This window comes from Triticum dicoccoides, chromosome 4B (assembly GCF_002162155.2).
Source record: "Triticum dicoccoides isolate Atlit2015 ecotype Zavitan chromosome 4B, WEW_v2.0, whole genome shotgun sequence".
NCBI lineage: Eukaryota > Viridiplantae > Streptophyta > Magnoliopsida > Poales > Poaceae > Triticum > Triticum dicoccoides.
In genome coordinates this window covers 65,287,810-65,359,669 of record NC_041387.1, presented here as the reverse complement: position 1 = coordinate 65,359,669, position 71,860 = coordinate 65,287,810, and the positions used below count along the sequence as shown (strand labels likewise).

General features: G+C 48.6%; 2 protein-coding genes across 2 annotated transcripts; one reads left to right on the top strand and one right to left on the bottom strand.

Moving 5' to 3' along the window:
• Window positions 1–18,271: 18,271 nt before the first annotated feature.
• Window positions 18,272–21,707, top strand: LOC119295038. Its single transcript, XM_037573364.1, has 11 exons — window positions 18,272–18,424; window positions 18,828–18,913; window positions 19,004–19,065; window positions 19,174–19,243; window positions 19,309–19,363; window positions 20,011–20,091; window positions 20,170–20,267; window positions 20,357–20,429; window positions 20,534–20,622; window positions 20,872–21,138; window positions 21,236–21,707. The coding sequence occupies exons 2-11, from the start codon at window positions 18,845–18,847 to the stop codon at window positions 21,329–21,331; spliced, it is 960 nt and encodes a 319-aa protein (XP_037429261.1). The 5' UTR covers window positions 18,272–18,424; window positions 18,828–18,844; the 3' UTR covers window positions 21,332–21,707.
• A 37,426-nt stretch (window positions 21,708–59,133) lies between these two features.
• On the bottom strand, window positions 59,134–64,408 carry LOC119295037 (dihydrolipoyllysine-residue succinyltransferase component of 2-oxoglutarate dehydrogenase complex 1, mitochondrial-like). The gene is made up of 13 exons (XM_037573363.1): window positions 64,265–64,408; window positions 62,115–62,175; window positions 62,001–62,028; window positions 61,765–61,832; window positions 61,603–61,677; window positions 61,478–61,533; window positions 61,324–61,368; window positions 60,957–61,208; window positions 60,779–60,873; window positions 60,228–60,318; window positions 60,037–60,147; window positions 59,736–59,930; window positions 59,134–59,643 (listed from the first exon to the last, which is right to left on the bottom strand). The coding sequence occupies exons 1-13, from the start codon at window positions 64,310–64,312 to the stop codon at window positions 59,452–59,454; spliced, it is 1,317 nt and encodes a 438-aa protein (XP_037429260.1). The 5' UTR covers window positions 64,313–64,408; the 3' UTR covers window positions 59,134–59,451.
• Window positions 64,409–71,860: the final 7,452 nt, after the last annotated feature.

The window sequence follows — 71,860 nt, the reverse complement described above, 5'->3', positions numbered from 1 at the left end:
CAAGGGAAGAACAGCCTCGTGAGGGGTGTTCTTGTGGTGGTGTGGATGAACTGAATCCCCGCCCCCTATCCTTTGGTGGCTAGCCCTATATATAGAGAGGTCGTGCTCCTCTTCCCAAAATATTTAGCGGGAAGGGCACCAACAATTGGCCATTTTGAAGGGGAACATCTAGTACACTTATCCTGACTAAAGTTGGTCTTCGACTGCGAAAGACTCTGACGATGACGCCGTCTTGGGCTCCACGGTGACCCCCATCCTGCCGCTCTGCTGGTCTTGGTCTTGTTGCACCGAAATAGTTGCCTTTGCCTGATGCCTTGGCCTGTGCATGCTCCCTTTGCACCAAAGAGGAAACAAGGACACTACACAGGCCGGCGCCCGCCTGGCACCCGCCTGGCCTCGGTCGTCATGGCTTGCGTCACGGGCACCTCGCGAGGTACCCTTGCCTTGATCTCTCCGCCTCCTCGCGAGCTTGCCGGGCGAGGCCGCTCCTGAGGAAGCTTCCTGTCGTCCGCCCCGCGAGGCTTGGCCCCTCGCAAGGGTCTTGAGCTTCAGTTGATGAAGGTGGGCCATACTGGGCCACTGCTTGAGCCACGCCGTAGGCCGCAGGCAGGCAAGTCTAGGGACCCCTGTTCCCAGAACGCCGACAGTAGCCCCCGGGCCCAAGGCGTGCCCGGACTTGTCTTAGCAAAGAAGTGAAGGGGCAAGTGCGAAGCGCCACGGGCCCCAACAGCCTGCGGCCTTGGGTGCCGCGTGGCGGTTGATTGGACGTGGGCATCTCTGCTTCCCCATGATGCCTTGGCAACCGCCCGACTGACAAGTCCCTGCATGCAAAACGAGTCATGATTACCTGCGATCATGGAGGCCGACGGTTGGCCTCCTCCGGCTATAAGTACGAAACGGTGCGAGCCCTTTCAGTCCATCTCTCCTTGTTCCGCCTCTTCTTCTTTGCTCCCTTTCGACGACAATGGCGCCGATCCACTTGTTCTCAACCGAAGAGAAAGGGAAGGCCCCCCGAGAGGGACCCGTCCCACTCCCACTGAAGAAGCGGCCAGTCCCCTGCTGTAGGACCTTGAAGTATGTCTAGAGGGGGGATGATTAGACTACTTGACCAATTAAAAACTTAACCTTTTCCCAATTTTAGTCTTTGGCAGATTTTAGCTATCTTAGCACAAGTCAAGCAATCTTCACACAATTCAAGCAAGCATGCAAAGAGTATATGAGTAGCGGAAAGTAAAGCATGCAACTTGCAAGAATGTAAAGGGTAGGGTTTGGAGAATTCAAACGTAATTGGAGACACGGATGTTTTTGATGTGGTTTCGATAGGTGGTGTTGTCGTACATCCACGTTGATGGAGACTTCAACCCATGAAGGGTAACGGTTGCGCGAGTCCACGAAGGGCTCCACCCAAAAAGGGTCCATGAAGAAGCAACCTTGTCTATGCCACCATGGTCGTCGCCCATGAAGGACTTGCCTCACTAGCGGTAGATCTTCACGAAGTAGGCGATCTCCTTGCCCTTACAAACTCCTTGGTTCAACTCCACAATCTTGTCGGAGGCTCCCAAGTGACACCTAGCCAATCTAGGAGACACCACTCTCCAAGAAGTAACAAATGGTGCGTTGATGATGAACTCCTTGCTCTTGTGCTTCAAATGATAGTCTCCCCAACACTCAACTCTCTCTCATAGGATTTGGATCTGGTGGAAAGAAGATTTGAGTGGAAAGCAACTTGGGGAAGGCTAGAGATCAAGATTCATATGGTAGGAATGGAATATCTTGGCCTCAACACATGAGTAGGTGGTTCTCTCTCAGAAATGGTAAGTTGGAAGTGTAGGTTCGTTCTGATGGCTCTCTCCACGAATGAAGAGGAGGTGGAGGGGTATATATAGCCTCCACACAAAATCTAACCGTTACACACAATTTACAAATCTCGGTGGGACCGAATCAACAAACTCGGTCAGACCGATTCAGTAAACCTAGTGACCGTTAGGGTTTTCGGTGGGACCGACATGCAACTCGGTAGGACCGATATGGTTAGGGTTAGGGCATAACGTAATCTCGGTGAGACCGATTACACAAACTCGGTGAGACCGATTTTGGTAATAAGATAACCAGAGAGTTGGTCAGGTAAACTCAGTGGGACCGATTCGCTCATTTCGGTGAGACCGAAATGTTACAAAAAGGAAACAGAGGGTTTACATTGCAATATCGGTGGGACCGATCGCTCACTTCGGTTAGACCGAAATGTTACAAAGGGAAATAGAGAGATTACAATCCCATCTCGGTGACACCGAGATCCCTATTGGTGAGACCGATTTGCCTAGGGTTTGTGGCAGTGGCTATGACATCTGAACTTGGTAGCGCCGGATAGAAAGAATCGGTGGGGCCGAGTTTGACTTTAGGTTTAGTTCATATGTGGATATGAGAAAGTAGTTGAGGGTTTTTGGAGAAATATCACTAAGCACTTGAAGCAAGAAACTCATCAAGCAACACCTCATCCCTTCTTGATAGTATTGGCTTTTCCTATAGACTCAATGTGATCTTGGATCACTAAAATATAAAATGTAGAGTCTTGAGCTTTTGAGCTTGAGCCAATCCTTTTATCCTTAGTATTTTGAGGGATCCACTTTCCTCATCCATTCCATGCCATTCATTGAGCTTTCCTGAAATAATTGTCTTGGAATAGTGTTAGCTCAATGAGCTATATGTTGTTAGGAATTACCAAAACCACCTAGGGATAGTTGCACTTTCACCTGCCGCCGCGATGAGGGTGCTCGGCAGGAGACGTCGAGACCATGGTACGAGCGGCCTCCTCCCGGATATCCATTGCCCTTGTACGCCCAGGCCGAGGGCCCTGGGGAAGAGGGCGCCGAGTGGCGCCGCTCGCGCCGCCGGCGTCGCCGGTGGATCACGGCGACGCGCGTCGTCCCCCCTGGAGTCCATGTTGCGGACTCTTCCCGCGAGCTCGTGCTTCACGCCGCCATGCCTCCGAGCTCTTGGATCCGCCTTCCTGCTTCCTTCGCCTTCGAGATATCACCGAGGGGGCCTCAGGAGCTCTGGCTGCAGCACGCCGACTGCAGCACCCCCGCGGCTGAAGCGGAGGTCGAGGTTGTCGCCCCTGGCAAGGTCTTCATGACCCGAGGCTGGGGCGAGATTGCCAGGGTCTGCCGAACGGGGGGCGCCCTCGTGATTCATCTGGAATACGACGGCGCCTCCATGATGTTCTTCAAGGTCTTCGACGCGGAAGGACGTCGGCTGGAGTGTTGCCCCAGAGACAGCGGCCAGAGCCCTAGAGCGGCGAGGACTAGGCCTGCCGCCCATTTCTCCAGCAGCTCCTATGGTAGCAACGGACATGCCGGGGGGTCCAGCGACTCCCCCGAGCTTCTCTTGACTCTAGAGATGAGCGACGACAGCTACGAGCCCCCGAGCTCACGCCGCGCCCGGAGCAGAGCTGGTGCGCTAGGCGGTCGGCGCGGCTAATCTGGATGGGGTTGGCGCTGGCCTCACGCGGCCCACTATTGATGATGGCGTCTGCTGCTAAGGCACCTATAGTCAGGGCTCCTTAGGATTTGCATCTTTTGCTCCCTGCGAGGAATCAAGGAAGTACCCCGTGGGGGCATGTAAAGCGTTTGTAATCCCTTTGGTTAATATGATCCTTATCGTGAAGTGCGAGATGCTTGTCCTGTCTCAGCTTGGTTCCTCCTTTCTAACCTCACGAGGGCTTGGTGCTCTGCGCCGACAGGTCCGGGTCCCCTGGCAGGCTTCAGCCGTCGCTCGTATGCCAGGTCACGATGTCGTGGTCAAGGCCAGGAGGTGAGCGGCCCGAGGTCCAGTAAGAGCCCCCGAGGCATGATGCTCAGGAGGTCCCCCTTAGCGCTCAAGCAGCCGTCACTCGGTGAGAAAGGAGCACAATGCCGCCGTTACAGGGCCGCATTAGGTGCAGAGTTGGTGTTGCGTTAGCTAGCAGTTCCATAGTGGGTGACTTATCTCAGGAGCTTAGGGCCATTCCTCGGTGCGACGCCAGACCCGCGCGTCTGCAGCTGGGGAGTTGCCCGGTGAGGTCTTCGCAAGCTTCCTCCCTCTCTCCCGCACTCCCCTTCGCGCTCTACGTCCTCGGGTCTCGGCCCTCGAGCGAGCTCAGCCGTCGCTGGTATGCCAGGTCGCGATGCCGTGGACAAGGACAGGAGGTGAGGGCTGCAGAGCCAGTAGGAGCCCATGAGTCGCGATGCTTAGGTGCCCCCCCTTTAACGCGCAAGCGGTTTGTGCGGGTGAGAGAGAAAGAGAGACCGCGAAGGCCTCGCCCGACGATGTCCCTTAAAGAGACCATGTAAACTCATCACAAGGAAAATGAGAATTTCCATTATAATTGTCGGCCAGCCACTGGTTGCTCTGGGGGAGTGATGAGGGCACTGAGGGCCTGGTGAGGTGGCGCTTTGCGGGGCTGCCGCGGCCAGAGCTCAGCCACTCTGGTTTGTCGACGTTGCAGGGAGGAACCCGTGCACAAGCATCGTGCCAGGGAGAGCAGCTCCAAAGGATGGCGTCAATCGAGCGGGCGATTAAGTCAGGCAGGTTAAGCATGGAAGGGTAAATTAGTTTAGACAGATGTGAGAGGGATACACGCCACTGGGCCAGGCCCGAGCGGCTTGGTGATAATGCAGCCCGAGGGGCGCCCCCAGCAAGGTAAACTAAAGACATGAGCAAAAGAGATACATGCCGCAGGGACGGACCCACGCGGCCTGGGAATGATGCAGCCCTTGGGGCGCTCCCAGCTGAAAATGGAACTTTAAAGATGTCACCTAATACCGTTGGAGATGAAGGAATGTTGAAGTAGTGGACGACGCGCGGTGAGGAAGCTGATCCTCACAAGGTCCCGTGACCCGGAGCCTCGGGAGGCTCTGGGGGCCCAGGTGGCTCCTCGAGGACCATCTCCATCTCTGCCAGGACCACACAGTGCTTGACCTCCTGAGCCTCCAGAATGCTCCTCATCAGGCGCTGATGAGCAGCGGCCGTGTCCGGCAGGCCAAGAGGCATGCGAACGTAGCTGTGAGGTGGACCCTCACAACGTCCCACACGCGAGGGCCAGAGGCGCTCCTGAGACGTGGCTCGGTTGAGCCCTGGCACGTCGATGCAAACGCGTAGCCCACCATCCTCGCCTGGATGGGGAGCTATGGCGGGTAAGCGGCGGCTGCCGCGCATGACTCTTGACACCTGTAGCTCCTGAGTGTTTCTAGCGATGAACTCCTGAGGGTTGAACCTTCCTTGCCTCGCAAGTTCCTGAGGGAAACATGTCGCGGAGCACGCCTCCAAGTGGTGCCCGAGCGCCTCCCTCGTGACCTTGGCAAAGTCAGTGGCCCTCCAGGAGAGAGCCCTCGAGCCTTGCCCGAGGAGGGCGCCGGGCGCGCCTTCCTATGCGATAGAGGGAGGCGCCCCTTGAACGGGCACGGATCCTGATGCGGTGCCACTAGAGGTGCCTACCTCCTAAGGGTTCGGGCCAGGTGATGTCTTCTTCTTCTTAGGGACTACCTCGGGAAGGCTCTCGCTCCTGTGATCTGGGTCTTTGATTGACGCAGCCTGGAAGGCACGCTCGAGTGAACACACTACATCCTTCTCCTCATAGGGGACTGTGATGACTCCACCGCTTCCTGGCATCTTGAGGACATTGTAGCCATGGTGAGTCACCACCATGAACTTGGCCAGGGCCGGATATCTGAGGATGGCGTTGTATGGCAGGCGAATGTGGGCGACGTCGAAGCCGATGAGCTCAGTGCGGTAGTTCTTGCACTGTCCGAAGGTGACGGGGAGGCGGACCTGCCCTATCGGGGTGGTAGAACCATCAGTGACTCCTAAGAAAGGCTTGGTCGGCTGAAGCTGATCGTAAGGCACTTGGAGATTGTTGAATGTCTCGACAGACAGAACGTTGAGCCCTGCGCCACCATCGATGAGGGTCCTGGTGACCTGCACATTGCTAATGACTGGGGAACAGAGCATCGGGAGGACCCCAGCTGTTGCTGCGCATTTGAGCTGATCCGCTGAGCTGAACGTGATGGCACATGTGGACCACCTGAGAGGGTGCGAGGCCTCGAGCTTTGGGAGGACAGCATTCACCTCGCGAGCAAACTGCTTGAAGATACGTTTAGAGGTTGGGGCCTGAGCTCCGCCCAAGATGCAAGCGATAGCATGTGGCTCCTGGAAGCCCCCAGCCCCCTCGTCCTGATGCTGGTCTTCATTCCTCCTTGGCAGTGGCGGCAGAGGAGGGAGGCCTGCGTTGCCTTGTGGGCGATCCTCATGAGGCTGATCCCTCCAAGCCCCCTCGCGAGGCTGGTCCTGCCAGCGGTCCTCGCAAGGTCGGTCAGGCCACCCTTGGCGAGGGCCACGGTCTTCCCATCGTCCTCCACCTCTTCCTCCTCCTTGGCCATAGCCCCGATCACTGCGCTCGGGGCATCGACCGCCACGTCCTTCTCGCACGGCCCTGAGCTCTTGACATTCGTTGGTGTTGTGAGTGTGGAGGTCGTGGTACACGCAGTACCGGCTGCCCTTTGATGACTCCAGTTGATCTCTGCCATGTTTGGTGTCTGGCTCAGCTGCGAGCACAACTGCTCCTTTGCGCTTCACGTCCTTGACCTTGGCTTTCTTCTCTTCAGGATCAGCACTTGGAAGCTCGAGGAGGGAGAGACGTCCCTCCTTAGTCCTGGCGCACTTGGTCACCAGGTTGAACAGCTCCAGAGATGTGCACAGATCTTCATGGATTGCCAGCTCCTCTTTCATCTTGATGTCACGGACGCCATCGGAAAAGGCTGAGATGATGGCCTCCTCAGTCACCCTGGGGATCTTGAGGCGAGCGTTGTTGAAGCGCTGGATGTACTTTTGCAGGGTCTTTCCTGGTTGCTGCTTGATGCGGCGCAAGTCACTCATAGCCGGGGGCCGGTCGCGAGTGCCTTGGAAGTTGGCGATGAAGCGGGTGCGCATCTCGTCCCACGAGGAGATCGTGCTGGGAGGCAGGTTCAGGAGCCAGGTGCGGGCGCCATCCTTGAGCGCCATGGGAAACCAGTTCGCCATGACCTTTTCGTCTCTGTTGGCCGCCTCGATGCCCAGCTTGTAGAGCTGGAGGAACTCCGCGGGGTCGGCGGTGCCGTCGTAGCGAGGAGGCAGATCCGGCTTGAACTTGCCCGGCCAGGCCACGCTGCACAGCTCGGCGGTGAAGGCACGGCAGCCTGCGGTAGCCACTTGGGGCCTTTGCTGACACAGGGCTTGATCCTGGGGGTCTCCGCGCGCTGCCGCCAGGAGCAGCGCGGGGTCTTGGCGCGCTTGAGCAGGAACGCGGTCATGGCGTGCGGGCGCAGGAAGCACGCGAGCACCTTCTTGAGGGCGAGGGACTTCTTGGCAGCTCCTTTCTTGCTGCGCGGGTGCTGGACGCGGTGGGTCTCGTCTAGGGGCCGCACGCCTTGGGGTCAGGGCGCCTTCTTGGAGAGGAGGCGGCGGAGGCGCCTCCGGAGCTGCGTTGCCCGCGCAGGACAGAGGGCGATGCAGCGAGAGGGACGCCGTAGAGGAGCCCCCTGCGGCGCTGACGAGCTCCGTGATGTGAGCGGGCCAGTCGTAGAGGTCGTCGACAGGACGGTAGTGCAGGAGCTCACACGCTAGGAGCAACGCGGCGTGCGTGTCCGCAGGAGCGCGTCGAGCGTGCGACTGTTGGGGAACGTAGTAATTTCAAAATTTTCCTACGCACACGCAAGATCATGGTGATGCATAGCAACGAGAGGGGAGAGTGTTTTCTACGTACCCTCATAGACCGTAGGCGGAAGCGTTAGAACAACGCGGTTGATGTAGTCGTACGTCTTCACGGTCCAACCGATCCAAGCACCGAACGTACGGCACCTCCGAATTCAGCACACGTTCAGCTCGATGACGATCCCCGGACTTCGATCCAGCAAAGTGTCGGGGATGAGTTCCGTCAGCACGACGACGTGGTGACGATGATGATATTCTACCGACGCAGGGCTTCGCCTAAGCACCGCAACGATATGACCGATGTGAAATATGGTGGAGGGGGGCACCGCACACGGCTAAGAAACGATCACGAAGATCAACTTGTGTGTCATGGGGTGCCCCCCTGCCCCCGTATATAAAGGAGCAAGGGGGAAGGAGGCCGGCCCTAGGAGGGGGCGCGCCAAGTGTGGAGTCCTACTAGGACTCCCTAGTCCTAGTAGGATTCCACCTCCCTTGTTGGAGTAGGAGAAGGGGAAAGAGGGGGAGAGGAAGAAGGAAAGGGGGGCTGCGCCCCTTGTCCAATTCGTACCAGAGGGGGGGCGCAGGCCTCCTTCCTTTTGGCCTCTCTCATCTATTCCCGTATGGCCCAATAAGGCCCATATACTCCTCGGCGAATTCCCGTAACTCTCCGGTACTCCGAAAAATACCCGAATCACTCGGAACCTTTCCGAACTCCGAATATAGTCGTCCAATATATCGATCTTTACGTCTCGACCATTTCGAGACTCCTCGTCATGTCCCCGATCTCATCCGGGACTCCGAACTCCTTCGGTACATCAAAACTCATAAACTCATAATATAACTGTAATCGAAACCTTAAGCGTGCGGACCCTACGGGTTCGAGAACTATGTAGACATGACCTAGAACTATTCTTGGTCAATAACCAATAGCAGAACCTGGATGCTCATATTGGCTCCTACATATTCTACGAAGATCTTTATCGGTCAAACCGCATAACAACATACGTTGTTCCCTTTGTCATCGGTATGTTACTTGCCCGAGATTCGATCGTCGGTATCCAATACCTAGTTCAATCTCATTACTAGCAAGTCTATTTACTCATTACGTAATGCATCATTCTGTAACTAACTCATTAGCTACATTGCTTGCAAGGCTTATAGTGATGTGAATTACCGAGAGGGCCCAGAGATACCTCTCCGACAATCGGAGTGACAAAACCTAATCTCGAAATACGCCAACCCAACATGTACCTTTGGAGACACCTGTAGTACTCCTTTATAATCACCCAGTTACGTTGTGACATTTGGTAGCACCCAAAGTGTTCCTCCGGTAAACGGGAGTTGCATAATCTCATAGTTACAGGAACATGTATAAGTCATGAAGAAAGCAATAGCAACATACTTAACGATCAAGTGCTAACTAACGGAATGGGTCAAGTCAATCACATCATTCTCCTAATGATATGATCCCGTTAATCAAATGACAACTCATGTCTATGCCTAGGAAACTTAACCATCTTTGATTCAACGAGCTAGTCAAGTAGAGGCATACTAGTGACACTATGTTTGTCTATGTATTCACACATGTATTATGTTTCCGGTTAATACAATTCTAGCATGAATAATAAACATTTATCATGATATAAGGAAATAAATAATAACTTTATTATTGCCTCTAGGGCATATTTCCTTCAGTCTCCCACTTGCACTAGAGTCAATAATCTAGTTCACATCGCCATGTGATTTAACATCAATATTCACATCTGTATGTGATTAATACCCAATAGTTCACATCGTCATGTGGCCAACACCCGAAGGGTTTACTAGAGTCAATAGTCTAGCTCACATCGCTATGTGATTAACACCCAAAGAGTACAAAGGTATGATCATGTTTTGTTCGTAAGAGAAATTTAGTCAACGGGTCTGTCACATACAGAGCCGTATGTATTTTGCAAATATTCTATGTCTTCAATGCTCGGCATGGAGCTATTCTAGCTAATTGCTCCCACTTTCAATATGTATCCAGATTGAGACTTAGAGTCATCTAGATCAGTGTAAAAGTTTGCACCGATGTAACTTTTATAACGAACTCTTTTATCACCTCCATAATCGAGAAACATCTCCTTAGTCCTCACTAAGGATATTCTTGACCGCTGTCCAGTGATCTACTATTAGACCAAAATTGCATTCCTTTGTCAAACTCAGAACAAGGTATACAATAGGTCTGGTTCACAGCATAGCACACTTTATAGAACCTATGACTGAGGCATAGGGAATGACTTTTCATTCTCTTTCTATTTTCTGCCATGGTCGGGTCTTGAGTCTTACTCAACTTCACACCTTGCAACACAGGCAAGAACTCCTTCTTTGACTGTTCCATTTTGAACTATTTCAAAAAATTTATCAAGGTATGTACTCATTGAAAAATCTTATCAAGTGTCTTGATCTATCTATATAGATCTTGATGCTCAATGTGTAAGTAGCTTCACCGAGGTCTTTCTTTGAAAAACTCCTTTCAAACACTCCTTTATGCTTTGCAGAATAATTATACATTATTTCCGATCAACAATATGTCATTCACTTACACTTATCAGAAATGCTGTAGTGCTCCCACTCACTTTATTGTAAATACAGGCTTCTTCAAAAGTCTGTATAAACCATATGCTTTGATCAACTCATCAAAGCGTATATTCCAACTCCGAGATGCTTGCACCAGTCCATAGATGGATCGCTGGAGCTTGCACACTTTGTTAGCATCTTTAGGATTGACAAAAACTTTCTGGTTGCATCATATACAACTCTTCTTTAATAAATCCATTAAGGAATCCAGTTTTGACATCCATTTGCCAGATTTCATAAAATGTGGCAATTGCTAACATGATTCAGACAGACTTAAGCTTCGATACGAGTGAGAAAATCTCATCGTATTCAACACCTTGAACTTGTTGAAAACCTTTCGCAACAAGTCGAGCTTAGTAGATAGTAACACTACTATCAGTGTCCGTATTCCTCTTGAAGATCCATTTATTTAACATGGCTTGCTGATCATCGAGCAAGTTAATCAAAGTCCATACTTTGTTCTCATACATGGATCATATCTCAGATTTTATGGCCTCAAGCCATTTTGCGGAATCTGGGCTCACCATCGCTTCTTCATAGTTTGTAGGCTCGTCATGGTCTAGTAACATAACTTCCAGAACCGGATTACCGTACCACTCTGGTGCGGATCTTACTCTGGAAGACCTACGAGGTTCTGTAGTAACTTAATCTGAAGTTTCATGATCATCATCATTAACTTCCTCACTAATTGGTGTAGTAGTCACAGGAACAGATTTCTGTGATGAACTAATTTCCAATAAGGGAGCAGGTACAGTTACCTCCTCCCACTCACTTCTTTCGAGAGAAACTTCTTCTCTAGAAAGGATCCATTCTTGGCAACGAATGTTTTGCCTTCAGATCTGTGACAGAAGGTGTGCCCAACAGTTTCCTTTGGGTATTCTATGAAGACGCACTTCTCCGATTTGGGTTTGAGCTTATCAGGATGAAACATTTTCATATAAGCATCGTAGCCCTAAACTTAAAGAAACGACAACTTGGGTTTCTTGCTTAACCACAGTTCATATAGTGTCATCTCAACGGATTTAGATGGTGCCCTTTTAACGTGAATGCAGCTGTCTCTAATGCATAACCCCAAAACGATAATGGTAAATCAATAAGAGACATCATAGATCGCACCATATCCAATAAAGTGCAGCTACGACGTTCGGACACACCATAACGTTGTGGTGTTCCAGGTGGCGTGAGCTGTGAAACTATTTTGCATTGTTTTAATTGAAGACCAAACTCGTAACTCAAATATTCGTCTCCGCGATCAGATCGCGGAAACTTTATTTTCTTGTTACGATGATTTTTCCACTTCACTCTGAAATTCTTTGAACCTTTCAATTATTTCAGACTTATGTTTCATCAAGTAGATATACCCATATCTTCTCAAATCATCTTGTGAAGGTCAGAAAATAACGATACTTGCCATGAGCATCAACACTCATTGGATCACATACATCGGTATGTATTATTTCCAACAAGTCAGTAGCTCGTTCCATTGTTCCGAAGAACGGAGTTTTAGTCATCTTGCCCAAAAGGCACGGTTCGCAAGCATCAAATGATTCATAACCAAGTGATTCCGAAAATCCATCTTTATGGAGCTTCTTCATGCGCTTTACACCGATATGACCCAAACGGTAGTGCCACAAATAAGTTGCACTATCATTATTAACTTTGCATCTTTTGGCATCAATATTATGAATATGTGTATCACTACGATCGAGATCCAACAAATTATTTTCATTGGATGTATGACCATTGAAGGCTTTATTCATGTAAACAGAACAACAATTATTCTCTGATTTTAAATGAATAACCGTATTGCAATAAACATGATCAAATCATATTCATGCTCAACGCAAACGCCAAATAACATTTATTTAGGTTCTACACAAATTTCGAAAGTGTAGGGAGAGTGTGATGATGATCATATCAATCTTGGAACTATTTCCAACACACATCGTCACTTCACCCTCAACTAGTCTCTGTTTATTCCGTAACTCCTGTTTTGAGTTACTAATATTTAGCAACCGAACAAGTATCAAATACTCAGGGGCTACAATAAACACTAGTAAGGTACACATCAATAACTTGTATATCAAATATACCCTTGTTCACTTTGCCATCCTTCTTATCCACCAAATATTCAGGGTATTTCCATTTCCAGTGACCATTTCCTTTGCAGTGTAAGCACTCAGTTTCAGGCTTTGGTCCAGCTTTGGTCTTCTTCACGGGAGTGACAACTTGTTTGCCATTCTACTTGAAGTTTCCCTTTCTATCCCTTTGCCCTTTTCTTGAAACTAGTGGTCTTGTCAATCATCAACACTTGATGCTCTTTCTTGATTTCTACCTTCGTCGATTTCAACATCATGAAGAGCTCGGGAATTGTTTTCGTCATCCCTTGCATACTATAGTTCATCACGAAGTTCTAGTAACTTAGTGATGGTGACTAGAGAATTCTGTCAATCACTATCTTATCTGGAAGATTAACTCCCACTTGATTCAAGTGATTGAAGTACCCAGACAATCTGAGCACATGCTTACTAGTTGAGCGATTCTCCTTCATCTTTTAGCTATAGAACTTGTTGGAGACTTCATATCTCTCAACTCGGGTATTTGCTTGAAATATTAACTTCAATTCCTGGAACATCTCATATGGTCCATGACGTTCAAAACGTTTTTGAAGTCCCGATTCTAAGCCATAAAGCATGGTGCACAAAACTATCAAGTAGTCATCATATTGGGCTAGCCAAACGTTCATAACATCTGCATCTGCTCCTGCAATAGGTCTGTCACCTAGCGGTGCATTAAGGACATAATTCTTCTGTGCAGCAATGAGGATAAACCTCAGAACGGACCAAGTCCGCATCATTGCTACTAACATTTTTCAACTTAGTTTTCTCTAGGAACACATATAAATATAGGGAAGCAAAAAACATAGGGAAGCAACAACGCGAGCTATTGATCTACAACATAATCTGCAAAATACTACCAGGACTAAGTTCATGATAAATTAAAGTTCAATTAATCATATTACTTAAGAACTCCCACTTAGACAGACATCTCTCTAGTCATCTAAGTGATCACGTGATCCAAATCAACTAAACCATAACCGATCATCACGTGAGATGGAGTAGTTTTTAATAGTGAACATCATTATGTTGATCATATCTACTATATGATTCACGCTCGACCTTTCGGTCTCCGTGTTCCGAGGCCATATCTGCATATGCTAGGCTCGTCAAGTTTAACCTGAGTATTCCACGTGTGCAAAACTGGCTTGGACCCATTGTAGATGGACGTTGAGCTTATCACACCCGATCATCACGTGGTGTCTGGGCACGATGAACTTTGGCAATGGTGCATACTCAGGGAGAACACTTCTTGATAATTTAGTGAGAGATCATCTTAAAATGCTACCGTCAATCAAAGCAAGATAAGATGCATAAAGGATAAACATCACATGCAATCAATATAAGTGATATGATATGGCCATCATCATCTTGTGCTTGTGATCTCCATCTCCGAAGCACCGTCATGATCACCATCGTCACCGGCGCGACACCTTGATCTCCATCGTAGCATCGTTGTCGTCTCGCCAATCTTATGATTCTACGACTATCGCTACCGCTTAGTGATAAGGCAAAGCATTACAGGGCGATTGCATTGCATACAATAAAGCGACAACCATATGGCTCCTGCCAGTTGCCGATAACTTCGGTTACAAAATATGATCATCTCATACAATAAAATATAGCATCACGTCTTGACCATATCACATCACAACATGCCCTGCAAAAACAAGTTAGACGTCATCTACTTTGTTGTTGCAAATTTTACGTGGCTGCTACGGGCTTAGCAAGAACCGTTCTTACCTACGCATCAAAACCACAACGATAGTTTGTCAAGTTGGTGTTGTTTTAACCTTCGCAAGGACCGGGCATAGCCACACTCGGTTCAACTAAAGTGAGAGAGACAGACACCCGCCAGTCACCTTTAAGCACGAGTGCTCGTAACGGTGAAACCAGTCTCGCGTAAGCGTACGCGTAATGTCGGTCCGGGCCGCTTCATCTCACAATACCGCTGAACCAAAGTATGACATGCTGGTAAGCAGTATGACTTATATCACCCACAACTCACTTGTGTTCTACTCGTGCATATAACATCAACGCATAAAACCTAGGCTCGGATGCCACTGTTGGGGAACGTAGTAATTTCAAAATTTTCCTACGCACACGCAAGATCATGGTGATGCATAGCAACGAGAGGGGAGAGTGTTGTCTACGTACCCTCGTAGACCGTAAGCGGAAGCGTTAGAACAACGCGGTTGATGTAGTCGTACGTCTTCGCGGTCCGACCGATCCAAGCACCGAACGTACGGCACCTCCGAGTTCAGCACACGTTCAGCTCGATGACGATCCCCGGACTTCGATCTAGCAAAGTGTCGGGGATGAGTTCCGTCAGCACGACGGCCTGGTGACGATGATGATGTTCTACCGACGCAGGGCTTCGCCTAAGCACCGCAACGATATGACCAAGGTGGAATATGGTGGAGGGGAGCACCGCACACGGCTAAGGAACGATCACGAAGATCAACTTGTGTGTCATGGGGTGTCCCCCTGCCCCCGTATATAAAGGAGCAAGGGGGGAGGAGGCCGGCCCTAGGAGGGGGTGCGCCAAGTGTGGAGTCCTACTAGGACTCCCTAGTCCTAGTAGGATTCCACCTCCCTTATTGGAGTAGGAGAAGGGGAAAGAGGGGGAGAGGAAGAAGGAAAGGGGGGCTGCGCCCCTTGTCCAATTCGGACCAGAGGGGGGGCACAGGCCTCCTTCCTTTTGGCCTCTCTCCTCTATTCCCGTATGGCCCAATAAGGCCCATATACTCCCCGACGAATTCCCGTAACTCTCCGGTACTCCGAAAAATACCCGAATCACTCGGAACCTTTCCGAACTCCGAATATAGTCGTCCAATATATCGATCTTTACGTCTTGACCATTTCGAGACTCCTCGTCATGTCCCCGATCTCATCCGGGACTCTGAACTCCTTCGATACATCAAAACTCATAAACTCATAATATAACTGTAATCGAAACCTTAAGCGTGCGGACCCTACGGGTTCGAGAACTATGTAGACATGACCTAGAACTATTCTTGGTCAATAACCAATAGCGGAACCTAGATGCTCATATTGGCTCCTACATATTCTACGAAGATCTTTATCGGTCAAACCGCATAACAACATACGTTGTTCCCTTTGTCATCGGTATGTTACTTGCCCGAGATTCGATCGTCGGTATCCAATACCTAGTTCAATATCATTACTGGCAAGTCTCTTTACTCGTTACGTAATGCATCATTCCGTAACTAACTCATTAGCTACATTGCTTGCAAGGCTTATAGTGATGTGCATTACCGAGAGGGCCCAGAGATACCTCTCCGACAATCGGAGTGACAAAACCTAATCTCGAAATACGCCAACCCAACATGTACCTTTGGAGACACCTGTAGTACTCCTTTATAATCACCCAGTTACATTGTGACGTTTGGTAGCACCCAAAGTGTTCCTCCGGTAAACGGGAGTTGCATAATCTCATAGTTACAAGAACATGTATAAGTCATGAAGAAAGCAATAGCAACATACTTAACGATCAAGTGCTAAGCTAACGGAATGGGTCAAGTCAATCACATCATTCTCCTAATGATGTGATCCCGTTAATCAAATGACAACTCATGTCTATGGCTAGGAAACTTAACCATCTTTGATTCAACGAGCTAGTCAAGTAGAGGCATACTAGTGACACTATGTTTGTCTATGTATTCACACATGTATTATGTTTCCGGTTAATACAATTCTAGCATGAATAATAAACATTTATCATGATATAAGGAAATAAATAATAACTTTATTATTGCCTCTAGGGCATATTTCCTTCAGCGACGACGAGCCTGCTGGAGTTAGCGACGGGGTGACGGTGCGGCCTTCTCTCCGCACCGAGGGATGCAACGACGACGCCTGCTGCTCGTTCCCCGCCGGGCCGGTGGCGGCGTGGGCGGCAGGCGACGGGGAACGACGGGGAGGCCCACCGACGGGAGTCGTCTGGGCGACGTGGGCAGCGAGGGCAGCCCGACGCTCGGCGCGGGCTCGACGAGCGTCAGCCATGGATGCGACAGACGATGGAACACGAGACGGCGGAAGAAAATATTTCGGCACACCCCTACCTGGCGCGCCAAATGTTGGATTTCGGGTTCCGGCAGACCCTTGAGGTTCGAACTCTGGGGTGCGCGCGAAGATCTCTCCTCTACCAACTCACGTCCCAAAGCCTCGCAAGGAATCTAGGTTAGAAAGATGAACACACAAGGGACACGAGGTTTATACTGGTTCAGGCCACCATTGTGGTGTAATACCCTACTCTGGTGTGTGGTGCAGTGGATTGCCTCAGGGGCTGATGATGAACAATACAAGGGAAGAACAGCCTCGCGAGGGGTGTTCTTGTGGTGGTGTGGATGAACTGAATCCCCGCCCCCTATCCTTTGGTGGCTAGCCCTATATATAGAGAGGCCCTGGTCCTCTTCCCAAAATGTTGAGCGGGAAGGGCGCCAACAATTGGCCATTTTGAAGGGGAACATCTAGTACACCTATTCTGACTAAAGTTGATCTTCGACTGCCAAAGACTCTGACGATGACGCCGTCTTGGGCTCCATGGTGACCTCCATCCTGCGGCTCTGCTGGTCTTGGTCTTGTTGCACCGAAAAGGTAGCCTTTGCATGATGCCTTGGCCTGTGCATACTCCCCTTTGCACCAAAGAGGAAACAAGGACACTGCGCAGGCCGGCGCCCGCTTGGCCTCGGTCGTCATGGCTTGCGTCACGGGCACCTCGCGAGGTACCCTTGCCTTGATCTCTCCGCCTCCTCACGAGCTTGCCTGGCGAGGCCGCTCCTGAGGAAGCTTCCTGTCGTCCGCCCCGTGAGGCTTGACCCCTCGCGAGGGTCTTGAGCTTGAGTTGATGAAGGTGGGCCGTACTGGGTCACTGCTTGAGCCATGCCGCAGGCCGCAGGCAGGCAAGTCTGGGGACCCCCTTTCCCAGAGCACCGACAACGTAGGCTTGCTAACATAAGAACTAGGCATAACACTAATCCTGGAGCACAACCAAGCAAATCATGCTGCTGCCAGCTCCGAACTCTCCTGAAGCGCAGCCCCTTCTTGAGCAGAGGCCATCTCCAATGTACCTTCTCCACCGTGGTCGATCAGGCGTCCTCCACATCGTTCACGGCCTTGTCGTCTAGGTGGAAGAAATCCCGCATGACTATGATCACCTCAGGAGCCAGTTGCTCCCTGAACTTGGCGGTGAAATCATCCAGGGTGACCTCAGTCACGTCCTTGCCGTCCCTGGTGATGCCCAGGCTGCGACCAACCAGCCTTTCAGCTACCTTGGCCACCGGAGTGTCAGCAGGTCCATCGGGATGCCTGATTCTTTGCAGCGACAATCCGCCCTTGGTAGATATCCTGACACCAGCCAACGTCTTCCTGCGGGGCGCCGGGGGCTTGGGAGGCGAGCTTGGCTGACGGTCTTCAAAGATGGACGCCAGGGCCACCGCGTCATCCTAGGCCACCCTGCCATGCAAAGGAGAAGGAGTTCGCTACAGGAGGCCGTGACAGAGCAGCGGCCGCGTGGGTGACCCCTCGAAGCTAGGCGGCCTGCTTATTTGTTAATAGCATTTTATATATCTGCACATTTGAACTTGTAAAAAAAGGGAACATAAGGTATTGATTAGTGCCGATGACCCATAATTGTCTTTTTTGTGTGTGTTCTTCTTTATCTTGGCCTGCCCAACTAATTTTTTTTAGATCCGTCATTGTGTGCCACTTGGCAAAGGAACCAACGGAATTCTAGTATACGGTCGCCGTACACATCTTTTCCAGCGGTCCTTCTGCGGGCGCGACACGTGTCTCCTCCCGTTGTGACTGCAAAGCTGTTCCCTGCAAGCATCGGCATCCTCCTCCCCTCTCTACAGTACTTTCTCCACTTTCCCCTACCTCGATCGCTCCACCTGCAGCCGCGCGGCCGGCCGGAACCACCACCGCTCTTCGGCCGTGCCGAGGTAAGCCAACCTTCCCCCGGAACCGGATCCGTCGCGTTGCTTTGCCGCGCTCTTGCTGTTGGTGCCCCGGCTGGCAGTAGCCGGAGGTGGTGTGGGGCTTGCGTGGAGAGGTGCGGGAGGGCTTAGGCCACGCCATGAAGCTGTTCGACGTTATTTCTGTGAGCGTCAGGAATTCTTTTGTCCACAGGGGGTGAGACATCATGCGTGTGGATGAGCACGAGTGAATGCGCAGGCCACACGCAGTGTGCTGCTCCTGGAGCTCGCCTAGCAAGTTCGAGCTATTGCTTAATTGTGTCACTAGGCAGCACTTGGCAATTTATGGAAGTTGACTATTTACTTGGCAAAACTTGTTTGGGAGACGCTCTTTTACCCCAAGCTTTACCTGCTCATCTCATTCCTGTAGATCTTCCACTTGCTCTCATGGACGACAAGAGTGAAAAGGGGAAAGACAAGGATGGCTTTGCTTCCACTCCACCCAATCGCCACAAGGTGAGTGTTTTCTCCGGCTAAATCTCATATGCTTATAAGCTCAGTGTGCTGGCTGCTTACCATTTTTTTTCTTCTACTTTGCGCGTGCAGGCCGGGCTTAAATTTTCACCCAAGGTGCCTACTAGGAAAACCCCAAAATGTGTCCCTAAGATGTAATGTACACTAACCAGTGCTCTGTTTATGCATGCTTGTTCAAGTCAACATTTCCATTTAAAGTAGGCGCAGTGCTTGTGCAATGAAAGTAATTTGGGATTCTACAGGGAACCGGAAGAGGAGAACGAGCTCGACACAATTGATAAGGAGTTACTGATGAAACTTAGAACGCCACAGGTACTTGTATGTCTGAGTCCGATTTCTACGTGCCTGATTTAGGTTGGTGGTGTTTTATTCTGTAGTTTCATATGCAGAGTCAAGGGGCCCTCGAAAGAAGATTCAAGGCTGAGAAAAATGGTAAGTATTTTAATGTTATTTGCCTCACAATATCTACTGTACTTCCTGTTCCATCCTGCATTCACCAGCCTGTGTCCGATGAAAAATAACTGATCAGTTAACTGCAGTTGCTGTCACACAAACTTCCTAAGATTCTAGAATCACAACCTCCTTTGTATCTTGAGAGCTGCTGAACGATTTGTGACAAATAAGACACCGGTATCTCTGTATTTTTGAACAGTTCGTACTGACCATGTTCATATAGAATAGCTATTGGGTAAATGGTAATGGTGAGCTGTCCAAGTGCAAGGAGCACAAAGGCATCTAGTTCAAATATGCTATCTATTCAATTTGCATTGCCTAAGCAGACATGTGTGGCCAGGAAAAATCTGGACTCTGGAGTTGTCTCATGAAATCGTCACTAGCTTAGGATATAATTTGACTGGAGGTTTTCTCCAAACTAATGACATGCAGCATGATGCGCCTTAGAGGCTTAGATAATTGTTGCAATTTAGGTAATCAAAATTCGATTTAGAAGTCAGCACTGATTCGTCCATAAATATGGGTTTATGAATATTTATAACAATCTCAATACCGCCGGTGTAACGGCATTATGTTGTTTTCAGTTTATAATTTAGTAATAACATACTGCTCCATTACGACTGTAGAAGCCTGTGTTCAGGTTGCATTTGGACAAGTGAACTCTTCAACTGCAAGATCCTTCCCCACCCCTAAAAGTTCTTCATCAGGTAGGTTGGCACTCCCATTTGTTTCATATTTACCTTCATCTGAACATTTACAGAGCAATTTATCATTTCTTCTGCCAGTGAAACAAGAACAGGAGGTAAACCTTTTTAGCAAGTATACGATGTCTGGCGTTACGACTTCTGCTGCAAAGTTACCCAAACAGTTCACTGGACCTCAGGTTAGTAAACCCATACAAGCATAACATAAGGGGTGGGGTGGTGGGGGGTTGTTTTGTTATTTACCTGACTTATCTCCTAACTGTTGCAGGACTTTACCCATCGCAGCTACAACTATCCTCTTATTACCCTCCCTCTAAGGAGGCCCCACTCTGCAAATCCAGGTTCTGGTGTTCTTCATTTTTGCAGTTTTTGGCTTTTGCCACATCATGCTCACAGTTTGCCTCTCACAAACACTTCCGTTAACATCCCATTCTCTTTGCTACAGAATTTTTTGATGAAGACATGTTTGGAAAGTTCTCTTCCAGCAGAACACAAGATGGTGAATTAACTGCAGCTCAGGAACTTGGGCTAATGGTATGTATATCATGTTGCATGATATCATGTCGAGGAACACCATTCTTGTTCAGGTATTCATATCAAGGCAAAATAACGCACCCATGTTGATGGAACTGTCTTTTTTGTGGGGATGTCGATGAACTACCGGTTACTCTTTTTCTTTTAGACTTCTATTAGTTTTGTAATCTTATATTGATGGAACTGATTGTACCGACTGTATAGTATTAGTGGCCTAAAAACTGATGTATTATATTGATCGTTTGATAGGACACTGAGGACAACATGAATACACCACAGTTGCTCTTCTTCCAGTTCCCTGCAACTCTTCCTTTACCGCAGGTTGTATCCGTTGCTGGGGCAGATATGGACACGAGTGACAGTGAGGGTGTTGAAACAGAAGAACCCAATAAGAAGAGGAGACTCGAGTCAATCAACGGCTGTAAGCTAAAAGATTTGCCAGGTGGTCTCATGGGGAAGCTGCTCGTGTACAAGAGTGGTAAAGTGAAGATGAGGCTCGGAGATGCACTCTTTGATGTACGTGTTTAAAAAATTCTGCGCTTCTTTATGCTACATTTTCTGCTTATGTTTAGTCTTTTGATGATGCAGTACTTGAGATGAATAAAACGTGCAGGTTTCAGCTAGGTTTGGACTGCACATTTGCTCAAGAGGCTGTAGCGATCAACACAAACAAGAAGCACTGCTGCAGCCTGGGGGCTGGGGGAGGTGAACAAGCGTGCCATCGTAAACCCTGATATCGAGTATTTGGTAGACTCCATCAAGAGGATTGGATAGCGTGTGGGGAACTGCAAATAACTTCTCATATTACCTCCGAAAGTGACGCGAAGTGTGTTACTACTTACTACCATTGCTCCTTTTTCACACTCAGAACTGTGGCATTAGGAGAATAGTGGAAATTGATATCATGACATGGATGTGGTAGTGACAGCAAGTGGAGATGTTTTGCCGATTCTTTAAATTTAAATGGTACAGTGGGTGCATTTTCTCAATTTCTGAGATCTGTCACTTTGGTCAAGAGTTCACTGGTGATTACCACCACACTGTCATTTTCACTTATGGGGCCTGCGTAGAACTCATTTTGTTGTTGTTTTGTCATTCTATGCCGTTTGCTTTAGCACTTTATACAATCATAGGCTTCAGGAAGAGCAAATTAAGGATTACGGCTAAACATACATGTTCCCTTTTGCAAAGTGTATTTTGCCTCATGATTATGGAGTCCTGCTACAATTCAGGCTTTCCACTATCGAGTATCTGACATACGTGATGGATCATAGTGTCGTGCTCTCACCGCTCAGTGCCGGGTAGCTGGTGCCATCAGCTCATTCACTTTTGGTGGTTGCAGTTTGTTGCCAAGGCAACACATACACTTTACAAGCGAAGTCAGTTTTGATCATTCGTTAGCGAGCTTCCGCACTTTCCGGATTAAAAATGATTCATAGTAAGATTGCGGAGATGTAAAACCCCGAGGACAAGCAAATTAAACTACAATGTAGAACTTCCAGGAACAACATCAATCTAGAATTTGACACAGTGATATAAGGCAGGTAGTTATCCGTATGCTTACGGGCTGAAGAAGAGCAGACATGCACGAACAACTCTGATCCTCACCTAGGGTAAATCTCTATCTATGTCGGCTGTACTTTGATCTGTCGAGTCGTGTTAGAGAACTGAGACCTATCCTTAGCTCTGCCACTAGATGTAGTGGGCACTGACAAGTAACAGAATTGTTGCTACTGTTAACAAGAGAAAGCTATGCCCGTCCCAAAGCAGTAGACCGCGTACTCAAGTGGAACGTTTGTACAGAAAAACAACAATGATGTACCGTCACTAATTCAGTTCTCTTCTAATATCACATCCATGATTTGCCTTCTACTAGTAAGTAAGCAGCTAGTGAGAGGCTGAGTCGCTATCTACATTTGCAGCCTGTGCTTTCTTGTCTCAGTTTAGACACCACGGCTCCAAGCCATGCTCTTAAATACGCATGGTAATGGCTGGGCTCACTTTAAATGCATGATGCATGCTTAGGAGATGATCATAGGGTCTCAAACATGGAAGAAAAGAAAGAGAACAGTTTGTTGTGCAAAATCGTGGGAAAGAGCTTGAGGATCACGCATTCCTGACGAGCCCAACCATTACGATGAACAGTTCTCTCTTCAACTTCCATGCAAGTATGTATGATTATGTACGCTCATCGTGTTAAATTTGTGCCACAGTATGACGCAGAATTACGGAGGTGTGAACATAAAAATGTTACTAAGATACCTACCATATACCAATGCATATGATTCTTTTTCTTTGGAAAACCTATGCATATTCAAAAGAGATAAATGACATGACAAAGTCGGAGAGTGCATTTGAGAATACATAGAAAGCGTCATCAACATTTACGATCGAGCTGCAGTTGTTGTTCACGCCGACAAAGTTAGTGCTGCAGTTGTGAAGCACGTGTGAGTATCCGGTCCGGTGCATTTTTTTCTTTTGAAACGGATGTAAAAGATTTTTCTCATTCATTAACTAAAGAAAAGAGAGATGCCCAGTTAATTAACACAATAGCCCACACACACCACACAGAGGGCCTCACCAATTGAGGACCGTGGCACACGGACAATGTGTATCCGGTCCGGTGCCCATGCCACGTTGCGTTAGCTACATGATCTACCGACCGTTAATTCCATGACCATGTATGACCGCACAATGCCAAAAGTGATTCACCAAAACGTGTGTGAGCCTCTACGGTCGGGCGCCTCAAACCCATCAAATGCCCGAGCTGGAGGACCGGTCATTGACGGGTCAAAATACCCGACTTATTCAGATGCCTTAAATCGACCTCAAATGTATGGGCTGACCGACACCCCTTATTCCCAGCCCAAATGTAGGGCGGATAAAAGATGGACCGGGTGTGTCCATCATGTCCGCACGGCCCACCTCTGGCTCACCGTGACTCCACAAAAACCCCATCCGGATCGAACCTTAGCCTCACTTCACTCTGCTCCGCTCCGCTCCCCCTTTCTCCAATCCGTCAAATCCCAATCTCCAGCGACCATGTCCAGCACAGGCAGCCACTCCGACGGCTCCGGCGATGAAGATTGGGACGCTTTCCTCCGCCATGCTGTCGTAGATGAGGACGAGTTGGCCCCCTACATCACGCTGTAGCGCCTACGGGTGGACACGGGCGGCAACTTTGGCTCTGGTGCGACCCCGCCTGTCGCCTGTCGCCCGCGACCACAACACTGACGCCGGAGCTGGCCCTTCCCGCCCCCTGCATGGATCTTCGAGGGCAGCTCAATGGGCGTTGCCTGTTCGTCGGCCTCCTCGCCCTCCGGCCGCTGCTCTGCAAGGGCACGGTGTGTTCTACTGCCCGCTCCGCCGGCACCCCGGATGCGCATTTCGGAATCGAGGGCACGCGCCGCCCGCTGCAAGAGGCAGAAGGCAAGGGAGAGGGCGGCCGCGTCGGAAGAAGACGAGTTCGGAGAAGATATTGACCAAGACAAGTTCAAAGAGTTTTCTTTCAGCAGAACACAAGATGGTGAATTAACTGCAGCTAAGGAACTTGGGCTGACGGTATGTATATCCTGTTGCATGATATCATGTCGAGGGACACCGTTCTTGTTCAGGTATTCATATCAATGGAAAAGAACACACCACATGTTGATGCAACTGTCTTTTTCATGGGGATGTCGATGGAACTGCCGGTTACTCCTTTTCTTTTAGACTTCTATTAGTTTTGTAATCTTATGTTGATCGAACTGATTGTACCGTATGTATAGTATTAGTGGCCTAAAAGCTGATGCCGCAGATTGTATCAGTTGCTGAGGCAGATATGGACACCAGTGACAGTGAGGGTGTTTCTTTAAACATCAATACAAACACAAGCGCTCATATACACGCGCATACACTCACCCCTATGAAAGGGCACACGCACATTCTACCCCTATGAGCACCTTCGAAAGACTGAGCCGGCATATCATCTTGTGATTTACGAAGTCACCGTATATGCCTCGTCGTCAACTGAAATAAATCCAGGAATAAATGCAAGCATCCGGATTTGAACCCTGATGGGCTGGGGATACCACAATCCCTCTAACCATCCAACCACAGGTTAGTTCGCTAAAAGATTTGCCAGGAGGTCTCATGGGGAAGCTGTTCGTGTACAAGAGTAGTAAAGTGAAGATGAGGCTCGGAGATGCACTCTTTGATGTAGGTGTTTAAAACTTCTGCACTTCTTTATGCTGCAATTTCTGCTTACGTCTAGTCTTTCGATGATGCGCTACTTGAGATGAATAAAACGTGCAGGTTTCAGCTGGTTTGGACTGCACATTTGCTCAGGAGGCTGTAGCTATCAACACAAACAAGAAGCACTGCTGCAGCCCGGGGGAGGTGAACAAGCATGCGATCGTAACTCCTGATATCGACTACTTGGTAGATTCCGTCAAGAGGATCAGTTAGCCTGTGGGGAATGCAATTAACTTCTGATATTAACTCCGAAAGTGATGCGAAGTGTGTCACTACTTACTACTGCTGCTCCTGTTTCACACTGAGAACTGTGGAGATGTAAATTTGCGTTAGGAGAATCGTGGAAGTTGAAATCATGGTGTTGGTATGTGGTAACAGCTAGTGGAGATGTTTTGCCGGTCCTTTAATTTTCACAGTACCGTGGTTGGTTTGTCTCAATTGCTGAGATTTATCACTTTAGTCAAGAGTTCAACGGTGGTTATCATACTGTCATTTCTATTGATGCAGCCTGTGTAGAGCTTATTTTGCTTGTTGTGTCATTCCTTTGTTGTTTGTTAGTGAATGATGACGTAGGTCACTACTTCCAGACGCACAAAGGTCTGAGGCAAGGGGACCTAATGTCACCGATTCTTTTCAACATTGTGGTTGACATGTTGACAACCTTGATAGATAGGGCTAAGAAGACTGGCCAAGTAGGTGGCCTAGTTCCGCATCTAGTGGATGGCGGGGTGTCGATCCTTCAGTACGCTGATGATACTATCATTTTCATGGAGCATGATTTGAAAAAGGCAAGAAACATGAAGCTTGTGTTATGTTTGTTCGAGCAATTATCGGGGTTAAAGATTAACTTTCACAAAAGTGAATTGTTCTGTTTTGGAAGGGCCAAAGAGGAACAATATGCTTACAAACAATTGTTCGGATGCGAATTGGGATCTTTACCGTTCACATATTTGGGTATACCAATTCACCACCGCAATCTTTCTAACAAAGAGTGAAAGTGTATCGAAGATCGATTTGAAAAGAAACTAAGTTGCTGGAAGGGCAAGCTTATGTCATACGGAGGCCGATTAATCCTCATTAATTCGGTTCTTACAAGTATGCCAATGTTTCTATTGTCCTTTTTCGAGATACCAGTGGGTGTCAGGAAAAGACTGGACTTCTATAGATCTCGATTCTTCTGGCAAAGTGATGAATTAAAACGAAAATACAAACTCGCGAAATGGAATATCATTTGGAGACCGAAAGACCAAGGGGGTCTAGGTATTGAAAACTTAGAGGTGAAGAACAGATGTTTACTCAGCAAATGGTTGTTTAAGCTATGTATAGAGACGGAGGCCACGTGGGCGCAAATATTGCGCAATAAGTTCCTTAACTCCAAAACATTGTCCCAGGTGACAGTGAGGCCGACTGATTCGCCTTTTTGAAAAGGACTGATGAGAGTGAAATCAGCTTTTTTCAACAAGACAAAATTTGTCGTTGGAAACGGTACTACCATGAGGTTCTGGGAGGACACTTGGCTTGGGAAGACGCCCCTTGCACTCCAGTATCCCTCTCTCTATAATATTGTGCAGCGAAGAGAAGCTTATGTTGCAACAGTATTACAGTCTAACCCTCTGAATATCCAATTCAGAAGAACGCTAGCGGGAAATCGTTGGAAGCTTGGTTACACTTAGTACGACGACTCATGGAGGTCGATCTTTCCCAACAACCAGACCGGTTGATTTGGAAGCTCACACTGAATGAAGAGTTTTCGGTTAAGTCCATGTATTTGGATCTCTAGTGTGATTCCTCGTTCGAAACATGTGTGGAAAGTCAAAGTGCCTCTAAAAATCAAAGTGTTTATGTGGTTTGTACATAAATAAGTCATTCTAACTAAGGATAATCTGATGAAACGCAATTGGACAGGATCTACAAGATGTAGTTTCTGTGATAAGGATGAGTCCATCAAACACCTCTTTCTCGATTGTCCCTTGGCAAAAAATTTATGGCGGACGATGCACTTAGCTTTTAATATTACTCCTCCTAATAGCATTAGCACGTTATTTGGGACGTGGTTAGATGGGTTAGGCTCCCAGACTGCAAGACATATACGTGTTGGAGTATGTGCTTTATTATGGGCTGTTTGGAACTGCAGAAACGATTTGGTTTTTAACAGAACAACAAATATCCATTTCTTGCATGTTATCTTCCGGGCCACTACACTGATCCGTATGTGGTCGTTACTCACTCCGACGGAGGCCAGGGAGCGTTTGGTTACTGGATCTGTCCGTTGGGAGATGGTAGCTCGGGATATCTTCAACCGGTTTGGATGACGGTCATGTAATAGGATGGGTTTTTAGGTACCTATCTTATTTTATTTTGCCTGCCGGTTGTGGCTTTTCCTGTTATGTTTATTTTGCTCTTTGTGAGCTTTTCTGCTTTTCAGAGCGGAAGACCTTTGTGGAACCTTTTGGATTATTTTTAATAATATGGCTGTATGCATTGTTCTGATGCAGAGGCTGGGGCCTGTCCCCTTTTTGAAAAAAAAAATGCAGTCTTGTTACAATTCAGGTTTAACCAGCATTGAGTATCGACATATGCGATCGGACAGTGTCGTGCTTGCCTCGATTAGAGGCTGCTAGCCGGCACCATCAGCACGTTCACTTTTGGTGGTTTACCAAGCAGTTGGTATGGTTCGTTGCCAAAGTAATGCAAACTGAACTGGAGGACCACAACTTTTAGAACAAACGGGGCTATGTTTGGTCAAGCAAAGTTAGGTTTGATCATAGATGCTGCACTTGCACGTCTACAAATGTGGCATGATGTCGAGATATAAAACCCCAAGGACAAGCAAGTTACTGTAAAATGTAGAACTGCCAGAAATGACAACAAAATGTTTCCACGCAATGCAGAAGTGTAGTTATCGCATGGATGTTCGTTGGGACCAATATAGAAGTGTAACTCCTGATATCGACTACTTGGTACTGGATTCGATCAAGAGAATCGGTTAGCCCGTGGGGAACTGCAAGTAACTTCTGATATTAACTCTGAAAGTGGCGCGATTTGAACTGCAAGTAACTGCTGCTCCTGTTTCACACAGAGAATTGTGGAGATATAAATTTGTATTAGGAGAATCGTGGAAGTTGATATCATGATGTTGACATGCGGTAACAGCTAGTGGAGATGTTTTGCCGATCCTTTAATTTTTCACGGTACAGCGGGCGGGTTGTCTCAATTGCTGAGATTTATCAAATTAGCCAAGAGTTCAACGGTGGTTATTGTACTGTCATTTCTATTGATGCAGCCTGTGTAGAGCTCATTTTGCTTGTTGTTCAGTCATTCCTTTGTTGTTTGTTAGCGCTTTATACAATCATAGGCTACAGGAACAACAAAACACACATGTTGTTCCCTCATGATTATGCAGTCCTGTCGCAATTTAGGTTTACCACCATTGAGTATCAACATATGTGATCGGACAGTATCGTGCTCGCACCGATCAGAGGTTGCCGGCGCCATCAGCAGGTTCACTTTTGGTGGTTTACCAAGCAGTTGGTATGGTTCGTTGCCAAAGTAATGCAAACTGAGCTAGAGGTATACAACTTTTAAAACAATCAGGGCTTCGTTTGGTCAAGCAAGGTTAGGTTTGATCATAGATGCTGCACTTGCACATTTAAACATGGCTCATGGCATGATTGTGGAGATGTAAAACCCCAAGGACAAGCAAGTTGTTGTAAAATGTAGAACTGCCAGAAGCGACAACAAAATGTTTCCACGCAATGTAGAAGTGTAGTTATGACGGTTGCATGGATGTCGTTGGGACCAATAGCATGAGGTTGAACTTATACGACAATAACTTTGATCCTAACGGGGCATGTGTAAATCCCTAGCCACTGGATGTACTGGTGATTGATGAATAGAACAATTGTTGCTACTGTTAACAAAAGAAAGCTATATATGCCTGCCCCAAACCAGTAAATAAAGTTTTGCTCGTCCGAAACCAGTAAATAGGTTTTCGGATAGAGTGGAACCTTGGAAAAAGGGTGTTCGATAGGGTCGTTTCTATTTAAGATAGCGCTGACGTACTGCCACTAATTCAGTTCTCTTCTAATATCACATCGGTGTTTTTTTGGGGGAAAGGGAGGATCACCCCCCGGCCTATCACATCAGCCATTTGCCTTCTAGTAAGTATAAGCAGCTAGTGAGCGAGTCGCTATCTACCATTTGCAGCTTGTGCTCATATATGTGCTTTCTTGTCTGAGCTTAGACACCACGGCGCAAGCCATGTCATTAAATAGGCATGGTAACGGCTGGGCTCATCTCAAATGTGTGATTCATGCTTACAAGATGAGCATAAGCTCTCAAACGTACAAAATCACGGGAAAGAAGCCCTTCATGTTAAATTTGCGCAACAGTACGTATGTTATGATTGATAAAACTCTTTTTTGTTCTTGTTTTGTCATTCTATACCATTTTATTTAGCGTTTTATTCAATCATAGGCTCCAGGAAGAGCCAACTAAGGATCACGGGTAAAACATGCACGACGTTCCCTCTTGTGAAGTGTGCTTTGCCTCATGATTATGCAGTCCTATTGCGATGCAGGTTCCCATTTTTGTGAAGTATGCTTTGCCTAGTTCCCACTATGGAGTATTGAAATATGTGATCGGTGGTTTAAGTACTGAGCAGTTAGTATGATTCTTTGCCAACGCAATGCCAGGCTGAAATACAGAATTACAACACATGGTTAGGCTTGATCATTCTTTAACAGAACTGCTGCACCTTGCTTAAAAAAATGGTTCAGGACAAATGTTGTTGTACATCAAGCAACTACTGACTGACCGAGAATTTGGTCCTTTATGTAGACGCTTACGACTGAAGAAAAGCATCCAGCTTTACATGAAGCTTAGTTGTTCCGATTGCGTGGGCGTCATTAATGCGATGAAGGGCATGGGGATCAACTTCAACACAGCATTCCGATCCACATATCATCCTTGGGCACCCTTAGCTAGAGCGAGTGTTAATTGCGCAGTTCAGTTTCACTCCAGAGATGCTAACTACCTGTCTCATGAACTGGTTCGGAGAGACAGGTTTACTATGACGGGTTGTTGGCTGGATAAGCCACCAGAGTTCATATTAACGCACAACCAATAATTCAGTTATCTTCTAGTATCACATCGGTAGTTTGCTTCTAGTAATTAAGCAGCTAAGAAGAGACTTTTGAGTTGTTATCTACATTTGCAGCTTGTGGTCATATGTTCCATCTTGTATCAGCTTAGACACCACGACGCCAAGCCATGTTATTAAATATGCATGGTAACTGCTGGGCTCATATCGAATGCATCATGCATGCTTAGGAGATGAGCATAATTAATCTCTGAAATGCGAAAGAGAAGAGAGAAAACTGTTCGTCGTACAAAATCATGGGAAGCAGCTTGAGGGTCTCACATCCATTCGTTGTACATGATCATGCATGGGAAAGTTGAAGAGAAGGAACACGCTTCATGTTAAAATTACGCAACATATGCGACGCCGAGTTTCCCCCGTGCCCAAAGAGATTCGCCCAAACGTATGTGAGCCTCACAACGTACGGCCAGTGATGCAGCTGAGGAAATCAGTCAATATGGTAGATGATGTCGCGCTTTGCTGCTCGCCAAAGTCACCAGGAGACTCCTTAGGTGTCTGGTTGTGATTTCCCCTGACAAAGTTATGGTTGTCAGTTTGGCATAGACAATGTGAGTTTGGCATGGGTTGTTATCCAATCTGCCAACATTTGGTTTCATGACCACACAACCATGCCAACTCAGTAGACTACTCCTCCACTTGTAGACCTGGATAACACCGATCACCGATCTTACCAAATTCAATTATCTTATAATACTTCATTGGAAGTTTGCTTCTAAAATGCAACTTGTGTGTGACTCTTGCAACCAGCCAACCATGGCAAGCCACTGTATCATATAAGCATTCTTGTTGGACTCATCTCATGTAAGCGTAACCTCCCTCAAAAAAGGAAAAAAGAGGGGGCAGTTCATCATACATAATATGAAGAGTTTTAGAGGGCCTTTGCGGGGGATGGAACAGGAAATGTGGGAGGCGACTCGGGAGGCGACTCGAGACCCGCCCGCGGCGGCCGTCGCTAGCCGGCGGCCGGACCCTGCGGCTCTGCCTGCGAGCCGTGTTGGAGGGCGGTTTTGGGTGCTTGCAGACTCGGATGACGAGGACAACGACGACGAGGAGCCGGCGGGTGGATCGACGACGGACTACTCGCCAACGCCATCTGATGTGATCTGCGAAGCCTATACACCTGGATACACGGAGGAAGAAGTTGCTGCGTTGGTCAACGAATCTGTGCCAGGATATGATCCGGCGCGGATCGGGCTGCAGGCTGAGGATCGGGTCGAGGTGGTTCGCCGGATAATCCACCGGAGGACGGCGGCGTCGGCGATCCGGCCTTGGAAGGGGCCTCTACCTAAGGTATGTATCCAACCGATTACTCTGTCAGATTTCTTCCCACAAGATGATTGGAGTCTAGTGCGTAAGAAGAAGAAGAAGAGAGGGAGGCCGGAGCCAGCGCCGCCGGCGCCGGAGATCCGGGCGGCGGCCGAGATCCGGGCGGCCAGGGAGGCTCGTTTGAATTTCCTTCTGGGCCGAGAAGGTGTCGTGGAGAAGTGGGCCGATGGTGAGACCCTGCATGGGTATGAGGCCCATCATGGGGGTGTTCACGAAGGCCGGGTTGGGCAGGCTGCGACTGGGTATGTGGCCCAGGAGCGCCGCGTTACGCTCGCTGATCCCGACGTGCCTGGTACGGCCGAGGCATCTTCTCGACCCGGTAACACCGCATGCACGTACGAGGGAGATCGTATCCTTCTGGTTCGTGCGCCGCCGTGTCCTAGGGTTCGCAAGGCTGGAACGAGGGGTTTCCCTTCCTGTGGATCACGCCGGGCGCGGAGAGTCAGGCCGCTGCCGGGCATGGCTGGCCATGGGGATGTGCCGCCGCCAGCCAAGAGGCCCTCCTCGGGCGCAGCGGGGCGGGGTGGTGCGGCTCCTCCACCCGCGGCGGCTGCCGGACGCGGAGCCCAGGTGCAGCACGGCCAAATGACGCCGGCGGTGGGGGCTGTCGCGACCGCTGCTTCTGGCAGAGGCGCTCCAGCCTCGGGTGCGCGGCCTCCGGGGCAGGCTTCTTTGCACCAGGCTGCCGGGAGAGGTGGCCCAAGGCCGCCGGTGCCGGGCGCGGTGCCCTTAGCCCATGCAGCCGGACGGGGTGGTTTGAGACCACCGGCGCCAGCTGCTGCGTCACATGTTCCCCAGGCTACGGGACGTGGAGGCCCTCGGCCTCCCGCGCCGGGCGCAAATGCTGAGAACTCGGCTGGCCGCGGCGGAGGACCTAGGCCTGTTGGAGGCGCGCCGGTGACCACAGGCAAACCACCGCCCCACTACGTTGTAAGGCCGGCGCAAAACCGGTCCGGTCAGAATCAGACGAACAACAATGAGCCCAATGATCCGCCCCGACGACAGTGGGGGGATGATGGGTATGATGCGTATGGTGAAGGACATCACCGAGGCTCCTCTTCTACGGGAGGAGGGCGTGGTTACGCTTGGCAGAGCGACGGGTCGGCTGAGAGACCGTTTCTTGGCCCGGCAGGCGGTTTTGTTGAGGGGGCCTCCGGCCCGGATCACCGTCAGAGAGAAGGCTTTCGTGGCCATCGTGGTGGTCGGGGTGGCGGCCGTGGGAGATTTCGCCGCCCGCCCCCGCCTAGGGTTGCTGTTCCTACAGATGCTACAAAGGAGGCTCAGCATACGTCCTCAGAGCTTCCTTCACAGGCGATGGAGGTGGTGAATGCTTTGGCAAGTGTTGAGGTTCCTGGGGCTGGGACGATGGATGAGGCTACCGACAGGTCTGATGCCGAGAGGGCGTCCAAATATGCTCGTAAGAAGGAGAGGATGATTTGCTATCGTTGTGGTGAGAAGGGCCACTTCATTGCTGAGTGTGTGGCCCAGCTGTGCGAGTCATGTGGCAAGCTTGCACATGACTCGGGGGAGTGCCCGTTATTGCGTGACCTACCTCCGACTCTGAATGTCTATGGAGTCTACTGTGCTGAGCTTATGTTTTTTGAGTCCCCGGAGGTGAGAGAGGTCCCGGAGGATAACCCGAGTTTGACTACTGGGATTGTGAGAGCGACCCAGGGCGAGGTGACTGAGGCACAGATTATGAGGAGGCTTCAGGAGCTAGCTCCCGGTGATTTTGTATGGGATTTGGTGCTCATCGAGGACAGAGTTTTTAAGGTTGATTTCCCGTCTGTGGATGTCTTGCAGAGATTGTTGAGTTTTGGCTTGTGTAAAGTTCCCGGTACTAAGTGTATCCTGGAGTTTAACGAGTGGAAACAGGTTGAGCCTAAGGGAAAGCCGCTTACACAGGTCTGGTTGCGGTTTTTAGGGGATCCTTCTAAGCCTCTGCAGGATGCTCGCGTGGTGGCTAGTTTGGGCATTATGGTTGGAAAGACAGAAAAAGTGGATATGGCTTTCACACGTGCCAATGGGGTAGCCCGGCTTTTAGTAAGCGTTCTGGATATTGAGTTTGTGCCTGATAAGGTCAACTGGACCTATAAGGGAGAGGTGTTCCCATTAGATATTGAGTTTGAGGACACCGATTTATTCGATGATGCAGTTAATGGTAACGATGTTGACATGCACGACAGGGATGGTAATGCGGGGGCTAAGGGGGCACCGTTAGATGAGCCCATGCGAGAGGGATCTAACGGTTCTCACACAGCCTCTCAGTCGCCTGGGAATGGATCCGGGGCTGAGCCCACAGTTTCACCGGCGGTACCCATGACTACTCTGCGTTTTGGGTCTTTTGAGCCAGCCTCGGCACCTCCCAGTCTATGGAGTGACCGGGTGGAGTCTGGTGATTATCTTGAGCACACGCTCCCTCCATTGGAGTTTGAGGGGGAAACTGGTTTGTCTGCTGATCGTCAGGTGAGTTCTTTGGGCGGCGCTACGGAGAGGAGGCCGGTGGATGGTTCTCTTGGTCTGCCGCCTCCCGCGGACGTGACTTTGGTGTCGGCGATTGCGGGCACGATGGGGTTTAGTTCGGGACAGGGAGTCCTGTCTTCCCCCATCCCCATACCGATGCCGGTGTCGCCGGTAGCGACGGCCCAGAGGGGGTCGGCTACTGCTGGGAGAGGGAGCCCGAGGCAGGCGGCCTCGACTCCTACTCCGTTGGTAGTCACAACCACTGTAGCAGCTACTGCGTTTGGGGGGACGCCGGGGCAGGAGGCCCTGTCTCCTCCCTCTACGCCGATGGTCAGGAGGACCACCTCGCCGATGGCTACGCCGTCTGAGCTGGCGGCTGTGGCGGGAGGAGGGCGCGGGCAGGAGGCCCATGTCATCCACTCTTCCCCACTACCTGGTGTGGGGCACCCGTCTAAGGAGATCAGGAGCCTGCAGACGCCTTCTCTGGTAACTTCGGCACCACCTTTCAGGGTTTTGGTGCCAGGTTATACTAGGGAGGAGGTGATCACGTTTGGTGGGATCCCGGACCCTATCTCCGAGGGGAGACAGATGAGTGCTCGCATCCTCGACATCCCTGAGGTGGACGATATGCAGCAACGGTGCGCTATGAGGGTGGCCAAGCTTCAGGAGGCTGCTTTATCTTCTGGTATGTCTGTCAACTTGTCTAATTCACTATTGCATTTTTCTAATGAGGACATTATAAATAATGCAAACCAATTAGGAGTTTCACTAGGTGCTACGGATAGTGAGATTACCAATTCGGTGAATGATATTTTAGATTTGGAGGCGGACCGTGCTTTAGAGACTATTCGCAATCTTGCAGCAGTTAAACCAATGAATGATGATGAGATCGATGCGTTAGGGGTTAGAGTGCTTGATAGTCTGTGTGTGGATCTAGCACCCCCCAATCATGACGCTGAGGAAGATGATGTACCCCTAGAGAATGATGCTAGTAATATTTGTGAACCCGGTCATGAGGACCGGGTGACTGAGCTTAGTAAACCTAAGCGTAAGTGGAAACGGAAGATCTATCCCGATTCCGCAGTTCGTAGGAGTGCTAGGATTCGAACCACCAAAAAATTCCATGATGAACTATGAGAGGAATTTTTTGGAATAGCAGAGGTCTGAAGGACTTGGCTAAAAGAAGATTCCTGGCTGAGACAGCTTTAGAGCAGAAGCTAGATTTTGTTGCTCTATCAGAGACGGGTAGAGATAACTTTGCACCGCAGTTTCTCTCCTCTCTGGTCGGTGGTATTGATTTCGATTGGCATTGCCTCCCTCCGCGAGGAAGATCGGGTGGTATCTTACTAGGTGTGAGATGCGATTCGCTTCAAGTCCGTAGTGTAGTGATGGGCGACTTCGCGGTAAAGTTTTGAGTTAGGTCTAGGATTGATGGCTTTAACTGGGCTTTGGTGGCGGTATATGGTGCCGCGCAGCCAGAGTTTAAAGCGGAGTTTCTCGCGGACCTTGTTCGAATCTGTGGGTTAGAGCAGCTGCCAATCTTAGTTGGAGGTGATTTCAATATCATTAGGAGGAGAGAGGATAAGAACAATGATAACTTTGATGGCAGATGGTCCTTCATGTTCAACACCATTATCGAAAGCTTGGATCTGAGAGAGATAGAGCTCTCTGGTCGAAAGTTTACATGGGCTAACGCTCTGCCAAACCCAACCTACGAAAAACTTGATCGAGTTCTTGCGAGCGTGGAGTGGGAACAAAAATTCCCGCTGGTTACGGTGCAAGCTCTTTCGAGGGGAATATCTGATCATACCTCATTGTTCGTGGACTCAGGGGAGCCGAACCACGTGGGTAACAAGAACACCTTATCCTTCGAGACGTCATGGTTTGAACGTGAGGGGTTCTTAGATTTGATTGCCAGGGAATGGGTTAAAGATGTACGAGGCAAAACTACTATTGAGCGGTGGCAGAATAAGATTAGGAACTTGAGAAGCTTCTTACGAGGTTGGGCTAAGCACCTTAGCGGTGTGTATAAGATTGAAAAGGATAGACTCCTGACTCTTATACAGGACCTGGACATTCAGGCCGAATCCAATATTTTGTCACCAGCAGAGCTTCAGGTTAAAAATGAGGCGGAGGAGAGGTTAAAAGAACTACTCCGCGAAGAAGAACTGAAGTGGGCTTTGCGTGCTAAAGTACGCAAAGTGGTCCATGGGGACGCGAATACTCAGTTCTTCCATTTGATAGCTAATGGCAAACACAGAAAGAAGCGAATCTTTCAGCTTGAGCAGGACGAGGGTACTATTTTAGGTCAGGATAACCTAAAAACATACATTACCGACTATTATAAGCAGTTATTTGGACCTCCGGAGGATAATACTGTGTCCCTTGATGAGTCCAGAACTGAGGATGTACCTCAGCTATCGGCTACTGATAATGAGATTCTGGTTGCCCCGTTCTCGGAGAAGGAGGTTTTTGATGCTATTGTACAGATGAAGAATAATAAGGCTCCCGGACCGGATGGCTTCCCGGCTGAGTTCTATAAGAAGTGCTGACACATTATTAAGGGGGATTTAATACCTATGTTCCATGATCTGTTCTTTGGACAGCTTCAATTATTCCACTTGAATTTTGGGACTATCACACTACTTCCTAAGAAGACGGATGCGGTGAGAATTGAGCAATTCAGGCCGATCTGTCTCCTTAATGTTAGTTTCAAAATTTTCACCAAGGTCGGGACTAACAGACTCACACAGATTGCACATTCTGTAGTGCAACAGTCCCAAACCGCTTTCATGCCGGACAGAAATATCCTTGAAGGGATGGTAGTCCTGCATGAAACGCTCCATGAAATCCAGTCTAAAAAATTAGATGGAGTGATTTTTAAGGTGGATTTCGAGAAAGCGTATGATAAGGTCAAATGGCCATTTCTCCAACAGTCTTTGCGTATGAAAGGTTTTGATGAAGCCTGGCGCCGACAGGTTGACTTATTTATGCAAAAAGGTAGTGTGGGAATTAGAGTTAATGATGACATAGGCCACTACTTCCAGACACATAAAGGCCTAAGACAAGGAGACCCGATGTCCCCTATCTTGTTTAACATTGTGGTGGATATGTTGGCAGTTTTGATAGGAAGGGCTAAGGAAAATGGTCAAGTAGGTGGATTGGTGCCTCATCTTATTGATGGAGGTGTCTCTATCCTACAGTACGCTGATTTGGCTAAGGCGAGAAATATGAAGCTGGTGTTATGCCTATTCGAACAATTGACCGGGCTAAAGATCAACTTTCATAAGAGCGAGCTGTTCTATTTTGGTAGGGCCAAAGATGAACAGGATGCTTATAGGCAATTGTTTGGATGTGAGTTGGGAGAGCTACCATTCTCATACTTGGGGATTCCTATCCACCATCGTAGGCTGACAAACAGAGAATGGAAGTGCATCGAGGACCGATTTGAGAAGAAAATGAGCTGCTGGAAGGGCAAGCTCATGTCATATGGAGGCCGATTAATCCTAATTAATTCGGTGCTCACGAGTATGCCGATGTTTCTTCTATCGTTCTTTGAGGTACCAGTTGGTGTTAGGAAGAGACTAGACTTCTATAGATCGCGGTTCTTTTGGCAGGGTGATGAGCTTAAAAGAAAATATCGGCTTGCTAAGTGGGATATCATCTGTAGACCGAAAGACCAAGGGGGTCTAGGTATTGAGAATCTCGAAATTAAGAATAAATGCCTTCTTAGCAAGTGGCTGTGGAAGCTCTCTTCGGAGAATGATGCTAATGTGGGCTCAAATCCTTCGTGGCAAGTACCTTCAGTCAAAAACTTTGTCACAGGTCACAGTACGGCCGACCGACTCGCCCTTCTGGAAGGGTCTCATGAAGGTCAAGCAGGCATTGTTTAATAGGAGAAAGTTTGTTATTGGAAACGGCACGAGTACACGTTTCTGGGAGGATACTTGGCTCGGTGACACACCCTTAGCCATCCAATACCCTTCTTTGTACCGCATTGTTCAACGCCGTGAGGTGGTCGTTGCATCGGTCTTTCAATCTACCCCCCTTAATATCCAGTTCAGACGAGTGCTAGCGGGCAATCGTTGGGAAGAATGGCTCCGTCTAGTTAGGAGACTGATGGAAGTCCAGCTTTCTCAACAACCCGATGAATTACGCTGGAAGTTGACTAAGTCTGGAGCATTCACGGTTAAATCAATGTATATTGATGTAATTAATTCGAACTCCATTCCTACGTCCAAACATGTTTGGGATGTCAAAGTTCCTTTGAAAATAAAAGTGTTTATGTGGTTCGTCCATAAACAAGTAATTTTAACTAAGGATAACTTGATAAAGCGTAATTGGACAGGACCTACTAGGTGTAGTTTCTGCGATCGGGATGAGACTATTAAACACCTCTTTTTTGATTGCCCGCTGGCCAAGGTATTTTGGCAGACGGTCCACATTGCTTTTAATATCAAACCCCCGAATTCTGTTAATGCGTTATTTGGGACATGGCTTAATGGGATTGAGCCTAACTTAGCGAGACATATTCGGGTTGGAGTTTGTGCTTTGCTGTGGACTATCTGGAATTGCAGAAACGATTTGGTCTTTAACAGAATATCATGTATACATTTTTTGCAGGTCTTATTCCGGACTACAGCACTGATCTGTTCGTGGTCGCTACTCACCCAGACGGAGGCCAGGGGGTATTTGGTTACTGGGTCTTTCCGCTGGGAGATGGTAGCTCGGGATATCTTCAACCGGTTTGGATGGCGGTCATGTAATAGGATAGGCATTTAGTATCCCTATCTAGTTCAGCCAGCCGGTTGTGGCATCTTGATTTGGCTAGTTGATGTTTCTAGCCTTTTTTGGCTCTGTGTGAGCTTTTTGTGCTTTTCTATGACTTGTGGAGACCTTTGGAATCATGTTGCCACTTCTTTATTTTGATAATAAGATGGCCGTATGCATCGTTCTGATGCAGAGGCCGGGGAATCCCCCTTTTCGAAAAAATGAAGAGTTTTAGAGTGTCCGTCAAGAGTTTTAGAGTCTTTGTTGTACAGAACCATGGGAAAACCTCAATGAAAACTTTGTGTTGTCACTAGAGTGCGAAAAGAATGACCTAAGTAACTTCAAAAGAAAGCTCATACAATTCACTAGAATTCTACTTGACCGCAGAGGTGGCAACTGTACCATACAATAAATTTTGAAACTGTAAAGGTGAAATGTACGGTCTGATACGAGAACTACAAGCAAGGTTAGGTTTGATCATCCGTTAGCATAACTGCACTTTACGAAGGACAAGCAAGTTACTGTACAACAACCAACAACATCGATCCAGAATTTCACACAACGTTGCAACCCTGGTAATTTATCGACAGACCTACGGGGAAAAGAAGAATAGACCATCAACCTTAGTTGTTCCGGTTGCATGGAAGTTGTTAATGCGAAGAGGGGCATCGAGGTCAACTTCATGATGGAAGCTCTGATCCTCCACGAGTATCAATCCCTAGGTCTCTGTTGACTTATATTCCAAAGAAGCAAGCTTATGAACCTGTTAGGAATAAACCGTGTGTGTGGATGTGCATCGCGTGTGTGTGCGCGTTCGTGTCCGTGGTCACCAGCGTATGTGTGCATGTGTGTTTGGGTTGAGTCTAGCCAGTGTGTGGCGATCGTATGGCGATCGAGATAGCGTGCAGCAGGTGCAACGGGATGAACCTGGCGCCCAGGTTGGGCGGACGAGCAAGCCGGGCTCACGATAGATGGAAGACCGGATCGCTAGGAAGGCTCTGTGAGCGTTGTGTTTCTGTTAGCTACAAAGCCGGTTGTGATTTGAGTTTGGTAGAGCGTCCGGTTGTTATACGTAGGTTGTTAGTCCAGATACGATCTGGTGTGTGATGCGGAGCATCCCACGTTCACCCCTATGTACACTCCGACTACTCTCTAAGCCTTAAGAGGACATATGACGAGACCTCGAACATACGCCATGGGACACAAGGTGAATTCACTCCTCTTTGAACCGTCACTTTCCGCATGTGAGACATGACTACTACCTCATGCATGGACCTTGCATACACTCGGGTACAACCAAGATGACCATGGAGAATCCAAGGAACAAGGCCAAGCATGGAAGAGGAGAAGGAAGAAGAAGAACGGAGCAAGACAGGACTTGCCCGGATCATCCGGATCCCCAGCCGGACGATCCGGACCAAGCCCGGATGCTCCGGACCCCCACCCGGATGATCCGGGTAATGTGCCCGAAGACACCCGAAGCCTTCTCGACGAAGCCGGATCATCCGGGCGGCCGCCCGGATCATCCGGACCAACAACCGGATCATCCGGACCAACACCCGGATCATCCGGGTCACCATCCGGATCATCCGGACCATGCCTGCGCGCGTGACTTGGGCCGAGGCCCATGTACCCCTTCCCCCCTCACTTACCCCTTCGTGGCTTAGCACTATATATAGACCCCCTCCTCTTCCTAGTGAGGGTTAGCATTGGTTTAGCTCATTTGAGATAGAGCATTGCTCATCCATACGGATCTCCTCCTCGTGAGAGACCGCGGCCTCTTCGGAGAAAATCCACCATGGATTCAAGACCCCTTTACGGGAAGATCCCTCGTGGATTCAAGACCTCCTCTCGCAGATGAGCTACCGCCACTTGTATCGTCCTTTGTTGGATTTGGACCGTGAATCTCTTTGTGTTCCTTGGATCTGGCACATGTGTGATCATATTCGTGTTGGTTGAATGGTTCTCTCGTTTTCCCCTGTGATTTCCCTCGTGTTCTTCCGCATGTTCTTCGTGTTCCTCGTAGGGATCCTCTCCAAACGTGAAAGATCGGCCCCAAGGGTTCTGCCCTACATCAGTGTGTCCAGCTTTATATAACAAGAGAAAAGGGGCGCCCGGCACCGTGGCGTACGTTGCCAGAAACATGCGAGTCCCTGTTTGCTTTCTTCCACCCCCGTTCCTGAAAACTAGTTCGAGCTAGTCTAGGGTTAGACCCCAACAGAACCTTCTAGGAGAGGCCAGGTTTACCCCTGCGTGTTGTTGGCCTAATGGTGCCTCCCTTGATCGTGGAAATAAATATCTTCTCCAGATCCTTCGTGTGTAAAGCAAGATAACACTGACGCACAACAACTAATTCAGTTGTCTTCAAATATCCCATTGGTATTTGCTTTCTAGTAAGCAGCGCTAGGGAGAAACTGAGTCGCTCTCTAATTTGTAGCTTGTGCTCATATGCATTAATATTCTTGTCTCAGCTTAGACACCAAGGCGCCACGCCATGCTATTAAATACTAATGGTAATGGCTCGGCTCATCTCAAATGCATGATGCATGCTTAGGAGATGGGCATAATCTCTCAAAACGGGAAAGAAAATAAAGAAAATGGTTCGTTGTACAGAACCATGGGAAGAGCTTGAGGGTCATTCATCGTACACATTACATTATCATGGAAAAGTGAAGAGAAGCGACAATGCATGTATACAATGGACACCTAGCATGAGAGAGAACCATTTCTTAACATTGCATGTGAAATATGTGACGCGAAGTTAATCGGAAGAGAACATGAAACTGGGAGTGATTGTGTCTCAAATACCGTTTACCTATGCATATGATCAAACAAAGAGATAAATGGCACGACAGAGTCGGAGAGTGATGCACTAGTTTTTTTTTTCTGAGAAAAGTGATGCACTAGTTTAGAGTGAATAGCATAAAACTACCACAATTCGTGTTAGGGTTCCAACCAAAAATTTGTTTGTGACTAATAACTACCAGAACCGGTGTCGGTTGTTTCAAAAAACCCAAATGGTCGAGTGCTTTACAATTGATCGTGATTATGACAGTTGGGGCCCACGTTTAGGAGAACTGATTGTTTGACCGTTAACTAACATGTGGGCCCCACATGTCAGTGTCTCTTACTCCCTAATAAAATAAATCTCATGTAATTTTTTTTCTTCAACCCCTGGTTCTTTTATAAATTTAAAATTGTGTCCTTATTTTTATAGAATAACCCCTACAAAGATTTTTAAAAAGCAATCGGGTCCCTCAATCATTTTTCAAAAAAGCAATCCAGTCCCTGTATAAGTCGGCCGTGGTTGTGGCCGGCAGCCATGGCTGCGGCCAGGCCAGCCCATCCCGTGGTTGTGGCAGCCGTGAGCAGTGGCCGGCCGCGAGCCCTCTTCCATCCCCTCGAGCGGCCCGTGCACCTCCTTCATGGCGGCGGCATGGCCGACCTCGGTGCCAGGTCCAGGTGGTGGTCCATGATGGTGGTGGCTCGAGGTGGTGGTCCATGGCGGCGCCAACTCGAGGTGGTGGTGCCGGCCTTTGCACGGAGGCGGGCTCCTCCAGGTGGGCGACGGCATCAGTCCAGGCGGAGCTCCTTGTAGGCCGCGCCTGCTGCTCGTATTGCTCCTTGCCGACTGCGCTGCTGCTCCTTGCCGACCGCGTCTGCTGCTATTCGTTGCCGACTGCCGTTGCTGCTGCTCCTTGCCTTGCCGGCCGGCGCACCGTTGTGCAGTGGCGAGAGGGGCGCTGCCGCGTGCAATGGAGGGGCACACCGCCGCCTACTGGAGGACGTGCTCCGGTAAGAGGAGGAGAGGGAGGAGGAGGGTCGACCGGGGGGGAGGAGGGCTAGCTCACGGAGAGGGGGAGAGGGAGGAGGAGGGGCGGCCGGTGCATGTTCGGCTGGCGCGCGCGGAGGAAGAGAAAGAGATAAGGGAGGAGAAGAAGGAAGAGATAAGTGACATGTGGCCCCCACATGTCAGTTAACGGTCAAACTAACGGGCAAATAGATGATTTGTTTAGGGGTGGGTCCGACCTGTCATAAACCAGTTTAATTTCATAGCAACAGGGGTTTTGGGTTTTTGAAACAGCCAACACCGGTTCTGGTAGTTATTAGTCACAAACAATTTTTTTGATAGTTTTTTAAAACCCTAACGCGAATTATGGTAGTTCTATGCTATTCACTCACTAGCTAGAGTACACATGGTACACAAACAATGCGAATCGGGTACGGTGCTACACGCCCTACCATGCATGATCGCCCGGTGCACAAGCTATAGCTGCCTGATATACTGACCAGCCATGCATGAATGGCCCTAAACTATGAATGAATTTTATTTGCAAAAAAGACTATGAATGAATTTGTCGGGTGGAAACAAAGAGGGCTAGGGTGAGGTTAATCATTTCTATTAACAAAGCGGAGGCTCGGTTTGTCAATCACACTTTTTTTTCTCGAATACACAAAGTTTGTATATCATTGCATTGATAGAAAGAGTAAGAATGATTACAGGAGTTGGTACAACACATGACACGGATGTAAGGGCGTGAACATGGTGCCCGAAGCGAAGAGATGAAAGATGCACGACCCAAACAAGGAAGAACATGGTTAAACTCTCCGACCAGAGAATCAAACCAATCTACAACTAGACGACCAAAACTCCAAAGCCCGCACCGAGGACGCCGCGAGCAACCAAGACAACGCCTTCAAGAAGGAGAACGACACCGAGACGCCGTTGTCGCCCGATCCGGAAGCCCAGACCTAGGGTTTCCCCTGATGCTCGAAGAGGGGCACAGAACGGCCATGACAAAAGGTGACGGCACCCGCGGGTGTCGCCGCTGCCAGCAAAAGATGCAGGGCTTTCGCCCTGGCCAATTCCAAGCAATCCCAAGCCGTCGGAACACGAGTCGAAGAGGAGGTCATCGGGTGTAGGCTGGTGATGCGACTGCAGGAAGGGGAGCCGCACGCGGTGCCAAAGGAGCCATCGTGCATCGTCGGGCGCGCGAACTCCGGGGGAGGACAAGGATGCGTGGCTGCGCGGAATGAAGTGGGGATGGGACGGTGACCATAGCCCAGATAAGCTAGGATCCAGAAGGAACGCGGATCCGGGCCACTGGGACCGGAGCAGCAGGGACGACGACGGGCCCAGGGAACTGGAAGGGGACGCGGCTCTCGAGCATGCCGGTGACGAAGATGCACCAGGATGGATGGCTAACCAAGACACCGCAGGGTGGTGATGATGCGGATATGCCGAGGAGCCAAAGAGCCAAGAAAGCCGGAAAGAGCGCAACTTTCGAGGCTCGTCGGGTCCGAAGCCGCGCCGGCCGGCAATAGAAGCAGGAAGGGGACGCAGGTCCATTGCCGCCGGGCCGAAGCCGCCCCTGCAGCGGGAGGTGGGGCGAGGTGGTGGTGTCGACGTGGATTTGCGCGCAGCCAAACCCGACCGGCGTGCCAAAGGAGGCAGACACCGACGGGCACAACCGCAACCAGCAGCCTCCATGGCCGACCCCCGAGGAGGCGGGCCTAGAACTCGCCGCGCGGGGGGAGGGGGGTTCGGAGGAGCCGCAGCTAGCAGGGCCCTGCCGAGGCCGGCCGGCCGGAGCGCCGCAGCTAGCCGGAGACGGAGTCCAGATCACGTCGGGGCGGACCAGAGCTTCACCGCGGGGAACTTCGGCCGGGGCAGTCCACCTGCGCCGCCAGCGAGCAGGTGAGGCCGCCGCCGCCGCCGGAGGAGGAGGTCGCCGCCGCAGCCGACCCAGATCTGGGGGGTGTGGGGGTGGGGGGAGGAGGAAGGACAGCCCCGCCGCCGCCATCCCAGGGCCCAGCGCGGCTTTGCCGGCCGGCCCTCCGGCGACGGCGATGCGGGAGCGAGCGGCGGGCGGGCGACGGGGCGCCGGCGGGTCGCCCGGCTTGGGCGACGCGGGGGTCGGGGCGTGTGACTCAGTTTCACGGGAAGATGACGTTTTGGAGTTGGGATTGCGTCGCCACGGGCGGCGCTCGGGGTGGTGCTGTCGGCGGCGCTCATCGGCGGATCTAGCGCGGCGGTGCACATCGGCGGATCTAGCGCGCCGCCGCACCTCAGAGTAAAGATCAAGGAACGAGCCGAGATAGGAATCGCCGTCCATGTCGACGGGTGCCGGCAGCGAGCGCAGCCAAGGAGCGGTTTCGAGGTGCTGGCGGCGCCGCTGGTCCTCGGCGATTTCAGGGCGAAGATCAAGGCAGGAGTCGGGATGGAGAGGGCAGCCGGCGTGGAGAGCAACCCACTTTTTGTTTCAACAACCTGGTTTGGAGGATCTTCGTTCGTCAATCACACTTAAAGTTTGACCATTGTTCACCAGAACTGCCATTTACAGATTAGGCCCCGCTTGGATTCGGTGTAAACTTATACACCCGGATTTAATCTACAAGTGTATTTTACCGGTCACAGTGTTATTTCCGCCTAGATTGAAAACGACGGCTCGAGGTCTGTTTTGGTTACAAGTGTATTTAGGAGCAAACCGACGATCCAAGCGGGGCCTTAGAAAATGGTTCGAGGAAGGATTATGGGATTGTAATTTTTTACTCCCTCCGTTCCGAATTACTTGTCGCAGGTATGAATGTATCTAGATATATTTTAGTTCTAGATATATCAATTTCTGTGACAAGTAATTCGGAACGGAGGGAGTATAAGAGAGAACAATTTCATTTTGCAAGGACAAGCAAATTACCATGCGATGTAGAACCAATCTGGATGTGTGATTCAAGGAAAATGTTTCGTATTAATAACTCAGTAATGTGATTGTTAATGTGTCTAGATGATCTAACAACTGCAAATACTTCCATTTGACTTTTTCTACTGAAATTCATGGGCACAGATCCGGGAATACTCTGATTTTGTGTCACAAGTTTACAACCACATTCTTACAAACCTTTTCGATCTAAATACATCAACTGTTGCATGTCAGCTACCAGGAAAAGATCATATGTAATTCAGATTTTTTTTATATAGAAAATGACTTATGTTAAATTAATGATATGCTCACAACCAACAACACAACCCACCGCCACACATTAATGTAAACTAACGCCCACACAAAGAAACAACGAAAGATACGAGATGCTGAAAAGCACTTAACTCCGAACACACTAAGCACCGGCTTGAGCATCGATGCCCTCGTCGAACCCACGATCAAAGGACATTGTCAAGAAAGCAGCCCGTCGCCAGAGGAAAACTATGCTTCGTCGGCTTCCAAAAGGACAAAGTGTCAGATCCCAGATGGATCAGACATGGATTTGAGTAGAAACCACGAACAAAATTAGGGAGGAATGTATGGATCAGGAAGAACAGACAGGAATTTGAGTATATAGTGTATGTATAAGTGTATATTGATGTAAAGCAAATAATTGGCAGAATAGTTGATCGATACAAATCCATCCACCCCTTATATAGCCCGAGGGTTACAGATAGTGATTTGAAAACAAGAGTAACAATAAGGGTCTAAATGTATAAACGTTGACAGCTATGGGGTTCCTTCTCCAATAGCAATGCTGCTCCCCTATCTAGTACACTGCCGTGACGCCGTCCGTCTCCGCCTCCGGAGAAGACCCCCTCTGCTACGACACCGCATCGTTGGCGAGCTGAGGTGCTCACCTGAGTATGCATGGATAGTTCACTTATGTACGGAACAAGACTAGGGCTTTGTTTGATCTTAGCCGTAAAACCTATAACCATCGGAAATCAATACAAAACTCATCTGTCTGTGGAGCAAGAGAACACTAGCCTTACTGACTCAGTTATCTTCTAATATTTCATTGATAATTTGCTTCTAATATGCAAGTTGTGGGAGACTCTGAGCCCTAACATGTGTTCTTATCTTGGCTGGATGCCATGGCAAGACATGGTATTAAATACGCATGGAACTACTGGACTCATCTCACATGCATGATGCATGCCTTGGAGATGTGAGCTTGAGGGTCGTTCATCCTAGGTAGTCCTAGGTAATCATGAGAAAGAGCTTGAGGGTCGTTCGTCATACAAAATCATGGAAAAAACAAGTGATTCAGATTTTTCAATGGTAACTTTGTTTCCGTACCACTTAACAAAATTCAGCTATAATGCAAAAAGTATGACCTAAAAGCAACTCCAATGCGGCGACGCATTTCGTTCGCGCGCATCCGTTTGGGTCGGCTCGGACAGAAAAGTTGGCCCAAAGCACCGACCCAAACGGACGCGCGTCCGCTTTTCGTCCGCCAGCGGACCCATTCCCGGCCCATGTGTCGGCGCGGACACAAAACAAACGCGCGCGGCGCCCGCCGCCTCCTCCTCCTCCTGGCCCGCTGGTCGGTGGCACATTGGCCATCCTCTCCCACCCCAAGATCGACAGCGAACCCTCGCCCACCTCTGCCACGTCACCGCAGCCACCCATTTTCGGCGCCTCTGCCAGCAACCAGTGCCGACACACCTCCCCCCAACGCCGCCACCTCCCACGTTGCCCCCACCACCGTCTCGCCGCCAGGGCACCGAAGCTTCCCACCCCCACCACCCGACGCCGACGCGAGCAAGAAGCCGCCTCACCGCCCCAGCCAGCTCCTCCGCCCTGACACTGGCACGCTCGTCGGACGCCTCTAGGGCAGCCACCTGGTCCAAGGGAGGCGCGCGTCTCCTTGCCGGCTGAGTCCTTCGTCGATGCCCGCAAACTGTTCGACAATTTGCCAAGGTACAAAATGGATTCCGCCGACGAGTTCTTTTTTCACAATTTCCTTTGCGACTCAGACGATTCCTCGTCCTATGATGAGGAGGAGATCTTGGCTACCGTGTTGGTCCATCACCACCTTAATAGCCAACGGCCGTTGTTCCGTGGCTTCATCCTGGGGCACCTTCCGGTGTTGAATCGCAACCGAGAGAGCGGTCATTTCCTTCTTTGGAAGGACTACTTTGACACAACCAACCTGCTGTTCAAATATCAGAAATTCCGACGGTGTTTCTGTATGAATAGGCTTCTTTTCAACCGTATTAGAGAGGGGGTAGTCTGATACGATGACTATTTCGAGTGCAAAGAGGATGTCGTTGGAAAGATTGGCTTCTTGTCTTATCAGAAATGCACTGCAGTCGTCCGGATGCTTGCATACGGAGCGCCCAGTGATCTCATTGATGAGTACATCCGTATGAGTGAGTCTACATGTCTAGACTCCATGTACAAGTTTTGCAGGGCTGTGATTGCTATGTTTGGCCCTGAGTACTTGAGAGAGACGACTGCTGAAGATACAACCCGCTTGTTGGCGATGAATGCCGGCAGAGGATTCCCAGGGATGCTTGACATCATAGACTGCATGCACTGGGAGTGGAAGAACTGCCCTTCTGCTTGGCAAGGGCAGTATAAGGGCTATGTCAGGGCTTGCACCGTCATACTTGAGGTTGTGGCCTCACAAGATCTCTGAATCTGGCACTCTTTTCTTTGGCATGGCAGGATCACACAATGATTCAACGTGCTTTAGCGCTCTCCGGTGTTTGCTAGGCTTACCGAAGGCAACAGCCCACCGGTGAATGTTACCATCAATGGCCACAACTACGACAAAGGATATTACCTAGGTGACTGTATCTATCATCAGTGGACCACTATTGTGAAGACAATCCCCAGCCCTGTCGGAGAGAAAAGGAAAAGAATTACCCAAGAGCAAGAGAGTGCTAGGAAGGACGTCGAGCATGCCTTTGGTGTTTTGCAATCTCGATGGGGCATCGTTCGGTATCCTGCTAGGACTTGGAGCACGAAGAAGCTGTGGGAGGTTTTTTTTAAGATGAAAGGCATATAGCCCGACTTCTAAATTAATGAAGCCATCAACCGGCTAGGATACAAGGTGCAGATTATTACAACGACTGAGCATGGAAAAACAGAAAAATTACAAACACGGCCACCTAAGGCCGAAACTACAGATCCGGCCAAAGAGCGGAAATGCCAACACAGGGGGAAAACAACCATGCCATCGGAGAGCACCCTCCGACCAGAACAACGAGGACAGAGGAGTCCACGGATCACGGACGAGCAGCGAAAGGAGGATCGAGCCTTGTAGAATGAAACCATTGGCTCTGCCATAACCCAGTCGCACCATTGCCGGAGGGGAGACCACTATCTCCCCTACATCCAGCACAGGGATGCCACTCATTGGCCGGCAAGCACGAACGTGGCAGGGCAGCCACCGCTGAAGGGTAACAGGACTCAAATCCCTCGCCTCCACCGTCGTCGGGCATCCGAGGACGCACTGCACCACAGCCGCCACCAACCCACACCCTGCAGCACCCCATCCCCAGCCCTACCCCAAGCCGACGCCTTCAAGAAGGACCACGACGCCAGAATGCCACCGCCGACCTGCCAAATGCCTAGGTTTTCACCCGGGGACTAAAAAAGGGGTGGAGGTGGGGGAGGAAGAGGAATCTCAACGCGCCCTCATGAGGGAAAGAGCTAAGTCGAAGCACCGCCGCCGTCGTCAAGGTCGATGCGGAGTCGACCAGGGGATTCCCCGTTCCAAGCTTCTGTCACCACACCCTCTAGACCAGATCTGGCAGCCCAAAAGGGCCGGATCCAGATCGGCGAAGGGGGAAGCTGCATTGGGAAGGAGGTCGGAGTTCCGAGCAGCGAGATGCCTCCGCCGCCCAACCGCTGCCCGCGCGACCAGAAGGGCGACCAACACCTGCAGCGCCACCCACCGGTGAGATCGACGCCGCCAGCCATGTCCAGGGCCGCCGCCCTAGCGCCCAAGGCTCCCTGCAGCAAGGCAGGGCAGCAGAGCCTCGCCACCACCTTCACTGGAGGCCGCGCGGCGATCGGCGGCGTCCTCAGGTGGCGGTGGGGAGGGAGGGAGAGGAGGAGCGGGGGCCTCGGGCGCTAGGGTTTATCGCCCCCGAGTCGCCCGCTCGAGGCGACACGAGGGTCGGGGGGAAGTGAAGTCGTGCTGTGGGTGATGACTGCTTGTGTGATCATGCACAATATGATTCATAGTAGATGAGTGCCCGGAACGTATCTACGATCAAGGGTTTCAGTTTTAGGGTGAGAATGTTGTGCCTGAGCATGGAGGAGCGGCAACGTTTGAACAGTTCATTCATTTTCATCATGACATGTGTGATTGGGAAACTCACATGCAATTTGTCGTGGTTTTGTCACGGCAGATGTCCTTAGTGTGAGGACTTAGTCGCGAGGCCAACGCATCTATGTGATAGCTTGAGAGGGGTTGAGCGGAATCGAGAGACGCAACACAAGACAGGGATTTAGACAGCTTCGGGCCCCGGGAAACATCATCCGGTAAAAACCCTACATGCTGTTTGAGGCTAGGTCTCATTATCATCACGAGGGAGTCGCCGTAAACCGGCTCTCCTCTTTGTGTCTAGCCCTAGAGATTATTGATTGTTGTCTGTCCCTCTTTGGGGAGCCCTGCCCCTCCTTATATATGTTGAAGGGGCGAGTTACATGTGGAGTCCTATTAGGATTAGGACTAGTCTATCTCTAATACAAACCGGATACAAGTCCTGGTCTTAACTCTTTGTAAGGTAAATATTCCTTTCCTCTTAAACCGGCCCACCATAATATGAACTGGCCTTCATGAACCGCCAGACGGGCCACCGGGTCTTGTCGCTCCTCTGGCCCGCCTGCCGGATTACCAATGAACTGTAAACCGTCTGGTCTGTGCAGGTCACCGGTGAATCGCCAAGTCCGGCCGGCTTATCCTTCCGTCCGGTTTACGCCGCGGGGCATATCCCCGACATTAGCCCCCAAGTTTAGCTTGGATTTATCCATGGTAAACTTATGCTGCAAAAATAAACACAAGAACAAATTTGACAGGTTGTGCTCTGGATTAAGAATTCTTGTAAACCGGCACCTGATCGTCCTTAAGTCCTTGTCATTTCCTCCTTCTAAAAAATCCGGGTTAATAACCAGCTTCATACTTAAATTGCTGATGTTGGTTTCTTATAGAAAAAATATTGTGAAGAATAATCCACTTGAGTCGGCTTCCAAAGCACCAGTTTAAGAGATATTGGTCTTTGAAATACTCATGTGATATTCAACCGGTTTGAAGATGTAAAAACTTGCCGGTTTAACATTACCAAAATGGCCGGGTTATAAAACTGATGATTCCGGATTATGACCGTTTATAGACGCCGGGTTATGATTGTTGATGATGCCGGGTTGCAACCACAGGGTCGTAATGATTAATTGGTGACACCGGGTCAATCTGGTTTGCTCAAAACTGAGAATTTGAAAATATTTCTCCTTATATGCATATTACCTGTAGCCCCCAAGTCTTGAGCAGAACAAAGTGATGGTTTAAGACTTGCTTCAATATGAATACTGCCTCGGATGAAGAAATCCCTGTTGTTCATCCCAGTCACGAATAAAAACTGAACACTCCATATTATGTGGCCCCCAAGTGTCGGGTTGTCATGCTTGCAGCAACCTGGGACTTGTAATTGCCTGATGCTCAAAAAACTTCAACCAGTGTAGCCCCCAAGGGCCGGGTCATTATGCAATAATGAGCAAGGACTTTTGAAAATATGATCATGTAGAATGTAACAGCAACGTGTAACCCTCAAGGGCCGGCTCAATAAGATAATTATTGAGCTGGGACTTTATATATACTTCAATGAAAATAACATCTTATAATGTAGCTTCCATCGTAGGGTTTGAACCCACGTCCACAAGGTTAAGAGCTTTGTATTTTACCAACCGAGCAATGAACCCTTTAATATAATGGATTAAGTCTTGTATACCTTCAATGTTTGACAGGAGCAATTGGTAGCCCCCAAGGGCCGGCTCATTATGATATGATGAGTCGGGTCTTCAATAAAATGAGCAAAAAATGACTTTGCATTAGCCCCTAAGTGTCATGGTGCATGCTTGCAGCGACATGAGACTTGCATATAACCTCAATTTGAATAATGTAGCCCCCAAGTGCCGGGTCGTAAGCCTGCAGCGACTCGGGACTATTCCTTCAATTGTAGAATAAACCATATCCTTTGATAAAATAATATCCAGTGCGCTAAAACGACTTTGAAAACCTCAATAATATCGGTTATTAATAAAAATCCAGCCATGTTGGCTATTCAAGATAATATAATCCGGTATGAAAACCATATTCATTCAATATCATAATGAAAATTCAGCCAAGTTCGGCTATTTGAATAATATAACCCAATGATTTATAAGCGCATGATTCCAATGTCACAATCCAAATATATACTGGTGACTTATATTCAAAAGCCAGGCCGGTTTAATAAACGCCAACGATTTATAATCATGCTTTATTCAACCTGTTTCTGCATACAACAAGTTTAAAGTGTCCTGGCGGTTTATCGCCGGACGGGTCATAATGCCCAACAATAACCTGGGTTTATAACCAAGGCTGCACTTAAGAATAATCAAATATGAAATATATCATACCTGTGATATTGAATCACATTGCTGGTTTTACCAACTTTTTGTAGTAAGAGTGATAACCCCAAACTTGAGTAATGATAACTCCTTTCATACTATGCCGGTTGATGATAAACCGTACCGGGTTGTGATAAACACCGGTTTAACCATATATAATACTGGCGACTCATAGTCAAACCAGACCGGGCTGATAGTCTCCGGATTATGACTTGATCCTGTATTGACAACTTGTAATTGAAAGTCAAGCCGGGTTAATGAACGCCGGTTTACTCCATAATAGGATGATAATAGAAAATCAAACCGGGCAGATGGCCGCCGGATTAGGACTTGACCGTGTTCCGTCAATTTGCAATTGATAGTTGAACCGGATTAAAACGTTGTCGGTTTAAAAAACGCAACAAAAATCAAATAACAGTTATGAAAAAAAATATGGAAGCAAAGGCAATGATAAAAACCGTTTGCAAAAATATGCTATACTGAGCTGATCAGATGGTATTACCATGGTCGGACAGGACCAAGCCCCCAATAGGAGTGACAATGATTCAAGTCAGCCAGGCCCCCAAATGATTCGTGGCATATATGCCAGATCAAGAGGCGTGGCAATGGTTCGGGTTCGACCAAGCCCCCAAGTGATTTTGTGTCCTTAGGCCGACCAAGAGGCATGACTGGTTCAGACTTGACCATGTCCCCAAGTGATCTGGTGGCTGTCGCCTATCAAAAGGTGTCGCGTTGGTTCGGACACAACCAAGGCCCCCAGTGATGTATAAAAAGCAAATGTCAAGGGGTAAACCGGAGTCCGTTTTAAAAACAGAGCCACTCCATGTAACCACGCATGATAAGAAAGACAGAGACCCCGCTTTATGAAGCAGAAGCCCCCATGTGATCAATAATATGTTAGGCCAATAAGGCAGGATACCCATGTTTGAACCGCGCATCATGGCAGCAGGTCCTCTTCGGTAATATTTAACTTTTTTGCAAGAGATAAATTCTTCTTGAACCGGAATTTTGAACCGGATATTTGTGGGAGAACAAATTTTCCTTAAACCGGATTGCAAACCGGAATCTTCATTTTCAGCCGGAAATTTTCTGATGGCCTTTCAACTCGAACTTGCGAGAAGTTAATTCCATTTTGAACCGGACATTTTCAAACCAGATTTGAGAGCTTCAGAGCTTTGTGGGAGAACAGATTTCCCTTGAACCGGATTGTAAACCGGATATTTGAGAGCTTTAGTGAGACTGACTTCCCTTGAACCGGATTTTAAACCGGAATCCTTTCTGATGACCCGGAACTTCTTCATTGAGCCGGGATTTTGTAACTGTCATATACTTTCTAAGCCGGAAATTTTCTGACGGCCTTCAAATAACAGTAGCCTCCGGGACCGGGTTTTCTTTCCCTCCATCGTCCTGGGGTTCTTAAATTTGCTGAAACTGGCAAGATTTGCTGAGTCATGTCATCGTAGCCCCCGAGTCTCAAGGTGACTCGAGGAGTTGGCTTGAAACTCTCCATATTTGACCGTGATATAAACCGGCATAACTTGTATATCATTGGTGTTGATAGCATGATGTGAATCCACAGAAGGTTGAGGTGACTGCGGTGGGTTATAAATGATCCCGTATGAGCCGTGTCAGCAACTCGGCCAATGGTTCCTTCCAACTGGCTCTTTGAAGTTTAACCAAACTATAGTGGCGGTGACTTGTGTGCCCCTCCATTGAGCCATCCAATGCAGACGACGGTTGATGATAATTCGCCTCCAATTTATTGAAAAGAACCGGGCTACCAAAGTTGTGACTTGCTCATACTCAATAAACAGCTCATGCAGACAGGTGCTGCCCGGTATGTTGATGTAGACCAAGCCGCGAGAGACGGACGGAAAATACGACCGCAGCATCAGAGGCGGCACAGACAAATGAGTCGGCTGCGGCGTTGTAAACCGGTTCGGACGGGCGAGTCAAACGCAGGCACGGTCCCGGCAAGCTGATGTAAACCGGGCTGTAAGGGCGGCGTCTTGTACGCGTCCATTCACCGCGTAATGTGGCACGGACGAACATCGGGCAGGACGTTGCCAGCGCGTGCTTCATACCCATGGTATAAACCACGTCTATAATGAATAATTGTCCTGCATACAATATTGCAGACCAAGGCAAAGATAAACTGCTCTTTGACAAAAATAATATGTACTAATAAAATATATTCTAGATGGACATCACCTGATGCGCCGGGCCGAAAATAATCCACCATGAAATTGATGATCGCTAGGTGAAGTTGAAGTCGCTCACGGGTGAACCGGCCGCGGCGTGGTAAACCGGTGCATATGGGTGAGTCGGCTGTGACGTTTGTAAGCTGGCGCGGATACGTGAATCGGCCGCGAGGGCGGACGAGTAATTCGTCCGTGGCGTTGTAAGGCGGTGCTTACGGGCGAGTCAGCTGGCGCATTTGATGTAAACTGGACCGCGACACGTGTGCCTGTGAAGCCATGCAGCACCGCCGAACATGCATCCGTGGTATAGCACCGCCCCTTTTTTCTTTTAATAGTGGTTCTGCATAAAAAAAATATTACACGCCAGAGTAATTTGTTCCCAGGCGAATTACTACATGCTGATGAAATAGATAGAGTAAATAACACCTGATGTCTCCACGTGACCTTCTCCTCCTTTGTCCCGTTTTTTTTCTTTGTCTTCATGTGATGAAGAAAACAGCAGCTGCCTTTGATCTCCTCGTAGAGAGATATCCAAGTTTACCTCACCTCAGCCCCAGATTAGACCGGCTAATTAGGCAGCTATCCAATTTGATTTTGTCTTGCTGAACTTGCACCAGTACTAAGTAGAATTCGGATATGATAGCTGATCTGAACGTAAAGTACTATTTCTTTTTTGTCTTGTCGTACTGATATACTTATTTAATATTCCTTCTGATCCACGCACACGCACAGCCCTAGGGCGCTCCACAAGTCCCTATTTTTTTAATCTGGTCTTCGGGTCTTCGAAGAATATGGCCGGCTTTGATTTTCTTTTGCTTGATCCCTTTGAACATCCTCTCAATCGATGCAGCAGCCGTGCACGCACACGATCCATCGGTGGCCGTCGTATTTTTTTCTTTCACTGCAACAGCAGTGTCTCAGATTGGCAACTTGTGGCGGTCCACGAAAACGATCTGACTGGCGGATCACCACGGCGCTTCCGGCGACCGTACGCAGCCCTTAGCTCTTGTCTTGATCCTGTAGAATTAATCACAACTTCTGATTATAAACAATGAACACGTCAGCTCTGCTAAAAAGCTGTCCCATGCCGAGTCATCTTGCGCGATTCTTCCGCATCGGTTCTTCTTCATCCGGCTAATCGCAAACTTCTCGAAACCTTAGGGAGATCCCTTCAAGAACTCAACACCACCGTGCGCAGGCCCCACGGTGGGCGCCAACTGTCGTGGTTTTGTCACGGCAGATGTCCTTAGTGTAAGGACTTAGTCGCGAGGCCAACGCATCTATGTGATAGCTTGAGAGGGGTTGAGCGGAATCGAGAGACGCAACACAAGACAGGGATTTAGACAGCTTCGGGCCCCGGGAAACATCATCCGGTAAAAACCCTACATGCTGTTTGAGGCTAGGTCTCATTATCATCACGAGGGAGTCGCCGTAAACCGGCTCTCCTCTTTGTGTCTAGCCCTAGAGATTATTGATTGTTGTCTGTCCCTCTTTGGGGAGCCCTGCCCCTCCTTATATATGTTGAAGGGGTGAGTTACATGTGGAGTCCTATTAGGATTAGGACTAGTCTATCTCTAATACAAACCGGATACAAGTCCTGGTCTTAACTCTTTGTAAGGTAAATATTCCTTTCCTCTTAAACCGGCTCACCATAATATGAACCGGCCTTCATGAACCGCCAGACGGGCCACCGGGTCTTGTCGCTCCTCTGGCCCGCCTGCCGGATTACCAATGAACTGTAAACCGTCTGGTCTGTGCAGGTCACCGGTGAATCGCCAAGTCCGGCCGGCTTATCCTTCCATCCGGTTTACGCCGCAGGGTATATCCCCGACACAATTGCAAAATGATTGCAACCAATAGATGTATTTTTTTATTCGGCTTGCAAAACTATGTGACACTATTTTTTTTTGTTCGGCTTGTAAACTATGCTATTTATTTGGTCTGAAACTATATGTTTGCTTGTGAAAATTTGTACATATTTGTTGAGAAAGGGTGGCCAGCCGTACACGCCGGCAAATATGGGTTGGCGCGTTGGGTGTACTGTCGATCCAAATCTCAACCCTAGCGGACGCCGAGCGGGCGGCCGACTCAAATGGACAAAAACGCTGTTCGTTTGGTTCGACGCGTTGGAGTTGCTCTAAGAAACTTGAGAACAAAATCCCAAACAGTCAATTATACCAGGCTAGAAATTTCAAAACTTTAAAGGTGGTATAAATAATCTGAAGATTGTCGAGATCGAGCACTAGATAACAATAAGATGACCCGTGAATTAATTATCATGTACTAGAAATGACGCGACAAAGTCGGGAGGGTGGCCACTTGCCATTGTAAAGCAAGAATATGCTGACGGACTTGCGCTAAAAGTTAAAACAAAATGAGCTTCACTGAGCTCTGTTCAGAACCCCGCAATTCTGATTTTTTCAGAGAAGCGGAAAAATCAACCACAAACGGTTGTAGGCCGGAGAAAGTAATGCATGGTCAGGAAGGAACATCCGTGGATCTTAGACATGTCCTTGATGCGGCGCAGAAATAGAAATATTTTTTTTTCTCGAATACACACAAATGTGCGTATCATATACATATTAAAGAAGGGGTAAAGAGCCCCTTCACAGTACATATCAGATTTACGAGTGCTAGCCAAGCACTCCACACCCTCCCAGAAAGCCTCCTAGCTCCAACTACGAGCTTCTCCCTCGATGGCACTGAGGGCATCTCCAGCCGCGCCCCTAGGAAGGCCTTCCCAGGCGTTTTTTTCGAGCCGGCGCTGAAAAAACGGCCCAGTCGCGCCCCCAGGAGCCCGATTTTCGCCGGCTTGGGCCGAAAACAGCGTCGGCGGACCCAGCCCGAACCCGGCGCGCTGGGGGCGCCCGGGGGCGCCGGGCGAACTGTTTTAGCGCGAAAAAGCCGCGGGCCCGCCGCGTCAGCGACATGGCTCTCTTCTCGGCCCTTCGTCGTCCTCATCGCCTCGTTTTCCGTGACGAATCAATGCCAAAGCTGCCGCGCTGCCGCACCGGTCAGCCTGCACCATTGATGCCTCACGGGCGGCGCAGTGAAGACCGGACGACGCGCGTCCCTCGCCCTCCCTCGCCCGCCACGCGTACACACGGTGACACGCGCGCCTTGGCCTATATATGAAGCGCCCTGGCGCACTCGGCGACTCACACTCTCCCGCCGCCGTCGTTTCCTCCCTCTCCTCTCCTCTCTTTCGCCGTCCCCAGTTCACACCCATGGCCGAGCGCTTCCCAGGCGACGGCGCGGCGGCGAACGGCTTCGGCCGCCGCCATCTTCACGAAGACGAGGCTCGCCTCCTTTACGAGGCCGAGTACCCGGTCCCGCCAGACATGCGGGTGCCCGGGACGTGGAGGATCAGCGCGGGCGGCGTGACGGTGCCCCCGGTACCGACCGGCGCGGCGCGGCGTGCGGAGATCGCACGCATCCGCTCGAACCTGTCGCGTGCGGCGAGGGAGGCGCCACGGTACGCCCCCGACAGCCCGCTCTGGGAACCTTACTTCCGCCGCCGTCAGGCCGAGCAGCTCGAGGCCACCAACGGCGTCGTGCCCTCCGGCAGGCTCAACGCCGCCGGCCGGCGTCTGTGGTGGGGCGTGCCCGGGCGCACGTTGGAGGCCGTCCTCGAGTACATCGAGGGCGGCAACACGCCGCGCCTGGAGTACCCCGATCCCCCTTCCTTCTCACGCCGCCGGGGAAGCTCCTGGACCCCGAGGCGCATGGAGACCGGGGGTCCTCTTCCTCGTCCGACGGCTCGCCCTGCCTCCGCCCTGTCAAGCCGGAGCCCCAGGACATGCCGGTCAGCGCGCGCACCCGCAGCTCCGGCGGCGCCAACGCCTCTCCACCAACCGGCCGCTTCGTCCTCGCCGAGCCCAAGCCGGAGCCCGTCCTTCCCGCAGAGTACGAGGAGATAGCCCGGCGCGGCTTCTCCGACGAGGACGCCATGTGGTGGGCGCGGGACGACTACCTCCGCGACGAGATGGTCCGGCAGCGCCGGGCCCTGGAGGAGATCGCCGCCCGCAAGCGTGGGCGCGAGGACGAGCACGGCGTCGTGGTCCTCGACAGCGACGACGACGACGACGCCCTCGGTCCGTCCAACCCGCCGCGCCAACCGAGGGAGGGATGCAGCAGGGACGGCGGAGGCGGCGACGACGACGACGATGACGACGACAACTACACGCGGTTCTACCGCCTCCTCGGCATGTAGAACCGCGTGGGCGGGCGGCGAGGGAGACGGCGGGCGGCGAGGGAGACGGAGGGGGTAGCCCGCGGTAGTTTTTTTTTTCTTTTTTGTAAAATATGTTCAAGTTTGAATGAACTCGCCGATGTTTGCATTAAATTTGAGCCGTTTTTGCGCCGTATTTGACTTTTTTGACTAACCGTGGGCGCCGCGACTGGGGGGCATCACGTCCCCAGTGCGCGGTTTAGCGCCGGTGCGCCCCAAGGGGGCGTTTTTTTGCCCCTCCTGGGGGGCCAACGGCTGGAGATGCCCTGAGCACCGCTATCTTGGATGGCACCACTCCGTCCAACACTATTGCATTGCGGTGCTTCCACAGTGACCACATGGTGAGGATCAGTACCGCTCTCGCGTTCTTTCCTTTTCGCACACAACTCATTCAGCCGCACACCACAAGTGAAACGGTTGTAGGTACATCAAAGAATCTTGCAAGAATGTTGCCATCCACAACCACAGGGTGTTGGACGTTGGAACACATTTCAAGAATCACTGACTGAATTATGCACAGATTTCATTTCACTTGCAGACGACTCATCCGCTTGCAGAGACCTAGAGTGTTTGTCGTGCAGAATCACGGGAAAACTTCACTGGGAACCTTGTGTCACTAGAACTAGAATGCGAAAAGGATGACCTGAGAAACTTAAAAAGCTCAAATAATTTGCTGAATTCTACTGCATATTTAGACACGGCAATTCAAAATTGCAAAGGTGGGAAATACACTGGAACTGTCAAGATCGAGCACCTGCCTGATACCAACCAGGCGTCACATGTCATAATTATTATCACGTTAAATGGCACAACAAAGTTGAGGAGGGTGTCCATATGCTATTGTAAATCATGATATGTTTAGGGAACCAGTACGTCCCAACAAGTATCACCTCAGAAAAGGGAAACAAATTCGTTGATGTTTCTCCTACAATTCAGAGGCCAGCAACCGAATTCTCAATTGTTGGAGAAGCGACTACGGCATGAGTCAAAATTTTGTGTACAATTATTCCGAAATCGATGAGAAGCAATCTTTTACCCCAGAAGAAACAAATGGAACTATATGTCAAGGAGCAACCTCCGTGGATCTTCAACCACGTCCTTGATGCGGCGCAGAAACAGGACAGCTTCTCTGCCATCTATCAGCCTATGGTCATATGTCAGTGCAAGGTACATCATTGGCCTCGCAAGGATGGAGCCATCCACAACCACAGGGCGTTGGACAATAGAATGCATTCCAAGAATTGCTGACTGCATTAGACACGGGAATTAAGGGTTGAGTTAGGAGGTGAATTGTAGGATTTTAACAAAGAGACAAAGAAGGCAGCAAACAAAATGAGAACCTGTGGAGGGTTGATGATAGGTGTGCTGATAAGACTTCCATAGACACCGCCGTTTGAGATTGTGAAGGTTCCCCCTGCCATCTCATCAATTGATAATGCCCCCTCAGTTGCCTTCTTTGCAAGGCTGTTTATCCCCTTCTCAATGTCAGCAAAGTTCATTCCTTCCGTATCACGGATAACTGGCACCACAAGACCCTAAAGCAAAATGACATTCATATCACATTATGACAGCAGGATGCATGGTAAAAACAACGCTGGTCAATCGGTAATTCAACCTAGAGAAGGAAAAAGGTGTCAGTACCTTGGAAGTGCCAACAGCAACACTAACATCAATGTAGTCTCTGTAGATGATGTCATCACCATCAATAACAGCATTAACAATTGGCTGATTTTGAAGCGCAGAAACAGCAGCCTTCAAAAAACAAGTGCATTTAGGACGACCCAGGAAATTACCGAAACAATTGTTTAAGCTGCTCATCAGATTGCTACTACCTTAACAAAGCAGGACATCAGACCCAATTTGACACCATGCTTCTTAACAAACTCATCTTTGTAGTCAGTCCGCAGCTTCATCAAATTGGTCCTAATGCAATGAAGAAACAGTTGTAATAAAAATGAAACAACTTATTCAGGGACGTATCAGCAGCATATAGTAAAATAAAGACATACCAAGAAAGCATTAGAAGATAAGCACAAAGATGTAAACTCAATAGGACAACTATTATGGAACATAAATACTTTTTTCGTACTCTTCCGACTAATTATTTTGGAGCATAACATGTTTGAAGCATACTTACACATTATTTATACTTGATACAGTTTAATGGTGCTTCATTTACACTTTACAGACTCATCATGTCAACCCAAGGACATAATGGAGAGGGACATTGTTTTTGGAATAATGTTAGTGGAGAAATTTGGGCAAGTTTGGTGTAACTTAGGCTCACACAGGTGCCAAAGCCTGTGATGCATTCATGGGTACACCAACCACACTGACACTACAAAGGTACAGATATTAGAAAACAAACGACTGATGAACTTACATGTCAACTTCGTTGAATGTAGTCAGTAGTGCAAAAGTGTTCTGAGAATCCTTCAAACGATTTGCTATACGCTTCCTGAGCCTTGGCATTGACACCTGCACTTATCACAATCTAAAAATGATGTCTCCATAGCATGTCTGATCAACCATATATAACCAAATGACATGAATGGCCTTACCCGTCTCTCTCTTTCCTTTGGAGGGAGCTGAGGTTCTGAGGGGGAGGCTAGTTTTGACGCCTGTGGTTTGACAGATTCTACTTTTGGTGATTTTGCCTCGACCTTAGGTTTTTCTGGAGGAGGTGGTGGAGGGGTCTCCTTCTGGGAGGTCTCTTCAGATGGTGCAACATGGGCCTCACTTGGAGCAGCAGACTTAGATATCACGGCAACTTTGGTACCTGGAGTAACAGTGTCACCTTCACTGGCAATGAACTGCAAAGCACTGATGTGATCAGGAGAGTAACCATACTGCTAAATACACAATTGAGGTAGATTGTGGGATGTGCAAAGTAAATTTGAAATCACAAAATGCTTGGATGGCAGTCACCTTTTCAATTACCCCAGCTTCTGGACTGGAAACATCTATTGTAACCTGAAAATAGAATGGAGCACTTCAATTTTAAGGATCGTTCGATCACCAAGAACAGCAGAACAAACTAAAAACAGGTATTAAAATGGGAATGAATGAGCCAAAGCATCACCTTGTCAGTTTCAATCTGAGCTATCGCCTCATCAGCTTCAACTCTATCACCAGGTTCTGCAGCAAATAACATGTCAGGAGCATAAACATTGACGACTTGAATCACAGAGACAGACAGGTGCATACTCTTTAAGAAATTGGCAAGGGTTCCATCAGTGACAGATTCACCCATGAAGGGCACAACAGCTTCAACCAAGTCACCTTAAGACAAAGACAAGAGATGATAAAGAATTTGTCAGGCAACAATTCACTATTATTAATATCCTCTACAGGGCTGATATACCTTACCATTCTCTGAAGCAAATGATCTACTCCAAATTTGATAAGGAGAAGCATTTCGAAGGAAATAGCGTTCACTACAACAAATCATTAGAGGTCATACTTTATTCAATGACAACAGTGGGTTTTATAACAGTGTATAAGTGATAACAACCATCAACTAGACACAATAAAGTTTTATCAGTAAATAACTTATACAGTACAATCACAAAATGATAAAATGAAGCACAAAGGTTGCTCCCTACCATGTTGGCTTTGGAAGTCTCGGAACACCTGCGATGAAGATTGCAGAAAAGCATTAGTTGCTAAGGAAACTAACAGTAACCAACTTCGAAAGTAACATCTGTAGAGCTACTAACCTTCAAGTAACTGAGTGCTGAAATGTCTAGCATGTCTAGAACTCTGGAGCAAACTTAATACCTACAAGCGCACTAGAACCATTAGAACAACCTACCAAATTTAAGCATACAAAAGTAAATGAACAAAGGGTAACTATATAACTCTGTAGAAACAAATTAATGCGAAAGAAATTAGTTTTTGGCACTAAGCAGTGCCATTTACTCATTTTTCTACCGGCTGTGCCACAGACAATGTGGTCTGGTCGTGCATGTCAGCAACAGAACCAAGTGGCAAAAACAAAATTTCCCAATAGAAAAGAAAAACAGAGGTTGTGTGATGTACTATTATGTTATCGCTCGTATGTGAAGAACTCAATCATCTAAAAATTAGTGTAACCAACAAACAAAATACAGAAACATGACAGTGTGGCACGGTTGGACTACCCTAGTGACCCACTTAACGTGTTTAAGGGGACTACACGTGCATTTTCAAATTAAATGCATGTAGATGGACCCATTGCAAGTTCAAGGAACATAAGTCCACTTCACTCTTACTGCATCTTACAGTTGATCCAACCATCAACTGATGGCAAAATCCAACTAAAATAGTTAACAGATCAACGAACATGCGTACAACAGGACACATCTGCATTTATGCACTCAGCTTACGTGCGAAACTCTGTCTGCTTAACAAGGTCATAGAATTCCCAGACTACAAGATTAAGTTTCAGATATGATGAATTGGCTCATCTAGTTGAGCCATAGCATGCAAGCTCTTGTACACACATCCCCATAGTTCCCCAAATGTGTAAATCATATCAACAACTCGCATTCACTTTGCAGCATCCAGGTTTCGTTCGATATCTAGAAATTATTATAGCCTGAACTCTGCTAAATAAGGCCAAAATCAATTATGGAAGCAAGCAATAATTTGGCATGTATTCCGATCGTCACAGGTTATTCCTTCAATGTGGCTTAATAATTCTCTACAGATCGAATCAAGATTATCTTTGTCCAAAAAAAATCAAGATTATCTGACGCAAAAAGGACAAAATCTCTACAACCCATATGACGTCAAAATCCACCACACCTACCACCCGTAAAACGATCTAAAACGATCTGACAGAAAGAAGGGCTTTGAATTATTAATAAATTCTGCACAGACGACGTAGAAGAGACAGCAAATCTCCTCCACGGCAACCAAATCCTAGTGGTTCAACCATCAAACGATGTCAAAATCAAACTTAACTAGTTGACAGATCACTGAACATTCATATAAAAAAAGCATCTGCATTTGGGTACTGAGCTTACATGTGAAACTCTGAGCTCTAGTCTGCTCAATCAGGTCAAAATATCTTGCAAGCTCTCCTAGACACATCCTCCACAACCAGTTTAGCTGACCTACTTAACGTTTTTTAAGGGACCTAAGCATGCATTCTAAAAGTAAATGGATAGATGGACGACCTGATGCAAGTTCAAGGATGATAAGTAAACCACCAAACAATTGCAAAATCAAAATAAACCGGTTAACAGATCACAGAAATGGGTACAAATCTACATTGGAGAAGTTAGTATGCGCGTGAAAAATTGAGCGCTAGTCTACTCAAACAGGTCAATGAACTCCAAGGCTACATACATTACTAAGTTTCAGACATGACAAATTCCGAATTTCTTAACCATATCAACAACAAGCATTCACTTTTGCAGCATACACGTTTTGGTGGACATCTAGAGATCGTCAACCTGAACTCTGCCCAGTAAGGCAGAAACGAAGCGTGAGAAGAAGCAAAAATCTGGTATGATCTCCGATCGTCTCAGGGGTATTCCTTCATCACGGTTCAACGATCCTCTACGGATCAAATCAAGACTATCTGACGCGAAAAAAAAGGGGTAAAATCTCTACGCCCCAACACGACGCCAAAATCAGACGTGCCACACTCGCCGTAAAACGATCCGAAGAAAATCAATTCTGCGCAGGCGACGCAGAAGATTACAGAAATCCTTTTCGCACAGAAAATACGAGGAAAGCGACGGTAAATCGCCCCCGTGGCAACCAAGCCCGTCCGCGGAAACCGCCCGGCAGATGATCCCCAATCCGGCCGAATCACCGCACCAGATCACCCGGGACATGGATACAAGTATGAGAGGAAAAGGAGGGAGGGAGGGGTTACGGCGGCGGGGCGGCGGAGGAGGAGGCGGGACGCGAGACGGGACGCCATTCGCCGGGGGGTGGGGGATCTGCGAGGGCGACGAGGTGGAGGGGAAGGGAAGGGAATGCGGGCTCTCCTAGGATGGAGAGGATGGGATTCTATTCTATTCTATTCTGTTTCGCCCCTTCGCTTTTGTAAATTGTCTTGGTACGGGAAGCAAAAAGATATTGTTGTTAACCTAAAACTAACTCGGTGCAATTTGTCGCCGCGTCCAGCCTCTGCCTAACCCCTTCTTCCTCGAGAAAACAGATTTGGCCCTCTTTTTTTTTCTTTTGTTTTACATGAGAATGAGATTTGGCCCTTTCACTTAAGGTGGATTCGGTGGAATGCTCCAAGGGGCCAAACAATGTGTGGACCGCAATAGCCAACGAATGTTAACGGGAGGCATTGACACTTGCGGACGTTTTTATGAAAATTTACATTTGTAAGATAAAAGGATGGTAATTTCTTCAGAAACACATGGCAGCTCCTGGTGAAATAAGGATTCACTCCAAAAATATATGATGGGTTCGATTGAAGAAATTGCGAGGTTCTGCACATGAAAAAATGTTTGTATTGCCGTCCTCTTCCAGCGAACGTTCACTGAATAATATTACCCGTATATTTTGCAGGATAAATTTCAGATGTATTCATCATCTATCACAGCAAAAATTACATCCACGTCCGTGGACCACCTAACGGCAACTAAAAGCATTGGGGCAAGCCAAAGGCACGCCGCAATCATCGCGCCCTTCCTCACCGGTGCCGAACAAAACTTGTTGTAGTATACAGTCAGGAAGTAATCATGTTGATGCCTCACTTGGTCGTCGCACCAGAACAGAACTGCTGAAGGATCCAAACTATATACTAGGTCCATAGAGATCCATCGAAAACCAACGCCGAACAAATCAACACGAGATCCACCAGAGGCACACCTTCACATGCCCTCCGACGACGTTAGGCGCACCACCGGGACGGGTCTAGGTGGGGAAGAACTTATTCCATCTTCAGAGAACCGCCGTCGCCTCACCTTCTTGAGGATGACACAAACCCTAATCGACGTAAAAAAACACCTAGAAAATAGAGCATTAACTCCCCTGCGAGTAAAGACCGAGATCCACCGTGTCTCCATGGCCCTAGAAAGACAGGCCAACGGCAACGTCAATGGGAGGCAGAGAAACTCTAATCACCTGGACAGTCCCGATAGGAGCAGGGACAAGACCTTCCATCTTGACACTGTACTCATGCGCAAAGTTGATACTGTATTTATGCACAGTGCTTTCATCTTGACTGCTTGATTTGTAAGACCTGAACCTTGATACTGCTAGACCCTGGTTTCTTTTATATGAATCGGAGAGGGTAATGCCTCTCTTTTGCTCCAAAAAAAAAAATCTTGACCGCGCTTGCTTTTGATCGGACGCCTCACCAAGACCAAGTCAGGCGCTGTAGCCGTGACTTGGCTTGGTGAAGTACCCAGGGTGCGTCATTTAATTTCCCCAAATCCAAGAAGTATACTCTTTTTTAATGAAATAATGCCCAGCATAGCACAACGCATGTCAGTTGGTAATGTTCCGGCAGCAGGAACTTGTTGCGGGTGGACGACTTCCGAAAACTGTTCAACGTCTGGCGGCTGCTAATCTAGGCGGGCCAACAAGAAACAATTCATCCACTGCAACTCCTTTTTCCTCTCCCCTTGCACGACGGCTCTGCCACGAGAAGCGTGCACCGCAAGAGTACGACCATGACCTCATGAGTTTAACCAACACGTATTTTCCCCTAAAAAAAATCAACACGTATTTCCACTCGCAAAACAACACCAACACATATTTCATTCCTTTTATGGGATTTCAAAACAAAAATCATTCCTTAAAGGGGTTTCAGGTCATCTAATAATCATTTTGTACTCCTAAGTTTCATGTTTGTGACATATGACCTCATAGCATCTCTAGCAGACCCACTATTCTGCGAAACTGTAAACGCAGCTTACAGTTCGCGCGGGGCGTCCATAGAGGCTCAAAATCGTCGTGGCAGATCAGAAACTGTATCCAAAACTGTAAAATTTAGAAAGCACGTTTTCACGCGAGAAATTTATGCAAAAACTCGCCGGAGCATAGATCATTCGTCTTCTTCACATAGGGGCAGGTCGTTCGTTCGTACACAGCATAGATATATTACATAAAAGCTCGCCGGACCTACGCTACCGTAGCACTACACAAAATGGAGCTCACCGAGCTCGTGCGGTAGCTGACCAGCGGCGGCGCTCAATCGGAGTCGGAGGAGTCGAGGTCGATGAAGAACTTCGCCTGTTCCGCCTTCATGAAGCGCAGGTGCGCCTCCTTGGACGCGTGCACCTGCCACGTTGCGACGCCCGTCTGGAGGAACATGTGCTCGTACTCGAGCTCGCCGGCGCTCTTCGGCCTCCTCCTGCTCCCTCGCCGACTGCTCCAGGACGAGACGCTCAAGGTGCTCCTCCTACCCCGAGGGGAGGTAGTCCTCGGGGCCAATCACGCCTCGACGCGGCGGTTCGTCGCCCTCAAGCTTGACGGCGCGCGGCCTGAGCTCCTCCGGCTCTCTCTTCATCGGAGTGAGCCGCGAGCTCGAGGCGCTCGCGGACGAGCTCCCCGCGGCAGAGGAGCCGGAGGAGGCATGGCGGCGGCGGGCGAGCTCGCGCTCGAACGCCGCCGGCGGCCGGCTATCGCGGTTGGGCCACCTCCGCGCGCCCCGCTTGCGGCGGCGTCAGATCTGGCGTGGCGGCGGTGCTCCGCCTCATCCCCGGAGCTACCATACCCATCCATGGCTTTTTCAGGCTCGCCGGCGGCGAGAAATCGGGCGGAGGCGGAGGGGAATCGCGGCGGAGGCAGATAGGGTTTGACCCTATCCGAGCAATGAAACCGGCTGGTTCCTATTCGGCGCCCTCAGCGCCGGATACAATGTTAATCGTACAGGGCGCATACCCCCTTGCGACCCGCGCCATAGCAGTTCAGCGGCCACGTGATAACCACCCTGCCACTCAGCATTTTGTGATCAAGTACATTTTCTTACGTCTTTTGTTCCTTCTTTTCTTTTTCTTTCTTATTTTCTTTTTCTTTTTCTTTTTTTCCTTTTTCTAATTCGTAATGTTCATCGGATTTCATGAACTTTTTTTAAACTTTGATGAACTTTTTCTAAAATTTGATGAACTATTTTTCAAGTTTGATGAACTTTTTTCAAATGTAGTAAACTTTTCTTCAAATTGGATGAACATTTTTCTATTTTTGTGAACTTTTTTGCAAACGCGATGAACTTTTTTCAAATTCGATGAACTCATTTTTAAGTCAATGAACTTTTTTCAAATTTGATGTTTTTTTCTGAATTCGATGAACTTTTTTCAAATTTGATGAACTTTTTAAAAAAATCGATGAACTATTTTCTAGATTTGGTGAACTTTTTCGAATTATGATGAACTTTTCTCAAATTCGGTGAACTTTTATTATATTTTGATGAACTTTTTTCAATTATGATGAACTTTGCTAAAATTCGATGAACTTTTTTTCAGATTGGATGGACTTTCTTCAATTTTGATGAACTTAATAAACCAATGAACTTTTTTTAAAATTTGAAAAAAGTTCATTTCTTTTTAAAAAATGTTTTCCTTTGATTTTTTTAGAAAAGTTCACGTATTTAGGAAAAAGGGAAAGGAAAAAAAGCAAATAAAACCGTTACAAAAAAAGAGAAAAAAAAGGGGGAAAACAATGGTTTGGGACGCTTCCCCACACCAGGGGCTTTGCGAGCTGGAGAAAGGATAAAAGAAAGGAAACGAAGTCTATGAAGACAAGTCATTTGATGGTGTAGCAGTTCATGCACTGATATTTGAAGGGTGAGGTGCTGAGTTGTTCGCTGAGAGGCGCCTGCGCCGGCCCAGTAGACATCTCCTTCAGGCGTCAGGGAGCTGTTCGGGCGCATAAGGCGCCGAACAGGAGCTCTCATGAAACCGCATATATACCGGTGCGGTGAGAGTTTTTGCGGGCCGCGGTAAAATATTTACGGTCCGGGCCGCGGATGCGGTTTCTTCTCTGGCCAGAAAAACGGGCCGAACCCGTATACTTGCCGGAATTATACGGGTTCGGCCCTTTTATGGGGTCTGGTAGAGATGCTCTCATTAGTAGATTTTGGACCCTGATAAGTGTTGAACGTCGGGTGTGAGCACATGGCAACTTCAAACGTTTTTAATGCAAGTTTAGTGTAGTTGTCAAGCATGGTAACTTCGTGCTTCAGTTTATTCTTACAGAAATTTCTCGTGTGTCAATAGAATTTGTCATCCTTACGTGACTGGAATTGACATCGAAAAACGTTAGGACCAGAGTGCCACATGAGACCTAGGGCGGCATTAGACAATGACCGGAGAAGGAGCCGAGATGGGATCAAAAGCGAAGATGGAGAGGAACAACAAGAAGAGCAACACCATCGTCGGCACCGACGGAGACAAATCTTGGCACGAGGGTTGTTTCTGTTTGTTTCATGAGAAGTTTTTTTTCCTATTTTATATTTATTCCTCGATTCTTTGTACTTAATTTATATTCTTTATTTTTATGCATTCCTTTTATTATTTTTTCCTTTCCTCTTTCCTATATTTGTATATTTATTTACTTTTTCCTTTTGATTGGGGTTTCAGTTTTTTCCATCTTTATTTTTCAGGGTAAAATAAAATACATAATTTTTTCTAGAGCTACGTGAACAATTTTTTTAGACATGTGAACATTTTTTAATAAAAATACAGGGGCATCTTTACAAAAGTGCATGAATATATTTCTAACAGAATGAATATTTTCTAAAAAAAGTATAGTGACATTTTTTAATAGTGTGAACATTTTATTCAACACAGATATTTTTCTTAAAGTATACTACGTGCTGGCTGGTAGATCGACAAATGTGCTTATCAGTTATCAGGCTGGCCCAACATGTGTCCGGCGCACCCTTTGATTTAAGGCAGAAACCCTAATTATTATCTGGTACATGTACGGGCGACAGATGCTCATGATATGATATGGTAGTACATGTACAGGCCGAACCCTAATAATCATATCAAGCTGCGTAATGACGGCGTCGACGAAACGTCCACCCCAGCGCGCATGGCCGGGCCTAGCGCCAGACGTCCTGCGCGACATCCGCTCCCGGCTCCCGTCCCTCGCCGACCGCGTCCGCCTCCGCGCCATCTGCCGCCCATGGCGCACGGGCGTCAAGCTCCAGCCGTGCCGGGCCCCTCCGCATCTCCCCTGGCTCGCCCTCCCGGACGGCACCGCCTTGGACTTCGCCCACAACAGCGCGCACCGTCTGCGTATCCCAAACGACGACGACGGCCCCTGCTACAGCGCCGGCGAGAGCATGTTCTTCCACCACGGCAACGACGGGCGGTGCTCCGTGGTCAACGGGTTCTCCGGCGCCGCGACGCCTCTCCCCGAGCTGGCCGATCTCCTGCGGTCTCACATGGTAAATCCCTGCGACGAGAAGAAGATCGAGTCCAAGCGGTCTGAGAATATGAGGATCAGGAAGGTGGCGATGTCGTCCATGGCGTCCTCGCCGAACCATCATCGCCTGCTGGCCGTTGTAGCCAGCAACTGCTCCAAATCCAGAGTCTTTATCTCCACGTGCCGACCGGCCGGCGAGATCAACTCGTGCGTTGTGACGCAGGAGACATCCACCATCCTCGACATCGCCTTCTTCCAAGGGAAGATGTACGCGCAGGTCCAGATATTCCAGGAGCTCCTCGCCGTCGATCTCACCGATGGCTGGCTCGACAAGCCGACACCGCCGGGCGTCCGACCCCAAGTGAAAGCGTTCACATCGTGGATATGGCCCCCTGACCTCCAACCGGAGATGTATCTGAAACAATTCTCCCACGACAATAACCCACAGGAGCAAGTACAGCAATATCTAGTGGAGTCCAACGGCAAGCTGCTGCTGGTGAAGAGATATTTCCGGGCCCCGCCCCCGCGAATTGACCGCAAACAACATTTAACTTGTCGGTTCGAGGTGCTCGAGGCGGACCTCGGGGACGGTCCCGGTCTTGGCCTGTGGAAGACGGCCCGCAGCCTCGATGGCTGGGCGCTCTTTGTGGGCGCGGCGTGCTCCAAGTCTTTTCGTGCTAGCGACGTTGATGGAGCTCGAGGAGATTGTGTCTACTTCCTGCTCGACCATGGCAATCCCCTTGGCCACGCTGGTGTGTACAGTGTGGTGCACAGGACGATTGTGCCGTTCATGCGAGCTTCGCGGAGGGTAAGGCCAAGGAGATGGTCATGGGATAGCCTGCGGTTTCCGGCATGGTTTTTCCCGGTTGAAGTCTAATTCTACTCCGTATTTTTTAGCAGTAAGAAGAGTAACTAGCCACACAAGCTGGTAATTGGTTCTCAGAAAATATGTAAAGAGTACTAGCATGTGGTTCAGGCCGGCGTAAGCCCGCCGTTGACTCGTAAAAAAAAAGAGTACTAGCATTGAACTTTTATTTACATGTGGAAATCTGTTAGGGGTAAACCTTGAAAAGATCTGTATCGAAAAAATTCCTTCGTTCCACAGTATTAATTTTGCTGCATTACAATTCAGTTTGTTCGTTTATTTACGTATAACTATTCGAATTGCTATAGCTTCATTGGATAATCTTAAGGGACGTGGATTTTTAGAACATCTACACCCGGGCCCTGCTATCCTGGCTGTCTAATATTGCTTTAAGATTTGCGCAACACAACTAACTTTCTATATAAAACTTTTTTTTTGTTTCTCTCACATAGAACATGTCTTGAACTTCAAACCTTTGCAGCGTGGCAAAGCTTTCTATCTAGAATCTAAGATAAATCTTTCAGAATTTTTTGTCGAACATAAATATACAAAATATGATTTTTTATTCTAGAAAATCATAATTTGTATATTTATATTTGATAAAAAAATCTGAAAGATTTATCCTAGATTCTAGATAGAAAACTTTGCCACGCTGCAAAGGTTTGAACTTGAAAGCATGTTTTATGTGAGAGAAACAAAAAAGAGAAATGTGTTTGCACGAATCGCGATGTGCAGAATGGATGGCTAGATAGGGAGGGCCTGGGTGCAGGTGTTCTATTATATGTTTTCGTAATCTTAAGTGTGGTCGATGACTGTATTCTTAGAAAAAGAGTGGTTGATGACTTCATTGGACATGTAATTAGTGAGGTGAAGAGGGTTCTAGTATGAATAATCAATGAACTAGTATGATATTATAGTTAATGATGTGAAAGAGGGTTCATTGGACAATCATTCATTTATGAGTAGCTCACTACCAGCAATCTACTTCGGAACTCGAGAAGATGATCTAGGAAGGAGTTTAACTGAATACGAGAAAGGTCCTGAAGACCCAGCTAAGGAAGAAATAGATCAGCATTGAATGAAACACCGGTTCAAGATCCGGTATCTAGCGAGCAATATGAAATAACTGAGAAGAAAGGAGATGAGGAACCAACGCCACCTGAACTAAAACCTCTACCAAAAGAGTTAAGGTATGAGTTTTTGGATGAAACAAATAGATACCATGTTATTATGAGTGCTAATCCTTCAGATGAAGAAAAAGAGATATTA

Bases quoted from the DNA above. Each gene is read 5' to 3' on its own strand.
- LOC119295038 (XM_037573364.1), top strand. From the start codon at position 18,845: ATGGACGACAAGAGTGAAAAGGGGAAAGACAAGGATGGCTTTGCTTCC. The intron at 20,092-20,169 runs GTAGGTTGGCAC...TTCTTCTGCCAG, and splicing joins CCCTAAAAGTTCTTCATCAG to TGAAACAAGAACAGGAGGTA. The intron at 20,268-20,356 runs GTTAGTAAACCC...TAACTGTTGCAG, and splicing joins AACAGTTCACTGGACCTCAG to GACTTTACCCATCGCAGCTA.
- LOC119295037 (XM_037573363.1), bottom strand. From the start codon at position 64,312: ATGGCGTCCCGTCTCGCGTCCCGCCTCCTCCTCCGCCGCCCCGCCGCC. The intron at 62,029-62,114 runs GTTAGTAGCTCT...TCTTCATCGCAG, and splicing joins CAGCACTCAGTTACTTGAAG to GTGTTCCGAGACTTCCAAAG. The intron at 60,319-60,778 runs GTAAGTTCATCA...TCATTGCATTAG, and splicing joins ACATTCAACGAAGTTGACAT to GACCAATTTGATGAAGCTGC.